The sequence below is a fragment of the Arachis hypogaea genome, chromosome 14, assembly GCF_003086295.3.
Source record: "Arachis hypogaea cultivar Tifrunner chromosome 14, arahy.Tifrunner.gnm2.J5K5, whole genome shotgun sequence".
NCBI lineage: Eukaryota > Viridiplantae > Streptophyta > Magnoliopsida > Fabales > Fabaceae > Arachis > Arachis hypogaea.
In genome coordinates, this window is record NC_092049.1 from 62130973 (window position 1) to 62203061 (window position 72089).

Below are 72089 nucleotides of genomic sequence, written 5' to 3' on the forward strand. Positions count from 1 at the left end.
ATAAAACAGAGAAGCATATATGTCCTTATTTAGCAGGTAATAAAATTTGGTTCATGGGGTTTTATGCAGACAAAATGCAGCTGTCAGATATGAAATGTCTCTTTGAGGGGTCACTAGAGTTGCTGCTATAATTCCTTGTTCTTTTATTGATCCCTGTTAGATTTTTCCTTCTTTCTTTTGCTTCAGAAGCTTATTTCTTAATGGCAGCTCAGTGTCAAGTGTTGCAGCAGCCTTTTGGCTCAATTTTTCTCAACAGCTTTTCACTACAGACACTTGGCTCACAATTCTTCTTAGAAACATTGATGCCCAGCACCTCTTTGGGTTACTAAATGCTTTGTAGCTAGGTTGCTCTTGATAATGGACTTTCAGTTGGTAATCTCGGATTAGTTAATCCAAGTTACCAAGTTTTAAAATACTCCACAGAACCTAATTGTCCAAGCAGATCCTAGTATAAAAAGCACCACAGGCATATGTTCTAAGGTCCAAGCTACTGGTGTCTAGACTTATTATTTGTTTCTTTTATTTTTGCTGCCAATTCTTGGCTTTTTCTTTTCTTTATCCTTCTTACTTTTCCTCTTTTTCCAGGGATACTTATTAATTGAAGGCTTTACAACATCAACTAAGTTCACACTGCAAGAGATATTCTATCCTTCAGCTTTTATTATTGAGCTTATCATCTAATCAAGCAGTCACCACCATTGGACTTTTATTTTTACTCCTACCACATTGGACACTTACTTTCTGTTTCAATCATTTTCTCTTATTCATGCAGAGGAAACAATACAGAATTTAGTGCAGATGAGTGATAACAAGCATATTGCAAACCCTAATAAGAAATCTACTAAGACATGAAAGTGCAAAACATGAAATATTTGGAGGCATATCATGTTTCAGATATGCATCATCCTTATTTAATTCAAACTATGAAAGGGACTCCACCACCTCTATTGTTCGTGCTCTTTTCCTTTACTCAATTCTCCTTTCTTCTTTGGTTCATGCTTCTTCTTCTTTCTTTGTTCCACTTGTTCTTCAAACATGTTTAGGGAGAACCGAGATTGGTCCACTTATTCCCCATAGTCCAGCATCTTGTAATGCTTTCTCCATTCTCTCTAAATTTCTTCTAGCCCTTTCTCCTTATGCTGCTCTTAGTTCAGGCTACTCTTGATATGGCTTGATCTCTTGGTTGACCACTGCCATACCATAGACTAAGTAGTTTAGCTTTGATTGAGTATCTATGTCATATTCCATTCGGTCTACTTGCCTAGCCTCTCCAGCTGTATGATATATGTTCTTCCATTCATGAAGATCTTGGAGGTACTTTTCCTGCTTAGCTTGTTGCTAGAACAGTTTGTTGAATGATTCTTGACATTGAGCCGCTTGTTCCCTTTCTCGATCTAAAGACCTTGCTTGAAATTCTCTCTGTTGATCCGTTATTATGAGCTGGAAGTTTTTTTGTTTCTCCATCATTTGCCGCTGCCAATTCTCCTGCTGCTCCTGGGCTCTCAAGTACTGCTCCTGTTGTTGCTCCTGTGCTTTCATATATTGTTGAGACATTTCTTCAATGGCTCTTTGCATTTGGCTTAAGTCCATTGCATCGGAATCTTGTCCTTCCTCCATTTGTGGTCTCCTTCTTCTTCCTTGAGTTCTTCTCTCTTCCTGGGTTTCAGTGACACCTTCCATTTTTTGCTTGGTGATTCCTCTGCTTCCCTTTACCCGATCTATATCTGCATCCTCAAAGAATACCCCTGCTCTATTGCACAGCCTCAAAATAGTACTTGGGTGGCCAAGTCTACTTGATTTTCCACTATCCTCTGCCATCTCTTGAATGTTATCTGCTATGAGCTGTAGGATATTGATTTCTCCTCCTTTGAGTATGCAGTATGTCAGAATTTCTCTCTTTATTATGACTTCAGATGTATTTCCAGTGGGGAGTATAGATCTTCTCACTATCTCATACCATCCTTTGGCTTTAGGTGTGAGATCCATTCTCTTCAAGTGGCTCGGATCCCCAGCTGAGTCCCTTTCCTAGTCTTTGCCTTCCAAGCATAAACCATTTAGTATCTTATCAGGATCATTCTCACCCGTCATTCTTTCATCAAAGCTAGGTTCTCCATAGGGTATCACTCTTATCTGTAAGACCCTCATGATGGATGATGGACTGAAATCTACCTCAACCCCCTAACATAGCTCTTGTAGGGAGGGCTGGTCTTGGTTTACCTCACAGCATTTGCATAGAACTCCCTTATCATGGTTGCACTTATGTCTCTGAGAGGTTCACATAGGAGTTCCCATCTTCTTTGTACGACTATTCTTCTCATGAAAGGGTATTCTCTTTCTTTCAATTTGAAACCAATCTCAGAAATGACTCCTTTTGATTCCATTAACCTGTAATATCGTGATTCATGAAATTGAGACTTAAATCTCTTGGCATCATAGGTTGGTGGTTCAGCTTCAATTGGTTCCTTTCCTTTCCTTCTTTTGGAACTTGATGAAGCCATGAATTAGGGAAGGAGGAGAAATGATAATGATGCCTTGGTTGAAGCACGGTTTAGGATGAAAGGAATGGGAGGTAGGGTGCTGTATGATGTCTTTGGGTAAGAGAAAAATGATGTAAATTATTTGGGAAAGATGTATGAATAAAACAAAGGCAAATAGATTAGGAGGTGCTGCTGGCTGATTTATAGCACGGGAAGGCATTATTGGAGAAAAACAATGAATCGGTGGTTTGATTATGTTGCAATGAAGGGTGAAGATTGGACAAGTCTTTGTTAAGATCATGGAAATGAATGGTTTGCATGTAAATTTAGGTAATGGCAAGGATCGCCCCTTCATTGGGCATATGGTTCGGTCTCTTAGGTGCTGATTCTTGCAGAGTTGTGCTTCCCAACCATGCACATGTGACTTTCTTTTTTCCTTGGGACAACCGTACAGGGCATGGTGTTGTCCTTTCTTCAGTCTTCTCTTTTCCATGCTTATCCACCTAAATTAATATAACAAAAATTGAGTTCAAAGAGGTGGCGGTTTGAATTAGAAATTACAACTTAATAACTAGCCATAGGAAATTGGAAATTTAAGCCATATGTTCCTTATACATGACTAGCTAACCGTGTCACAAGGATTTGAACAAAATATTGGTGAACACCAAACTTGTTTTATACCAAGTGATTCATATGAAACCTAATGAATATCTATCATAATTAGTATATTCATTACAAGGAACATTTTATTTTCTACCATACTACCATAAATTCATAAAATGATACAAAAGTGGTTTTCTTGAAATTCATAGCATATGTAGACACCAAACTTAATGTTTGGCTATATATTTCGATGGAATGAATGAGTATACATCCTAAAATGGTTATATGATCAGTATGCTTGAAAATCTATTTTAGAGTGCCTTTAGGCACACCAAACTTAGGAATCAGACATATGCTTTAAAATGATGTGTGCAGTCATCAAATCTACTCATGAGAGCTCAAATTTATGCTAGAAGAACCATTAATAATTGAAATTAAAACCAAAGCAAGAACAGTAAATCATGGACTGCCTCCCATGGGGCTCTCTTTTATTGTCACTAGCTTGACATTGGTTCCTTGTTAGGGTGGCTGATGATTATGGTGCCTCAACTTGTCCCCTCTCACTATGAGCCTTCTTCATGTGCCTTGATGATCAATCTGTATATGCTCCAATGAGAGTATGTTATTGACAGTGTAATAATCATCAGTTTGTGGGCCTGTCTCCAACTGTTGGTATATCAGTTGCACTTTGTCTCCTTTTGAGAACTCTTCAGTTGGGATTTTTTTGTTTCTCCACCCTTTTGGAATCCTTTTCTTGTTCTTTTTTCCTTTCTTTGGTGGCTCTTCTATCTTTAAAGCATGCTTTATATCTGGGTCTGTCTTCCTAGTAATCAACTTCTCAATCTCTTCCTACCTTCTCTTCTCGTTTCTTACATCTTCTTTCCCCTTTTGTTCTTCTCCACTATCTGTCTTTTGTTTTGGGGGTGAGCTGATGAGTGCTTCGTTGGGTTTTTCTTTCCAATGCAAGTCTTCTTCTTCAACCCTCATGCAGCTTTTCTCTTCAATAGTATGCTGTATTTCGTGAAAGACATTTAGAGTGATCTTCTCATCATGTACCCTCAAAGTCATTTCTCCTTGTTCCACATTAATGATGGCCCTTGCTGTGGCTAAGAAAGGTCTTCCCAATATAATAGAATCATTCCCCTCTTCACCCAAGTCCAGGACTACAAAATCTGCTGGAAATATGAATTTTCCTACTCTGACCAAGAGATTTTCAATCACACCCTTGGGAATTACCAGTGATCTATCCACTAGCTCCAATGACATCTGTGTAGGCTTCACTTCTTCTATAAATAGCCTTCTTATCATAGATAAAGGCATCAGGTTGATACTGGATCCTAAATCACACAATGCCTTATCAATGGATATGTTACCAATGGTGCAAGGCAAAAAGAAACTCCCAAGGTCTTTGAGTTTTGGTGGGAGGCCTTTTTGGATCACTGCACTACATTCTTGTGTCAAGATCACTGTCTCCTTTTCATTCCAGCTTCTCTTCTTGTTGATGAGCTCTTTTAAGAATTTTGCATACAAGGGCATTTGCTCCAATGCTTCAGCAAGAGAAATATTAATTTCCAGCTTCTTAAAAACTTCTAGGAACTTAGGAAATTGTTGGTCCTTGAGCTCCTTCTGTAATCTTTGAGGGTAAGGCAAAGGAGGGGTGTAAGGCTTCACAATCTTCCTCTGTTCTTGTGATTGCTCTTCCATGACTTACTTTCCTTTCTTTGAAGCTTGTGGATCTCCCTCTTTCTCCTTGAGAGTCTCTTGGTCTTTCTCTTCAGTTGCCATTTCTTTCTCGTTGCTGACCTTGTTATCCTCCAATGTTCTTCCACTCCTGAGTTGAATTGCTTTACATTCCTCTTTGGGGTTTGGAATGGTGTCACTTGGAAGTGCACTAGTTGGTCTTTCATCTACTGTTTCCTTGGACAGTTGTCCAATTTGCCTTTCCAGATTCCTTAGTGAAGCTTCATGGTTCTTATTGGCCGGTTCTTGATGCTTGATCATTTTTTCCATCATCATCTCCAAATTAGCATATTCAAGAACAATTTGAGCAGATGGCTAAAGAGATTGATAGTTTACAAGTTGCAGCAGTGAATACAAGCCAACCATCAACTACATGGGGACAAAATGAAGAAAACCAAGAAAATCAGCAGCAGGAACAACCTCAATATGTGCACAACCAAGGCTCATGCCAAAATGAGGTTTATGGTGACACCTACAATCCATCCTGGAAGAACCATCCAAATCTCAGATGGGGAGATAACCACACCCACAGCCAGCAACCGTGGCAGAAAAACTCAAACCAAAACATCTCAAGAAACACAACTTACTCAAACCACGACCAGCAAAACGCTAATAATAATCAATACAAGAAACCACAAAATACATATCAACCACCCCACCACAATCCACAAACTCATCAAAATAGCATTTCCGCACCAACATCTAACCCCCAAAACTACCACACTACCCCTACAAATAACTTCCAGCAACCACATTCCACCCCCATCATACCACCAATAGACCATCATGAAAGTAGAATTTCAAGTCTTGAGGCAGCCATATAAAAAATTTCTCAGTCCACTCAAAGCTTGGTCAAAATGCAAGAGAGAAATGAAGCTACCATGAAGAGCCTTGAACGACAAGTGGGACAATTGGCCAAACAAGCTGAACGGCCAACCAATGTTCTCCCAAGTGATACAATCTCCAATCCAAAGGACAAAGGAAAAGCTACAAAGTGGGAGGAGTGCAAAGCAATCATAGTGGGATGTGAAAAGACTAGGGAGAAGGAAGCCATCAATCAAGAAGAACACAACAGAGAAGTTCCACAAGAAGAGACAGAAGAGAGAAGTGAAGAGGAGAGAAAGACCAAGAATGCAAAAAGCTCAAAGAAAGATGTGGACATCCTTGAAACACAGCTACAAGAGAAGAAGGAAGGGGTGAAGCCAGATGTCCCCAAACTTCTGTACCCTCAGAGGTTCAAAAAAGAAAACGAGGATAAGCAATACTCAAAATTCCTGGATATATTCAAGACTCTCAGCATCAACATTCCTTTCTTAGAAGCACTTGAACAGATGCCATTATATGCCAAATTTATGAAAGAAGTACTCACAAAGAAAAGATCCCTGAAGGAAGGACAGATTGTTGAGATGACAAAGGAATGTAGTGCTATCCTCCAAAGAGAGTTACCAGAGAAGAAAGATGATCCTGGGAGTTTTTATATACCTTGCACCATAGGAGACATAACAATTGAAAAGTCATTCTGTGACCTTAGTGCAAGCATAAACTTGATGCCTTTGTCTCTAATGAGGAAACTTCAAATTTGTGAGCTGAAATCCACACGAATACTCCTTCAAATGGCTGACAAATCCATCCAGCAAGCAGTTGGAGTTGTAGAGAATGTACTGGTAAAAGTGGGGAAGTTCCTTCTCCCAGCTGATTTTGTCATTATGGATATGGAGGAGGACCCTAACACTCCCATCATTCTGGGGAGGCCTTTCCTGGCTACGGGCAGAGCATTGATAGATGTTGAGAAAGGGGAATTATTGCTAAGAGTGAATGATGAGCACCTAGCATTCCATGTTTTTAAAACCTTGCATGAGCCAATTCAAGAAAAAGATTCTATGAAGGATAAGGCCACAGATCAAAGTTTGAAGGAGGTAGTCAATGAGTTAACTCCAAGACTTCTACATCCATGCTTGAAAGAAGTAGAGATGGTGCAACAGACCAAAGAAATCAAGGAGGAACTAGATCCAAAACCCCCAGATGAGAACCTCAACATTCCAGATAAAGAACCACCAAGGCATGAATCATCTCTTAAGAAAGAAGAGAAGAAGAAGAGGCCAAAAGGGTGGAAAAACAAGAAAATCCCCACTGAAGGCTTTTCACCAGGGATAAAGTAATGTTAAACACCCAACCAATGAAGGTGTCCCTACAATCATCTGAATGCTATACTGTGAACCGGATTCTTCACTTGAACACCTAGAGATCATCAAATAGGAGACCGGAAGAAAGTTCACAGTAAGAGGAGAAAAGCTGAGGCACTATGATTTTCAACCTCCTTGATCAAAAGAACAAGATGTCAAGCTAGTGACAATAAAAGAGCGCTTGTTGGGAGGCAACCCAACCTGAGGTAGTTTTCTTTTCATAGCTTTTTCAATAAAAATGTTGAATAATTGATATGTATTGCAAGGAGCTAAGTTTGGTGTTGCACACCAAAAACAACTTAAGGGAGAATGGAGGATTCTAAGTTTGGTGTTCCACCAAAACCTCATTCAAAAGCACATTCTAACTTCCTGCACATTGCTAGTTCCAAGCAATCAAACAGATTATTCAACCACTTAACTGCTTTTAGTCTTAACTTCATAACCTTTAGCAAGGACACAAGATTTTGCCTAGAGTTAACCTGCTGTACCCAGAGAAGTGGCAAGAAATTAAGTTTGGTGTCCCCACACCAAATTAAATCCACAAGCCACACTCAATTCATGCATACTAACTGGTCATCTAAGGGCTTGAGAAGCAAGCAACTTTTGAGAATTGTGCAGGGAATTCACCACCATTTGAAGACACTATGCATCATAACTCAAAAGGGCACAACAGAAGGAAGGACAAAGGAACTGCAAACCAATAGGTTGTATTTACACTTAACTCTTGCTGTTGAAAAATGTTTTGACTTGTGTTTTGTTAAAGTGTTCATCTAATACAAGTAGAATCACTCTTAAAATAAGTAAGCTAGTCTATGTGTGTGCTTGTGTGTTTACTTTCACTTAGCAAAAAGTATGTTTTGTCCCCTGCATCTTTAATCCAATAAAAGAAATGTTTGAATGAGAAGTAAGATAGTCTCTGTTAGATAGAAGTAGAATAAAAGTAAGTGGTGGTATGTATGTGATTGTACAATAGCTTACTTTTAGTGAATAAAGAGCTAGGATATCTCCTTCTAAGTATAGAGTGGCCTACTGTCTATGAATCTCAATTAAAAAAAATCCTTGGTTAAAAAGAAAAACAAAAAGAAAGAAAGAAAAGAAATAGCCAAAAAGTGGCAGAACAAAAGGAAACAAAAAGAAACAAAGCTGGACACCAATAGCTTGAACCTTAAAATATATGCCTGTGGTGTCTTTGTACTAGGATCTGCTTGGATTAGTAAGCTCTTCGGAGTGCATCAACACTTGGTGACTTGGATTAACTAATCCGGGATCATCAGCTAAAAACCCACTATCAAGAGCAACCTAACTACAAGGCATTTAGTAACCCAAAGAGGTGCTGGGCATCAATGTTTAAAAGGGAATGTGAGCTAAGTGTCCATGGTGAATAATGTGTCAAGTATACAGAAAAGAAAATGAACTTGCTACACATGACACTCAAATAAAGCTTTTGAACAAAGTAATAGCCAAGGATAAAGGAATAATGAGAGGTCATAGCAGTATGTTACTCGAAGCTTGAAGGAGACTTTCTAGGCCTAAGAGTCAATAAGAAGTGAGTATTTACATATCCACACAAAATCCCATGAACTACCAAGAATACTCTGCTAGCATGAACATCCTCTTCCTTTTCATTCTTTCTTCTCAATAAATCTTTTCTTGCTTGGGGACAAGCAAGCTTTAAGTTTGGTGTTGTGATGACAAGTCATCTTAGCCTATTTTAACTAGTCTTTTTCTTTTGTTTTCATTAGAATTATGCACTTTCTTGAGCTACAAGCAAGCCAATTAGGTAGATTTTCATGTTTCCTTTGATTTAATCAACCATGTATGAATTCATGCTATTTCATGAGGTTTTATACTATAATTGTCACATATTATGAAAGAATGAATATCTCATGATTTCAAGCATAGCTTTGATGTGTTTGGTTGATTAATGATAGGTGAAGAAAGCTTGGAGAAAGGTTGAAGCAAGAAGGAATAGCTAGGAGTAAAGAGAAGACAATGGAATAAGTGAAATTGAACCAAGAAGCAAAAAGCTGGACCTAAAGTTAGCATCAAACTTTTGCACAAACTTTTGGTTGAAAAGTTAGCCCCAACGTTAGCCCCTAACTTTTGGGCTAACGTTGGAACTTGAAAATCACTCCCTGGGTACCAAAAGTTTGCGCCAACGTTAGCCCTTAACTTTGAGGCTAACGTTGGCACATGAAAATCACCCCTGGGCACCAAAAGTTTGCGCCAACGTTAGACCCCTAACTTTGAGGCTAACGTTGGCATGAAGAAAACCTCCTTGGGCACCAAAAGTTTGCGCCAACGTTAGCCCCCTAACTTGGTGGCTAACGTTGGCGCCACAAGTGCACAAGGTAAGGCCAACGTTAGGGCCAAAGTTAGACCCCTAACTTTGGCACCAACGTTGGTATCAGATGGATATAGTTGCTGATATGAAAAGTTTGGGCAAAAGTTAGCCCCCTAACTTTTGCTCAAACTTTTGGTCCAACTTTTGCAAAACTCCAACCCGGTTCAATTGGTTCACTTTGGTTCTTCTCCAAACTTCAAGAGCAATCAACCAAGGCTTCTTTCAACCCAATTCCACCAAGAGCAAAGGCCCAACTCAAGGCTTGAAGATCATTTGAAGAAAGTGTATAAATAGGATAGAATTCAAGTTCTTCGGGGAGCTTTCTTTTGAAATTTTCATAATAGTTTTCGGAGAGCTTTGGATATTGAGTGATCTTTTATTTCTTTGTCTTGGGGAAGGAGAATTCACTTCTCTTCCTCTCAGTTTTATTGCTTTCAATTTCAATTACAATTGTCTTGGATTTTGGGTTGGAGATTTGAAGAAATTCTGTTTCAATCTCAACCTTGGATCTCACTGCTTGATTGAATTTCAATTTCTGTTAATTGCTCTTCATCCACTTTCTTTGAATTTCAATTTCAATTTCTTGTTGGATCTAGGAAGGCATTGAGATCTAGACTTGGTTTCCTAGTCTCTGGGTCCTGAGATCTAATTTCCCAATTTTACATTTTCTGTTTACTGTTTTCATGTTCATTTACTTTTTTCTGCTTCAAGATCCAATCTAACCCAAGCCTTCTTCTACTTCTCTGCTTGATGCAATTTACTTTTCCTTGTTTAAATTCTGCAAATCCAATCCCCAATTCCCTTTACAATTCCAGCCGTTTACATTTCTTGCACTTTAAGATTCTGCAATTTACATTTCTTGCATTTTAAGTTTCTGCTATTTAATTTCTTGTTCTTTAAGATTAAGCACTTTAATTTCGTGTTCTCTTTACTTCCATGCAATTTAATTTCTGCAAAGCACAAAACACTCAACCAAATCTTGATTCGCTTGACTAAATTAACCACTAAGCTAAAATTGCTCAATCCTTCAATCCCTGTGGGATCGACCTCACTCCCGTGAGTTATTATTACTTGATGCGACCCGGTGCACTTGCCGGTTAGATTTGTGTTGTTTTGGGAGAAATTTATTTTTCACCAAAATACACATCAAGTTTTTGGCGCTGTTGCCGGGGATTGATTAGATTGACAATGATTAAGTGAGGTGGTAGTTTAGATCAAGCAATTTTTCTTTTCGGTTTCTTTAATTTTTGACTAACCCACTAACTGTTTGAATTTTTGCTTAAGCTAACTCAAACTTCATTCTAGCAATAGATTGAAGTGTCACTGGTTTTTGTGTGTTTCTTGTGTTTTGCTTGTATATCAGATACAAGAAGAGAAGCAAGAGAAAAAAATGTTGCTGGAGAGGAAGAATCAGATGAAGAATATCATGAATTGGAGGAACACTCAACAAATCCAACAAATCCACCAGTGAGAATGGCCAACAACAATGGTCAACCCCAGAGGAGAGTCTTGGCTTCATATACACTTGCTAATCCAAGGCATTGTAGGAGTAGCATCCTTACCCCAAATGTCGATACAAATAACTTTGAATTGAAGCCCCAACTCATCACCTTGGTGCAGAACAACTGTTCCTATGGAGGAGGCCCCTTGGAAGATCCAAACCAGCACCTATCCACCTTCCTGAGGATATGTAACACAGTGAAGACCAATGGTGTGCATCCTGACAGTTACAAATTGCTGCTATTTCCATTTTCCCTCAAAGACAAAGCCACTCAATGGTTGGAGTCATTTCCAAGAGATAGCATCAACAACTGGGATGATCTAGTAACCAAGTTTCTTGCCAAGTTTTACCCACCTCAAAGAGTTATTAGATTGAAGACTGAAGTTCAAACATTTACTCAGATGGATGGAGAGTCATTGTATGAAGCATGGGAGAGATACAAAGCTTTACTCAGGAAGTGTCCACCAGAGATGTTTAATGAATGGGATAAACTCCAAAATTTCTATGAAGGACTGACAATGAAAGCTCAAGAGGCACTTGACTATTCAGCAGGAGGCTCAATGCAACTCATGAAGACAGCTGAAGAAGCTCAGAACCTCATTGAAATGGTGGCTAACAACCAATATTTCTTTGGCCATCAGAGACAACACCAACCATCACTAAGGAAAGGAGTGTTAGAAATGGAAGGGGTTGACACCCTCCTAGCTCAAAACAAGATAATGCAGCAGCAGATTCAAGAACAATTTGAGCATATGGCTAAAAAGATTGATAGTTTACAAGTTGCAGCAGTGAATACAAGCCAACCATCAACTACATGGGGACAAAATGAAGAAAACCAAGAAAATCAGCAGCAGGAACAACCTCAATATGTGCACAACCAAGGCTCATGCCAAAATGAGGTTTATGGTGACACCTACAATCCATCCTGGAAGAACCATCCAAATCTCAGATGGGGAGATAACCACACCCACAGCCAGCAACCGTGGCAGAAAAACTCAAACCAAAACATCTCAAGAAACACAACTAAATCAAACCACGACCAGTAAAACGCTAATAATAATCAATACAAGAAACCACAAAATACATATCAACCACCCCACCACAATCCACAAACTCATCAAAATAGCATTTCCGCACCAACATCTAACCCCCAAAACTACCACACTACCCCTACAAATAACTTCCAGCAACCACATTCCACCCCCATCATACCACCAATAGACCATCATGAAAGTAGAATTTCAAGTCTTGAGGCAGCCATACAAAAAATTTCTCAGTCCACTCAAAGCTTGGTCAAAATGCAAGAGAGAAATGAAGCTACCATGAAGAGCCTTGAACGACAAGTGGGACAATTGGCCAAACAAGCTGAACGGCCAACCAATGTTCTCCCAAGTGATACAATCTCCAATCCAAAGGACAAAGGAAAAGCTACAAAGTGGGAGGAGTGCAAAGCAATCATAGTGGGATGTGAAAAGACTAGGGAGAAGGAAGCCATCAATCAAGAAGAACACAACAGAGAAGTTCCACAAGAAGAGACAGAAGAGAGAAGTGAAGAAGAGAGAAAGACCAAGAATGCAAAAAGCTCAAAGAAAGATGTGGACATCCTTGAAACACAACTACAAGAGAAGAAGGAAGGGGTGAAGCCAGATGTCCCCAAACTTCTGTACCCTCAGAGGTTCAAAAAAGAAAACGAGGATAAGCAATACTCAAAATTCCTGGATATATTCAAGACTCTCAGCATCAACATTCCTTTCTTAGAAGCACTTGAACAGATGCCATTATATGCCAAATTTATGAAAGAAGTACTCACAAAGAAAAGATCCCTGAAGGAAGGACAGATTGTTGAGATGACAAAGGAATGTAGTGCTATCCTCCAAAGAGAGTTACCAGAGAAGAAAGATGATCCTGGGAGTTTTTATATACCTTGCACCATAGGAGACATAACAATTGAAAAGTCATTCTGTGACCTTAGTACAAGCATAAACTTGTTGCCTTTGTCTCTAATGAGGAAACTTCGAATTTGTGAGCTGAAATCCACACGAATACTCCTTCAAATGGCTGACAAATCCATCCAGCAAGCAGTTGGAGTTGTAGAGAATGTACTGGTAAAAGTGGGGAAGTTCCTTCTCCCAGCTGATTTTGTCATTATGGATATGGAGGAGGACCCTAACACTCCCATCATTCTGGGGAGGCCTTTCCTGGCTACGGGCAGAGCATTGATAGATGTTGAGAAAGGGGAATTATTGCTAAGAGTGCATGATGAGCACCTAGCATTCCATGTTTTTAAAACCTTGCATGAGCCAATTCAAGAAAAAGATTCTATGAAGGATAAGGCCACAGATCAAAGTTTGAAGGAGGTAGTCAATGAGTTAACTCCAAGACTTCTACATCCATGCTTGAAAGAAGTAGAGATGGTGCAACAGACCAAAGAAATCAAGGAGGAACTAGATCCAAAACCCCCAGATGAGAACCTCAACATTCCAGATAAAGAACCACCAAGGCATGAATCATCTCTTAAGAAAGAAGAGAAGAAGAAGAAGCCAAAAGGGTGGAAAAACAAGAAAATCCCCACTGAAGGCTTTTCACCAGGGGATAAAGTAATGTTAAACACCCAACCAATGAAGGTGTCCCCACAATCATCTGAATGCTATACTGTGAACCGGATCCTTTCACTTGAACACCTAGAGATCATCAAAGAGGAGACCGGAAGAAAGTTCACAGTAAGAGGAGAAAAGATGAGGCACTATGATTTTCAACCTCCTTGATCAAAAGAACAAGATGTCAAGCTAGTGACAATAAAAGAGCGCTTGTTGGGAGGCAACCCAACCTGAGGTAGTTTTCTTTTCATAGCTTTTTCAATAAAAATGTTGAATAATTGATATGTATTGCAAGGAGCTAAGTTTGGTGTTGCACACCAAAAACAACTTAAGGGAGAATGGAGGATTCTAAGTTTGGTGTTCCACCAAAACCTCATTCGAAAGCACATTCTAACTTCCTGCACATTGCTAGTTCCAAGCAATCAAACAGATTATTCAACCACTTAACTGCTTTTAGTCTTAACTTCATAACCTTTAGCAAGGACACAAGATTTTGCCTAGAGTTAACCTGCTGTACCCAGAGAAGTGGCAAGAAATTAAGTTTGGTGTCCCCACACCAAATTAAATCCACAAGCCACACTCAATTCATGCATACTAACTGGTCATCTAAGGGCTTGAGAAGCAAGCAACTTTTGAGAATTGTGCAGGGAATTCACCACCATTTGAAGACACTATGCATCATAACTCAAAAGGGCACAACAGAAGGAAGGACAAAGGAACTGCAAACCAATAGGTTGTATTTACACTTAACTCTTGCTGTTGAAAAATGTTTTGACTTGTGTTTTGTTAAAGTGTTCATCTAATACAAGTAGAATCACTCTTAAAATAAGTAAGCTAGTCTATGTGTGTGCTTGTGTGTTTACTTTCACTTAGCAAAAAGTATGTTTTGTCCCCTGCATCTTTAATCCAATAAAAGAAATGTTTGAATAAGAAGTAAGATAGTCTCTGTTAGATAGAAGTAGAATAAAAGTAAGTGGTGGTATGTATGTGATTGTACAATAGCTTACTTTTAGTGAATAAAGAGCTAGGATATCTCCTTCTAAGTATAGAGTGGCCTACTGTCTATGAATCTCAATTAAAAAAAATCCTTGGTTAAAAAGAAAAACAAAAAGAAAGAAAGAAAAGAAATAGCCAAAAAATGGCAGAACAAAAGGAAACAAAAAGAAACAAAGCTGGACACCAATAGCTTGAACCTTAAAATATATGCCTGTGGTGTCTTTGTACTAGGATCTGCTTGGATTAGTAAGCTCTTCGGAGTGCATCAACACTTGGTGACTTGGATTAACTAATCCGGGATCATCAGCTGAAAACCCCCTATCAAGAGCAACCTAACTACAAGGCATTTAGTAACCCAAAGAGGTGCTGGGCATCAATGTTTAAAAGGGAATGTGAGCCAAGTGTCCATGGTGAATAATGTGTCAAGTATACAGAAAAGAAAATGAACTTGCTACACATGACACTCAAATAAAGCTTTTGAACAAAGTAATAGCCAAGGATAAAGGAATAATGAGAGGTCATAGCAGTATGTTACTTGAAGCTTGAAGGAGACTTTCTAGGCCTAAGAGTCAATAAGAAGTGAGTATTTACATATCCACACAAAATCCCATGAACTACCAAGAATACTCTGCTAGCATGAACATCCTCTTCCTTTTCATTCTTTCTTCTCAATAAATCTTTTCTTGCTTGGGGACAAGCAAGCTTTAAGTTTGGTGTTGTGATGACAAGTCATCTTAGCCTATTTTAACTAGTCTTTTTCTTTTGTTTTCATTAGAATTATGCACTTTCTTGAGCTACAAGCAAGCCAATTAGGTAGATTTTCATGTTTCCTTTGATTTAATCAACCATGTATGAATTCATGCTATTTCATGAGGTTTTATACTATAATTGTCACATATTATGAAAGAATGAATATCTCATGATTTCAAGCATAGCTTTGATGTGTTTGGTTGATTAATGATAGGTGAAGAAAGCTTGGAGAAAGGTTGAAGCAAGAAGGAATAGCTAGGAGTAAAGAGAAGACAATGGAATAAGTGAAATTGAACCAGGAAGCAAAAAGCTGGACCTAAAGTTAGCATCAAACTTTTGCACAAACTTTTGGTTGAAAAGTTAGCCCCAACGTTAGCCCCTAACTTTTGGGCTAACGTTGGAACTTGAAAATCACTCCCTGGGTACCAAAAGTTTGCGCCAACGTTAGCCCCTAACTTTGAGGCTAACGTTGGCACATGAAAATCACCCCTGGGCACCAAAAGTTTGCGCCAACGTTAGACCCCTAACTTTGAGGCTAAAGTTGGCATGAAGAAAACCTCCCTGGGCACCAAAAGTTTGCGCCAACGTTAGCCCCCTAACTTGGTGGCTAACGTTGGCGCCACAAGTGCACAAGGTAAGGCCAACGTTAGGGCCAAAGTTAGACCCCTAACTTTGGCACCAACGTTGGTATCAGATGGATATAGTTGCTGATATGAAAAGTTTGGGCAAAAGTTAGCCCCCTAACTTTTGCTCAAACTTTTGGTCCAACTTTTGCAAAACTCCAACCCGGTTCAATTGGTTCACTTTGGTTCTTCTCCAAACTTCAAGAGGAATCAACCAAGGCCTCTTTCAACCCAGTTCCACCAAGAGCAAAGGCCCAACTCAAGGCTTGAAGATCATTTGAAGAAAGTGTATAAATAGGATAGAATTCAAGTTCTTCGGGGAGCTTTCTTTTGAAATTTTCATAATAGTTTTCGGAGAGCTTTGGATATTGAGTGATCTTTAATTTCTTTGTCTTGGGGAAGGAGAATTCACTTCTCTTCCTCTCAGTTTTATTGCTTTCAATTTCAATTACAATTGTCTTGGATTTTGGGTTGGAGAATTGAAGAAATTCTGTTTCAATCTCAACCTTGGATCTCACTGCTTGATTGAATTTCAATTTCTGTTAATTGCTCTTCATCCACTTTCTTTGAATTTCAATTTCAATTTCTTGTTGGATCTAGGAAGGCATTGAGATCTAGACTTGGTTTCCTAGTCTCTGGGTCCTGAGATCTAATTTCCCAATTTTACATTTTCTGTTTACTGTTTTCATGTTCATTTACTTTTTTCTGCTTCAAGATCCAATCTAACCTAAGCCTTCTTCTACTTCTCTGCTTGATGCAATTTACTTTTCCTTGTTTAAATTCTGCAAATCCAATCCCCAATTCCCTTTACAATTCCAGCCGTTTACATTTCTTGCACTTTAAGATTCTGCAATTTACATTTCTTGCATTTTAAGTTTCTGCTATTTAATTTCTTGTTCTTTAAGATTAAGCACTTTAATTTCCTGTTCTCTTTACTTTCATGCAATTTAATTTCTGCAAAGCACAAAACACTAAACCAAATCTTGATTCGCTTGACTAAATTAACCACTAAGCTAAAATTGCTCAATCCTTCAATCCCTGTGGGATCGACCTCACTCCCGTGAGTTATTATTACTTGATGCGACCCGGTGCACTTGCCGGTTAGATTTCTGTTGTTTTGGGAGAAATTTATTTTTCACCAAAATACACATAAAGTTTTTGGCGCCGTTGCCGGGGATTGATTAGATTGACAATGATTAAGTGAGGTGGTAGTTTAGATCAAGCAATTTTTCTTTTCGGTTTCTTTAATTTTTGACTAACCCACTAACTGTTTGAATTTTTGCTTAAGCTAACTCAAACTTCATTCTAGCAATAGATTGAAGTGTCACTGGTTTTTATGTGTTTCTTGTGTTTTGCTTGTATGTCAGATACAAGAAGAGAAGCAAGAGAAAAAAATGTTGCTGGAGAGGAAGAATCAGATGAAGAATATCATGAATTGGAGGAACACTCAACAAATCCAACAAATCCACCAGTGAGAATGGCCAACAACAATGGTCAACCCCAGAGGAGAGTCTTGGCTTCATATACACTTGCTAATCCAAGGCATTGTGGGAGTAGCATCCTTACCCCAAATGTCGATACAAATAACTTTGAATTGAAGCCCCAACTCATCACCTTGTTGCAGAACAACTGTTCCTATGGAGGAGGCCCCTTGGAAGATCCAAACCAGCACCTATCCACCTTCCTGAGGATATGTAACACAGTGAAGACCAATGGTGTGCATCCTGACAGTTACAAATTGCTGCTATTTCCATTTTCCCTCAAAGACAAAGCCACTCAATGGTTGGAGTCATTTCCAAGAGATAGCATCAACAACTGGGATGATCTAGTAACCAAGTTTCTTGCCAAGTTTTACCCACCTCAAAGAGTTATTAGATTGAAGACTGAAGTTCAAACATTTACTCAGATGGATGGAGAGTCATTGTATGAAGCATGGGAGAGATACAAAGCTTTACTCAGGAAGTGGCCACCAGAGATGTTTAATGAATGGGATAAACTCCAAAATTTCTATGAAGGACTGACAATGAAAGCTCAAGAGGCACTTGACTATTCAGCAGGAGGCTCAATGCAACTCATGAAGACAGCTGAAGAAGCTCAGAACCTCGTTGACATGGTGGCTAACAACCAATATTTCTTTGGCCATCAGAGACAACACCAACCATCACTAAAGAAAGGAGTGTTAGAAATGGAAGGGGTTGACACCCTCCTAGCTCAAAACAAGATAATGCAGCAGCAGATTCAAGAACAATTTGAGCATATGGCTAAAAAGATTGATAGTTTACAAGTTGCAGCAGTGAATACAAGCCAACCATCAACTACATGGGGACAAAATGAAGAAAACCAAGAAAATCAGCAGCAGGAACAACCTCAATATGTGCACAACCAAGGCTCATGCCAAAATGAGGTTTATGGTGACACCTACAATCCATCCTGGAAGAACCATCCAAATCTCAGATGGGGAGATAACCACACCCACAGCCAGCAACCGTGGCAGAAAAACTCAAACCAAAACATCTCAAGAAACACAACTTACTCAAACCACGACCAGCAAAACCCTAATAATAATCAATACAAGAAACCACAAAATACATATCAACCACCCCACCACAATCCACAAACTCATCAAAATAGCATTTCCGCACCAACATCTAACCCCCAAAACTACCACACTACCCCTACAAATAACTTCCAGCAACCACATTCCACCCCCATCATACCACCAATAGACCATCATGAAAGTAGAATTTCAAGTCTTGAGGCAGCCATACAAAAAAATTCTCAGTCCACTCAAAGCTTGGTCAAAATGCAAGAGAGAAATGAAGCTACCATGAAGAGCCTTGAACGACAAGTGGGACAATTGGCCAAACAAGCTGAACGGCCAACCAATGTTCTCCCAAGTGATACAATCTCCAATCCAAAGGACAAAGGAAAAGCTACAAAGTGGGAGGAGTGCAAAGCAATCATAGTGGGATGTGAAAAGACTAGGGAGAAGGAAGCCATCAATCAAGAAGAACACAACAGAGAAGTTCCACAAGAAGAGACAGAAGAGAGAAGTGAAGAAAAGAGAAAGACCAAGAATGCAAAAAGCTCAAAGAAAGATGTGGACATCCTTGAAACACAGCTACAAGAGAAGAAGGAAGGGGTGAAGCTAGATGTCCCCAAACTTCTGTACCCTCGGAGGTTCAAAAAAGAAAACGAGGATAAGCAATACTCAAAATTCCTGGATATATTCAAGACTCTCAGCATCAACATTCCTTTCTTAGAAGCACTTGAACAGATGCCATTATATGCCAAATTTATGAAAGAAGTACTCACAAAGAAAAGATCCCTGAAGGAAGGACAGATTGTTGAGATGACAAAGGAATGTAGTGCTATCCTCCAAAGAGAGTTACCAGAGAAGAAAGATGATCCTGGGAGTTTTTATATACCTTGCACCATAGGAGACATAACAATTGAAAAGTCATTCTGTGACCTTAGTGCAAGCATAAACTTGATGCCTTTGTCTCTAATGAGGAAACTTCGAATTTGTGAGCTGAAATCCACACGAATACTCCTTCAAATGGCTGACAAATCCATCCAGCAAGCAGTTGAAGTTGTAGAGAATGTACTGGTAAAAGTGGGGAAGTTCCTTCTCCCAGCTGATTTTGTCATTATGGATATGGAGAAGGACCCTAAACTCCCATCATTCTGGGGAGGCCTTTCCTGGCTACGGGCAGAGCATTGATAGATGTTGAGAAAGGGGAATTATTGCTAAGAGTGCATGATGAGCACCTAGCATTCCATGTTTTTAAAACCTTGCATGAGCCAATTCAAGAAAAAGATTCTATGAAGGATAAGGCCACAGATCAAAGTTTGAAGGAGGTAGTCAATGAGTTAACTCCAAGACTTCTACATCCATGCTTGAAAGAAGTAGAGATGGTGCAACAGACCAAAGAAATCAAGGAGGAACTAGATCCAAAACCCCCAGATGAGAACCTCAACATTCCAGATAAAGAACCACCAAGGCATGAATCATCTCTTAAGAAAGAAGAGAAGAAGAAGAGGCCAAAAGGGTGGAAAAACAAGAAAATCCCCACTGAAGGCTTTTCACCAGGGGATAAAGTAATGTTAAACACCCAACCAATGAAGGTGTCCCCACAATCATCTGAATGCTATACTGTGAACCGGATCCTTTCACTTGAACACCTAGAGATCATCAAAGAGGAGACCGGAAGAAAGTTCACAGTAAGAGGAGAAAAGCTGAGGCACTATGATTTTCAACCTCCTTGATCAAAAGAACAAGATGTCAAGCTAGTGACAATAAAAGAGCGCTTGTTGGGAGGCAATCCAACCTGAGGTAGTTTTCTTTTCACAGCTTTTTCAATAAAAATGTTGAATAATTGATATGTATTACAAGGAGCTAAGTTTGGTGTTGCACACCAAAAACAACTTAAGGGAGAATGGAGGATTCTAAGTTTGGTGTTCCACCAAAACCTCATTCAAAAGCGCATTCTAACTTCCTGCACATTGCTAGTTCCAAGCAATCAAACAGATTATTCAACCACTTAACTGCTTTTAGTCTTAACTTCATAACCTTTAGCAAGGACACAAGATTTTACCTAGAGTTAACCTGCTGTACCCAGAGAAGTGGCAAGAAATTAAGTTTGGTGTCCCCACACCAAATTAAATCCACAAGCCACACTCAATTCATGCATACTAACTGGTCATCTAAGGGCTTGAGAAGCAAGCAACTTTTGAGAATTGTGCAGGGAATTCACCACCATTTGAAGACACTATGCATCATAACTCAAAAGGGCACAACAGAAGGAAGGACAAAGGAACTGCAAACCAATAGGTTATATTTACACTTAACTCTTGCTGTTGAAAAATGTTTTGACTTGTGTTTTGTTAAAGTGTTCATCTAATACAAGTAGAATCACTCTTAAAATAAGTAAGCTAGTCTATGTGTGTGCTTGTGTGTTTACTTTCACTTAGCAAAAAGTATGTTTTGTACAATAGCTTACTTTTAGTGAATAAAGAGCTAGGATATCTCCTTCTAAGTATAGAGTGGCCTACTGTCTATGAATCTCAATTAAAAAAAATCCTTGGTTAAAAAGAAAAACAAAAAGAAAGAAAGAAAAGAAATAGCTAAAAAGTGGCAGAACAAAAGGAAACAAAAAGAAACAAAGCTGGACACCAATAGCTTGAACCTTAAAATATATGCCTGTGGTGTCTTTGTACTAGGATCTGCTTGGATTAGTAAGCTCTTCGGAGTGCATCAACACTTGGTGACTTGGATTAACTAATCCGGGATCATCAGCTGAAAACCCACTATCAAGAGCAACCTAACTACAAGGCATTTAGTAACCAAAAGAGGTGCTGGGCATCAATGTTTAAAAGGGAATGTGAGCCAAGTGTCCATGGTGAATAATGTGTCAAGTATACAGAAAAGAAAATGAACTTGCTACACATGACACTCAAATAAAGCTTTTGAACAAAGTAATAGCCAAGGATAAAGGAATAATGAGAGGTCATAGCAGTATGTTACTTGAAGCTTGAAGGAGACTTTCTAGGCCTAAGAGTCAATAAGAAGTGAGTATTTACATATCCACACAAAATCCCATGAACTACCAAGAATACTCTGCTAGCATGAACATCCTCTTCCTTTTCATTCTTTCTTCTCAATAAATCTTTTCTTGCTTGGGGACAAGCAAGCTTTAAGTTTGGTGTTGTGATGACAAGTCATCTTAGCCTATTTTAACTAGTCTTTTTCTTTTGTTTTCATTAGAATTATGCACTTTCTTGAGCTACAAGCAAGCCAATTAGGTAGATTTTCATGTTTCCTTTGATTTAATCAACCATGTATGAATTCATGCTATTTCATGAGGTTTTATACTATAATTGTCACATATTATGAAAGAATGAATATCTCATGATTTCAAGCATAGCTTTGATGTGTTTGGTTGATTAATGATAGGTGAAGAAAGCTTGGAGAAAGGTTGAAGCAAGAAGGAATAGCTAGGAGTAAAGAGAAGACAATGGAATAAGTGAAATTGAACCAGAAAGCAAAAAGCTGGACCTAAAGTTAGCATCAAACTTTTGCACAAACTTTTGGTTGAAAAGTTAGCCCCAACGTTAGCCCCTAACTTTTGGGCTAACGTTGGAACTTGAAAATCACTCCCTGGGTACCAAAAGTTTGCGCCAACGTTAGCCCCTAACTTTGAGGCTAACGTTGGCACATGAAAATCACTCCTGGGCACCAAAAGTTTGCGCCAACGTTAGACCCCTAACTTTTAGGCTAACGTTGGCATGAAGAAAACCTCCCTGGGCACCAAAAGTTTGCGCCAACGTTAGCCCCCTAACTTGGTGGCTAACGTTAGCGCCACAAGTGCACAAGGTAAGGCCAACGTTAGGGCCAAAGTTAGACCCCTAACTTTGGCACCAACGTTGGTATCAGATGGATATAGTTGCTGATATGAAAAGTTTGGGCAAAAGTTAGCCCCCTAACTTTTGCTCAAACTTTTGGTCCAACTTTTGCAAAACTCCAACCCGGTTCAATTGGTTCACTTTGGTTCTTCTCCAAACTTCAAGAGCAATCAACCAAGGCCTCTTTCAACCCAATTCCACCAAGAGCAAAGGCCCAACCCAAGGCTTGAAGATCATTTGAAGAAAGCGTATAAATAGGATAGAATTCAAGTTCTTCGGGGAGCTTTCTTTTGAAATTTTCATAATAGTTTTCGGAGAGCTTTGGATATTGAGTGATCTTTAATTTCTTTGTCTTGGGGAAGGAGAATTCACTTCTCTTCCTCTCAGTTTTATTGCTTTCAATTTCAATTACAATTGTCTTGGATTTTGGGTTGGAGAATTGAAGAAATTATGTTTCAATCTCAACCTTGGATCTCACTGCTTTATTTACTGCTTGATTGAATTTCAATTTCTGTTAATTGCTCTTCATCCACTTTCTTTGAATTTCAATTTCAATTTCTTGTTGGATCTAGGAAGGCATTGAGATCTAGACTTGGTTTCCTAGTCTCTGGGTCCTAAGATCTAATTTCCCAATTTTACATTTTCTGTTTACTGTTTTCATGTTCATTTACTTTTCTGCTTCAAGATCCAATCTAACCCAAGCCTTCTTCTACTTCTCTGCTTGATGCAATTTACTTTTCCTTGTTTAAATTCTGCAAATCCAATCCCAAATTCCCTTTACAATTCCAGCCGTTTACATTTCTTGCACTTTAAGATTCCGCAATTTACATTTCTTGCATTTTAAGTTTCTGCTATTTAATTTCTTGTTCTTTAAGATTAAGCACTTTAATTTCCTGTTCTCTTTACTTCCATGCAATTTAATTTCTGCAAAGCACAAAACACTCAACCAAATCTTGATTCGCTTGACTAAATTAACCACTAAGCTAAAATTGCTCAATCCTTCAATCCCTGTGGGATCGACCTCACTCCCGTGAGTTATTATTACTTGATGGGACCCGGTGCACTTGCCGGTTAGATTTGTGTTGTTTTGGGAGAAATTTATTTTTCACCAAAATACACATCACCTAAGCAAAAATCTGATTCAGAGGCTGAAAAAGAACAGCAGATGCTGTTGGATTCTAACCCTCCTGCACTCGAAGTGGATTTTCTGGAGCTATAGAAATCCAATTTGCGCTCTCTTAATTGCGTTTGAAAGTAGATATCTTGGGCTTTCCAGCAATATATAATAGTCTATACTTTGCTCGAGATTTGATGGCCCAAATGGGCGTCCAAAGCCAGCCTAAAATTTCCTGGCGTAAAACGCCAGAACAGGCACCAAAATTGGAGTTAAACGCCCAAACTGGTACCCAAGCTGGCGTTTAACTCCAAGAACAGCCTATGCACATGAAAGCATCAATGCTTAGCCCAAGCACACACCAAGTGGGCCCCAGAAGTGGATTTCTGCACTATCTGCACTTAGTTACTCATTTACTGTAAACCTAGGTTACTAGTTTAGTATAAAAACTACTTTTAGAGATTTATTTTACATCTTTGGATCACTTTTGATCTAGTATGATCTTTGGGAACTTTGAACCTTTTTGGGGAGGCTGGCCATTCGGCCATGCCTATACTATTTTCACTTATGTATTTTCTACGGTGGAGTTTCTACACCCCATAGATTAAGGTGTGGAGCTCTGCTGTTCTTCATGAATTAATGCAATTACTACTATTTTCTATTCAATCATGCTTGATTCCATTCTACGATACTCACTCGTACTTCAATCTGGAGAATGATATGATCCGTGACACTCATGATTATTCTCAATTCTATAAACGCGTGCCTGACAACCACTTCCATTATATCTGAGCTCAACGTAGTCATTGGTGACAGCTTGAGTGCGTATCTCTTGGGTATCTAATGCACGGACCGAGTTCGTGAGATTAGTATCTTCGTGGTATAGGCTAGAACCAATTGGCAACATTCCTGGGATCCAGAAAGTCTAAACCTTGTCTGTGGTATTTCGAGTAGGATCTGGGAAGGGATGACTGTGACGAGCTTCAAACCTGCAAATGTTGGGCGCAATGACAGTGTGCAAAAGGACAAGGGTCCTATTCCGATGCTAGTGGGAACCGACAGATGATTAGCCGTGTGGTAGATGTACATGGTATTTTTCATTCGAGACAAGCATTTGAATCACATAAGTATCTCCAAACGCTTATCTAAAATTCCCACCAATGAATCACATAAGTATCTCTATTTTATTTTATGTATTATTTATCTTTTAATTATCAATACTCATAACCATTTGAATCCGCCTGACTGAGATTTACAAGATGACCATAGCTTGCTTCAAGCCAATAGTCTCCATGGGATCGACCCTTACTCACGTAAGGTATTACTTGGACGACCCAGTGCACTTGCTGGTTAGTTGTGCGGAGTTGTGAAAAGAAGAGAAGATATACATTAAATTTCAAATATCAATGAAGCTCAGTTCTAATTAGATGAGCGGGACTAGTAGCTTTTTGTTTCTGAACAGTTTTGGCATCTCACTTTATCCTTTGAAGTTTAGAATGATTGGCATCCTTAGGAACTCAGAATTCAGATAGTGTTATTGATTTTCTTAGTTCAGTATGTTGATTCTTGAACACAGCTACTTTATGAGTCTTGGCCGTGACCCTAAGCATTTTGTTTTCCAGTATTACCACCGGATACATAAATGCCACAGAAACATAACTGGGTGAACCTTTTCAGATTGTGACTCAGCTTTGCTAGAGTCCCTAGTTAGAGGTGCCCAGAGCTCTTAAGCACACTCTTTTTGCTTTAGACCACGACTTTAACTGCTCAGTCTCAAGCTTTTCACTTGACACCTTCACGCCATAAGCACATGGTTAGGGACAGCTTGGTTTAGCCGCTTAGGCCAGGATTTTATTCCTTTGGGCCCTCCTATCCATTAATGCTCAAAGCCTTGGATCCTTTTTACCCTTGCCTTTTGGTTTAAAGGGCTATTGGCTTTTTCTGCTTGCTTTTTCTTTTTCTTTCTTTTTTTCTTTATTTTTCACCTCTTCTTTCGCAAGCTTTGTGTTCTTCACTGCTTTTTCTTGCTTCAAGAATCAATTTTATGATTTTTCAGATTATCAATAACATTTCTCCTTTTTCATTATTCTTTCAAGAGCCAACAATTTTAACATTCATAAACAACAATATAAAAAATATGCACTGTTCAAGTATTCATTTAGAAAATAAAAAGTATTGCCACCACATCAAAATAATTAGATTATTTTCAAGATATAATTCGAAATTCATGTACTTCTTATTCTTTTTCAGAAAAATTTTTTTTATTTAAGAAAGGTGAAGGATTCATAGGACATTCATAGCTTTAAGACATAGACACTAGACACTAATGATCATGAAATAAAGACACAAACATAGATAAAACATAAAGCATAAAAATCGAAAAATAGAAAAATAAGAACAAGGAAATTAAAGAATGGGTCCACCTTAGTGATGGCGGCTAGTTCTTCCTCTTGAAGATCTTATGGCGTGCTTTAGCTCCTCAATATCTCTTCCTTGCCTTTGTTGCTCCTCTCTCATGGCCTTTTGGTCCTCCCTTATTTCATGGAGGATGATGGAGTGCTCTTGGTGCTCCATTCTTAGTTGCTCCATGTTAGAACTCAAATCTCCTAAAGAGGTGTTGAGTTGCTCCCAATAGTTATGTGGATGAAAATGCATCCCTTAAGGCATCTCAGGGATTTCATGATGAGGAATTTCCTCATGCTCTTGTTGAGGTCCATGAGTGGGCTCTTTTGTTTTCTCCATCCTTTTCTTGGTAATGGGCTTGTCCTCTTCAATAAGGATGTCTTCCTCTATGACAACTCCAGCTGAATTACACAGGTGATAGATGAGATGAGGGATGGCTAACCTTGCTAAAGTGGAAGGCTTGTCAGCCACCTTGTATAGTTCTAGAGATATGATCTCATGAACTTCTACTTTCTCTCCAATCATGATACTATGGATCATGATAGCTTGGTCCACAGTAACTTCAGACCGGTTGCTAGTAGGAATGATAGAGCGTTGGATGAACTCCAACCATCCCCTAGCCACAGATTTGAGGTAAGGCGTTCTCAATTGAACCAGCTTGCCTCTTGAGTCTCTCTTCCATTGAGCTCCATCCACACAGATGTCCATAAGGACTTGGTCCAACCTTTGATCAAAGTTGACTCTTCTACTGAAAAGATGAGGATCTCCTCTCATTATTGGCAAGTTGAATGTCAACCTTACAGTTTCCGGACTGAAGTCCAAGTATTTCCCCCGAACCATTGTGAGCCAATTCTTTGGGTTCGGATTCACACTTTGGTCATGGTTTCTAGTGATCCATGCATTAGCATAGAACTCTTGAACCATTAAGATTCTGACTTGTTGGATGGGGTTGGTGAGAGTTTCCCAACCTCTTCTTCGAATCCCACGTCAGATCTCCAAATATTCACTCTTTTTAAGCATGAAGGGGACCTCGGGGATCACCTTTTTCTTGGCCACAACTTCAAAGAAGTGGTCTTGATGCACTTTTGAGATGAATCTCTCCATCTCTCATGACTCGGAGGTGGAAGCAATTGCCTTCCCTTTTCTCTTTCTAGAGGTTTCTTCAGCCTTAGATGCCATTAATGGTTATGGAAAAACAAAAAATAGAGCTTTTTCCACACCAAACTTAGAAGGTTTTCTCGTCCTCGAGCAAAAGAAGGAAGAACTGAGGAGAAGAAGAAGAAATGAAGGAGATAGAGGGGAAGAGTGAATTCGGCCAAGGGGTTTAAGTGTGTAGATATGTGAAATTGAAGGTGGTAAGGAGGGGTATTTATAGGGTAAGAGAAAGAGGGAAGTCGTGTATGAGGGTTGGGTTTGGGAGGGAAATGGTTTGAATTTGAATGGTGAGGTAGGTGGGGTTTTATGATGGATGGATGTGAGTGGTGAAGAGATTATGGGGAAGAGGATAGGATTTGATAGGTGAAGGGTATTTAGGGAAGAGGTATTGATGGGATTGGTCAAGGGTATTTGGGAAAGAGTATTATAGAAAGGTGTGAAGAAGAGAGAAGAAGAGGTGGGGTAGTGGGGATCCTGTGGGGTCCACAGATCCTGAGGTATCAAGGAATTTTGCTCCCTACACCATTCTGGCGTGTAAACACCCTCTGTGTGTCAATTCTGGTGTTTAACGCCAGCTCTGCTACCTTTCCTGGCGTTAAACGCCAGTTTGCTGCCCCTTCTGGCGTTTAACGCCAGCCAGACACCCTTTTCTGGCGTTAAACGCCAGTCTATCTGCCATTTCTGGCAGTTAACGCCGGCCAGACACCAGACACCCTTTTCTGGCGTTAAACGCCAGTCTGTCTGCCATTTCTGGCATTTAACACCCAGAATGCTGCCAGACTGGGTGTTAAACGCCCATTCTGCTATCCTTATTGGCGTTTAAATGCCAGTAAGCTTGTCCTCCAGGGTGTGCTATTTTTGATGCTGTTTTTGATTCCGTTTTAATTCTATAGTTGTTTTTGTGACTTCACATGATCATCACCCTAAAGAAAACATAAAATAACAATGGAAAACAAATAAATATAATTAAATAACATTGAGTTGCCTCCCAATAAGCGCTTCTTTAATGTTAATAGCTTGACAGTGAGCTCTTAGAGAGCTTCACAGATATTCAGAGTTTGATGGTGGCCTCCTAACACCAAATTTAGAAATTGAGTGTGGGGGCTCTGTTTGACTCTGTATTGAGAGAAGCTTTTCATGCTTCCTCTCCATGGTTACAGAAGAAGATCCTTGAGCCTTAAACACAAGGTAGTCCTTATTCAATTGAAGGACTAACTCTCCTCTGTCCACATCAATCACAACTCTTGCTGTGGCTAGGAAGGGTCTTCCAAGGATAATAGATTCATCCTCTTCCTTCCCAGTGTCTAGGATTATGAAATCAGAAGGGATGTACAGGCCTTCAACCTTTACTAAGACATCCTCTACAAGTCCATAAGCCTATTTCCTTGATTTGTCTGCTAGATCTAGTGAGAATTTAGCAGCTTGTATCTCAAAGATCCCTAGTTTCTCCATTACAGAGAGTGGCATGAGGTTTATACCTGACCCCAGGTCACAAAGAGCCTTCTTAAAGGTCATGGTGCCTATGGTACATGGTATTAAGAACTTTTCGGGATCTGGTTTCTTCTGAGGTAATTTCTGTTGCACCAAAGCATTCAGTTCATTGATGAGCAATGGAAGTTCATCCTCCCAAGTATCATTACCAAATAATTTGGCATTCAACTTCATGATTACTCCTAGATACTGAGCAACTTGCTCTTCAATAATATCTTCATCCTCTTCAGAAGAAGAATACTCATCAAAGCTCATGAATGGTTGATAGCACGGAAACTTGTCTCTCAACAATTTTCCTTCGACAAGTATATCGAATTGTCGTCAAGTAAAAACTCACAATAGAGTGAGGTCGAATCCCACAGGGATTGATTGGTCAAGCAACTTTAATTAGAGGAATGTTCTAGTTGAGCGAAGCAGAATTTGGTTTGAGAGTTGCAGGAAATTAAATGGCGGGAAAGTAAATAGCAGAAAATGTGAATACTGGAAGTAAAGAGCTGAAAGTAAATGATGGAAAGTAAATTGCAGAATTGTAAATGGGAATGGGGAAAACGCTCATGAAAGTTAATTGCAGAAATTAAAGAGAATGGGTAAGATCAGAAATGGGGATTCATTGGGCTTAGGAGATGTTACATTCTCCGAATCAAGTTCATTTTCATCTCTTCTTCAATCAATGCATTCATTGATCTCCTTGGCAATCTTAAGTGATCGAATTCCAATTCCTTGGTAATTTAATCTCTCAAATCTTGATCAATAGCCAATTCCTTGTTCAATTGCTCATGAGAAGAGATGAAGTATGGTCACTGATTATACCACATGCATTCCCAAATCAAGTATTGGTAGGATTATAGTCACTATACCCAACCAAACCCAATTTGGTCCAACATGAGAAAGTATTTCTAGCATGATCTCTTCATTCCTCTTCCAAGGTTCAGAAGAGATCCAAGTATGAATAGCTTCTTTTCCAAGATAACTACCCATTTGGATGAAGTTTGAAAGCTTTCTAGTAAAATCAAGAGAAAAGATAGAAGAAGAGTAATGAAAATTAGTATTGATCCATCAAATTACAACAGAGCTCCCTAACCCAATGAAAGGGGTTTAGTTATTCATAGCTCCTGAAATGGAAAACAAAGATGGAGAATACATCATGAAAACTAGAACTAGAAGTGCAAAGTAAATTATACAGAGAGTAGTTCTCAATTCCAATCCCCAAAAGTTGTTTCCTAATTCAAGACTACCCCTATATATACTAATCTTCTGATCTTCTAGATGATTCTTCATGTCTTGGATATGGGCCTTTGGATCTTGAGTTTGAAGCAGTTATCTTCTGCAGTGGGCTTAGCTTTACTTGCAGAGAGAAAGTGTGAAGTAGGAAGGGTCTTTAGCTCAGGACGTTAGTGGCGTTAACGTTAAGTGAGAGTGTGGGTTCGAGAACGTTAGTGACAATCACCATTTTCACTAACGTTCCTCACCCAGGGATGATCCATGTTAACTTCAACGTTAGTGGCACCAACGTGACCACTAACGTTGCCTCTTGGTCCTTCACACACGTTATTGGGACTCACATTTTCCAATAACGTTGAGAGTCCTCCCTCCCTACGTTAGAGTTCACGTTAACTTAGTTAACGTGGCTCTTAACGTAGGCTTGCCAATTCTTCGAGAACGTTAGTGACACTTACCTTTGTCACTAACGTTCCAAGGTGCCCCTACTTCCCATGTTAGAGTCCACGTTAACTAAGTTAACGTGGCTTCTAACGTGGTAATGATAGCCATCTCCAACGTTAGTGACAAAGGTGAGTGTCACTAACGTTGGCTTGTCATCTCCTTTATCCACGTTAGCTCCCACGTTAACTGTACATCCCAACATTAGTGACAAAGGTAAGTGTCACTAATGTTGGCGATTGACGTTAGGATTTTTGCTATTAAAGAATGTCATAAAAACAGTCGCGTTGTAGATATAATCTCTAAACCAACAAAAATCCCTTCGTACAAATGTTTTGGTTGTCACAAGTAACAAACCCCTTTGAAATTGATAACCGAGTATTCAAACCTCGGGTCGTCTTCTCAAGGAATTGCGAGGAAGTATGTTCTTATTATTGGCTATAAAGGTTGTAATCGGGGTTTAGAAGATGAGAAGCAAGTAATTTAATTGACAAGTAAAGTAAATGGCAATTAAAATAAATAAATACTGTAAAGCAGACTTTTGGCAAGGTAAGAGAAGTTGGAGGTCCAACGTAGTTATCTCCCTCAACTATAATGAAAGTTGAATCTAAACTCCACTTGGTCAACCTTTACTAGGGCAAAGGAAAGTCAAGGGACTAATTAAATTGACCTTTGAATCCTATTTATTTCCTAAGAAAAGGTTGGGATTACTTAAGTTCAGCTCAATTAGCAAGATAACGATTATCAATTATGTTGAGTTTAATAACTGTTGAGTTACTGAATTTTTAACCAGGACCAAAAGGGGAAAAAGTAAAATTGCTGGAATAATAAAAATGTCCTTAGATGGGAAGCAATGGTAACTTAAATCAAAGAGAACAATCATAAACTGAAAATACCTCAATTATCATTAATTAAAATAACAGTCTGTAACATGGAAGAATTCATAGATTCAATTATCAAGGTAAATAGCCAACTCAGATACTGAAATAAATAAATAAAGTGAAAGGGATGTTTAGAACAAAGAAATATAAAACCTGGATTGAGAGTCACTCTTAAAGCGAGAAGAAATCCTAAATCCTAAGAGAGAGATGAGAAGATCTCCCTCTCAACTAAATCTAAATCATTGAAAAATAAAATATGCGAGCTCTCTTTTGAATGGGTGCATTCCCACATTTTATAACCTCTGGTCTATGCTGTTTGTACTTGGATCTGGGCCAAAAAGGGCTTCAGAAATCACTGGGGGCGTATTCTGTAAATTCTGATACGTGGCCTCTGTCACGCGTCCGCGTGGGTCACGCAGTCGCGTCATTCGGAGCTTTTCATTCGCGTTCTACTTATGTCGTGCAGTCGCGTCAGTCATGCGGCCGCGTCGCTGCATCTTCGCTTCTGGCACGCGATCGCATCGTCCATGCGATCGCGTGAATACCAGTTTCCTTCAAAGCTTCGTTTTGCTTTCTCCTTCCATTTTTGTATGTTTCCTTTTCCATCCTTTAAGTCACTCTGCCTTAGAAAATCTGAAACTACTCAACACACTAATCACGGCATCGAATGGAAATGAAGATAATTAAGATAATTAATTTTTAAAGCTTAGAAAAACATGTTTTTCACAATATGACATAATAAGGAAGGGAAAGTAAAACCATGCAGTTAATATGAACAAGTAGGTAGAGGATTGAATAAATCACTCAAAGTAAGCACAAAAGAACTCATGAAATATGGGTTTATCAACCTCCCCACACTTAAACACTAGCATGTCCTCATGCTAAACCCAAGGTAAATAATTAAGGTTAAAGTGATGGAATGTCATGCAATGCAACCTAATTTAAATGCAACTACCTAAATGAATGATGCATCATGCAACTCTAAATTATTCACTCATATATAAAGCTTACATGTAGTCAAGTTAGTTCATATTCTCAAGGAGTCATGTATATGTATATCCAACCCTTAAATAATGAAGCATTTCAGCAAATGAGATGGGAAAGAAAACATTGTACAAACTTGCAAAACAATTAGTAAATTAAGTACAGATATATGTTGATGAGTTATTGAACCCTCACTGGATTTTGTGTTTACCCTCTAGTCACTCAGTGTTTACTGGGTTTATTCACTCTACTTTTCTTTTTATTCTTACTTTCTATAGCTTTGTTTTTCATCTAACCAATCAACAATTATAAAATATAGTCATACCAAAAAGTCATGAGGTCTTTAATTAAGGTTGTAATGGGGCCAAGGTAAAGACAAGGATATATGTATAAGGTTAAGTGAGCTAATAAGTGAATCCTTAATTAGACTAAGATCTCACCTAACATACATATCTAGTTAAACAAAACTTCTTTACCTAATTTCCCATATTTCCCCACTTGTTGTTACATGCTGATGTTTCAAATTTTATTTTTATCCCATGTATATTGTTGCATTTGGGGGGGGGGTTCTTTTGTATCCCCTTTTATTAAATGCTGAAAAATAACTCTTTTTTTTTTTCGAACACGGTAATTGAATCATTTTGATTTCTCATGAGCATGCTTTCCAAATTTATTTTATTTCTTTTAACTCTTCTACCCTTTTGTTTCTATCATCCATGTTCCCAATAGGTTTCCCACATTTTACTCTATTTATAATTTTCTATCTTAAGCTAACCAAGGATTCACTTGGGGTTTTCTTTTGTTTTTCTGCTTAAGGCTAATAATTTGGCTAAATAGAATAAAGGGGTTTTAAAAGGTTCAAGGGGGCTAACAAAGGTGATGTAAAAGGTAGGCTAATTTGGGGTAAGTAAGCTAAAATTAAATAATGGCCTCAATCATTCTTTTGGTATGTATCTATTCTATATTCTATAATTGGACATATAGATTAAAGCAAAGTAAAGAATATCAGAATAAAAAGAAGCGAAACACACAGGAATGAAGTTATGGTTGAATGCAACCATACAATTAAGCTTAAGACTCACAGGCTGTGTGTTCTCTAACTCAAGCATCATATATCATTCATATATATTATGCAGGTTTAGTTAAAAATTCCCATTATTCTCATAAAAAAAATTATTTAAGGTAGCTTTTAAAGTTTTAATGTTCCTCGTTGATGAATTGTTGTCAGCTTAACTACATCATGTAATGCTATATACAAGGTTTATGGATTTAAATCTGATATGTTCAATTTCCTAGCTTACTTCCTTTTTATATTTTTCAATTTAAACTATACTATCTTATGCTAAAAAGGGTAAACTATACTAATTAATCCACTAATAAATCAGAATTACAAACTAAACTAAATAACTAAAAATATGAACTAAAGATGCAATATGCAAAAATAGAGTAAAAATACATAAAAGCAATGTATAAGTACTCAGAAAATAACAGTAAAAAGAAAAATACAAAAAAAATTCAAAATAAAAGAAAACGTATGTAGTGGTTCACCAAAATAAATGCCAGAGATGGTGACCTCCCCACACTTAAAATGAAGCATCGTCCCTGATGCTCAATCAAGCCGGGTGTGAAAGGGTGTCATCACTGGTAGAGACGGCAGCTGGAGGCTCTGTGGTGGTGGTGGGCTGAGGGTCTGGCTGTTGTAGAGGTAGGGCTGACTGGATCGGGATCTCCGGATCCGCAGCCTCTATTTGGGGCATAACCTCCTGATGCGGGGCAGCCTGCTCTATGGCAGACTGCTGATGGGTCTCTTCCTAGAAATGAGTCTCCTCCTCGTGCCCATCCTCCTCCTCCTCTGATGGCTCAGATGGTGTGTCAGGCTCAGAGGGAATGTCGCCGGATCGTATCATCAGCTTCAGGTGCTCATAGCGTCGCTTGTTGCGATGCTCCAATCTCTCATACCGGCGCCGGTTACGGTGCTCCATCTGATCAAGCTGTCGGAATAGGCGGTGCACGAGGCGGTATACGGGCTCAGAGGCAGGTGAAGGTGCAGTGGTAGCAGCAGGAGCAGCAGTGGCAGCTGTGGATGAAGAGGGTCCAGCAGACGGTGGGGCTGGCTCATCAGTAGCAGGGAAGGGTGGTGGTCTATAGCCCAAAGCTAAGAAGTTCCTGCTGTGAGGAATGATCTTCCTGCAATTCGCCGCTGGTGGTCTCTCATCGGCATCCTCCCATGGCACGTTAGCTCGACGGCCTAGCTGTGTAACCAGATACGAAAAAGGGAGGGTGCCTCGGACGTGGACCATGGCCATAAAATGTCGGATAAAGCGTGGCAGATAAAGGTCCTTCCCCTCCATCACACACCAAAGGAGGGTGATCATAGCAGCCGGTATCTCCGTCTCGTGAGTACTCGGCATCACATAATTACTCAAGATCTGGTGCCATAATCGAGCCTCATCATTTAAGTACGCTCTCTTGATCCCTCTAGGCATGGTGGTGTCCTGACCCATCTCCCAAGGAACTGTCGGGTCGAGAGCTATCCGTGCCTTCACGGCATCCCAATCAAACTGCATCTGACGCATGTCCTCCTCAGCCTTTGAATAACCATCAGGCTGATCGGACTTGGCTGGGAGCCAGAGAATGTCCTCTAAGGGCTCCTCAGTGACCAGAATTTGTTTTCCTCTCAGGTTCACTGCATCTTGGGTGGTGAGGTAGTAGTTACAGTAGAATTCCCGGACCCAAGATGCATTGACCTCTGTCAGTGTTCTCTCCAGAAAGAACCTGCCCCTTTGCTTGATTTGCTCAGTGGTGTACTACTGGAGTGCTTCTGGAATCTTCAGAGTTCGCTCTAGGTATATATTTCTGGAGTTTGCAAAAGCCGGGTACTTCAGCTCACAGTACCGGTTTGCAAATTTTATAGGATCATTTGCAGGGAGCAGCTGGTCAGCTTTTTCCTGCTGTGTGAAGTTCTTCTCCCGCCATGAGGAATCGTGCATGACGGCAATGATGGACTGGGAGGAATCTCCTTGCTTGCGCTTGCCAGTAGCCTTGCCTTTTCCTTTCCTTTGTGAGGCAGACATCCTGAAAAACAAAAAACCAGGATATGAATAAAAATAGTAAAGCAAGTAGGCAATTAAACAAAGGAAACTCAAAGCGGCAAAGGAGAAATAAAATAAGGAAAATGAGTATATGAAATGTGATTGAATTTATGTTAAATGGAAAAATAATCAATATGCCATGGTTAGAAGGTTAGAGGAAAGTGAAAATAAACAGAAAAGAGATCAAAAGGGTTAGTATAGTTAGAATTTGAAGAAGAAATTAGTAAATTAAAATTAGTGAGTTAGTAAAGCGTGGGTTAAAGTAAGTGGCATAGAGAAAAATTCCATATAACAAGGATTCACAAGTAAGAATAGAAGTACTCATAATCGAACAAGGAAAATAGGGTGATGCTGATTCGAATAGAAATAAAGAAAGCAAAAATTGGAATCAGTGAATCACAAATGCAGTTTATGAACCAGGAAACCAAAGAGGGTAAAAAAGTCTGCCATAGCATTCATGAAATAGTTTGGGTAAAGCAGAGTAAAACAGAGTTCAGAAATGCCAAACCAAAACATGAATGAAAACAATTTACAAAAAATTTGGGCAGTATTCCGGCTAAAATTGGATTGTCCCAGAAAATAAACAGCAATCATAGCAGTGCATATGAATTAAAAACTTGCTGTAGTTACCTATAATTAATAGAAACAGGAAAATTCAGAGTAACAAGCAGCAAATGCAAGAAATCACAGCATATGAACGAGGTCACAGGAACAGCAGAATTGCAGTTATGATAAAACAGAAACAGGAACAGTGCAAGTAAACAGACCTAGATCCACTAACCACAGCCTAAGCTACCTAACAACCTAAAAATCCACTACAGCATGCATATCTATCTATCCGAAGTATGAACAAAAACGGAAAAAAAATACAGGAAAACGACGAACGGATAAAAGGGAGTGTGTGTTGCGGAACCTGGAAAGCGAAAGAAGCAGAACGGTTGGGTGATGGTGGCGGTGGTGTCCGGCGCGGTGGCAGGGTACGGCGGCGCGGTGGCGGCTGAGGGGGAATGGGGATAGGGTCTTAGGGTTAGTGATAGAGGAAGGGAGGGGGTTGCGGGTGGGTGGCGGAGGGGGGGCGCGGCTGAATGGCCGGCGGTGGTGGGTGGTGGTTCTGGGTGGTGGCGGAGAGGGGAGGAGAGAGGAAGAAAGAATAAGAAAAAGGGGGAGGGGGTGGTACGGCGGCGGTGTCTGGACGGCGGCGACGTCTGGGCGGTGGCGCGGTGGCGGCTGGGTGGTGCTGGGTGGGGGCTGGAGGAAGAAGAAGCAGAGAGGGAGAAGAGGGTTGGGGGTGGGGGGGCTGCGCAATTGATAGGGTTCGCGTGGCTGGGGGGGTTATATTTTCGAATCCACGCGGTCGCGTGGTTGCGGTGAAAACGGGAGTGATGCGATCGCGTGGGGCGCGCGATCGCATGAGAGGGGGAAAAGAGGGGTGATGCGATCGCGTGGGTCGCGCGATCGCGTCGCTGGAATTCGTGCTAAACGCACGATTCCAGTGCCGTTTTAGCGCAACTCTCTGTCTCCTTTTGGGGTGTTGTGCAATCCACGCGACGCGATCGCGTCGCTCACGCGGTCGCGTGGGATTGGTATTGTGCAAGTGACGCGATCGCATGGGGCATGCGATCGCGTGGGCCAATTTGTGCGAAACGCACAAGGGCCGCACGATTCCATCCTAACTTTCTGTTTGTTGGATCCTTACGCCGATATATATATATCACGCGGCTGCGTGGATCATGCGGTCGCGTGGGTGGTGTTTCTCGCAATATGACGCGATCGCATGGGGCATGCGGTCGCGTCGTGCACCCCTTTTTTTTTATATATATATATATATATGCATGAAAAATGTAGAATGCAATGATTAATATGAATGCTATGCATGATTCCATGTTTAATAAATTAAAATGAAAAATGAAAAATGAAAGCAATTAACAAGAAATAAATTGAAAAAGAAGCGACCATACCATGGTGGATTGTCTCCCACCTAGCACTTTTAGTTAAAGTCCTTAAGTTGGACATTGGAGGAGTATCCTGTTATGGCGGCTTATGTTTAAATTCGTCTAAAAATCTCCACCAGTGCTTGAAATGCCAATAGCCTCCGGGGTCCCAAACCAAGCATGCAAAGCTTCTGAGCAGCTCCAAACAGATTTTCAGGCTCCCGGGACGACGAATGTCAGGATAGAGTCCAGGATTCCAAGCCTTGCTTTTAAATCCGCCTCCGTCTTGATCTACATGTTTCCATTCGGGCAGTTTAAAAAGTAGAATCTCACCTTGGCGACCAAACGTTTTCCGTGATCCATGCAATTGAGCATGATACCAATCCGTGTACTTCGAGGTGAAGCGTGGAACCTTATTGAACCTTGTGCACCAGCTCTGAGTACGAGCCATTTCCCTCTTACTCTTAAAGTCGCAGAGAGCTCTAAGCTGGCCATCTGTTTCAAGCAAACCATATTCAAGTGAATAAGTAAAGTTATAAGTTAAGGATTGTACCCACTTGAAGCTTGTATTAGGTGGTAATGGCCTTGGGATAGGTGTTTTTGGTGGTTCTACAAGTTCCATTTCTTTGTGCTCTTCTGTGAATTCCTCCACTTCTTTGCAAAGATCTTCAATTGTATCTGTGTCCTGGTCAAAGTCTTCTGTGTCTTCCTCATCACTTGAGTCATAGATTGGAGGTTGAGAGAAATCTACCTATGCATCATCTTCATATTCACTTGGGGAAGATTCTTCGATCTCAGAGAATTCACTTGCGGATGCAAGTTCATCACTAAGAGAGCTAGACTTGTGATTATCACTATCGAGGGAATTTGTTTCTTGGGTTATTCCATCTGATTCTTCATAAACGACTTGCCTTGGAGAAATATCCTCCTTATCATCAACTGTAGTCTCCTTGACGGCGTGTTCCTCAATTCTGAATTCCCATGGAGGTTCAGCATCTCCTAGATCTTCAACCAACTCTTCTTCTTGAGCGATGATAGCTTCTTCTACTTGTTCTAGTACGAATTCATTCTCTGTCTTGTCCACTGGAGTTTCTGGTATCTCCTTCATGCTACGCTCTTCGTTAGACTGTTCACATGGGGCTGAGGCTGATCCTTGTGTATTTGAGCGCCTAGAAACCCATTGAATTATCGCTTGCTCCAGTTGTTGAATGGTTGTTTGAAATTTATTTACTGTTTCCATTAGGCGAACCTCTGCTTCTCGGGTTGCTGGACTTGGACATGACACAAAGGAAAGTGGTGGTGATTGAGAGCGATTGGATTGGCACTGGGGTAAGGAAGGATCATATGGTGGCGAATGGTGAAGAGAAGCTTGTGAGTGTGGTGGTTCAAGGTTATATTGAAAGGATGGTTTACATGCACGGGGTGGGGCTTGTTGGTAGTTACAAGGTTGTCCACCATATCTTTCAGCTGGGTATGCATTGTAGAATGGTCTTTGTCCAGGATATCTCGGAGGGTGTTGCTGCCAAACGGGTTGATTAGATCCTCTTGGTTCCATCCATCCTTGATTGGTCTGACCTTGATGCGCGTTCCTGCTGTAACTTCTATTTCCTTTAACAATATTATAACCTAACTCAAAGCGAGAGGGGTGAGAGTTCATGGTAGCAAATAAAGATAAACAGGAAAAAAACAAAAATAAATAAACAAGCAAAAGAAAAATATTTACAATAACCAATAATAAGGCACACGTTAGCAGTTCCCCGGCAACGGCGTCATTTTGACGTTAGGATTTTTGCTAGTAAAGAATGTCATAAAAATAGTCGCGTTGTAGATATAGTCTCTAAACCAACAAAAATCCCTTCGTACAAACGTTTTGGTTGTCACAAGTACCAAACCCCTTTGAAATTGATAACCGAGTATTCAAACCTTGGGTCGTCTTCTCAAGGAACTGCGAGGAAGTTTGTTCTTATTATTGGCTATAAAGGTTGTAATCGGGGTTTAGAAGATGAGAAGCAAGTAATTTAAATGACAAGTAAAGTAAATGGCAATTAAAATAAATAAATACTGTAAAGCAAACTTTTGGCAAGGTAAGAGAAGTTGGAGGTCCAACGTAGTTATCTCTCTCAACTATAATGAAAGTTGAATCTAAACTCCACTTGGTCAACCTTTACTAGGGCAAAGGAAAGTCAAGGGACTAGTTAAATTGACCTTTGAATCCTATTTATTTCCTAAGAAAAGGTTTGGATTACTTAAGTTCAGCTCAATTAGCAAGATAACGATTATCAATTATGTTGAGTTTAATAACTGTTGAGTTACTGAATTCTTAACCAGGACCAAAAAGGGAAAAAGTAAAATTGCTGGAATAATAAAAATGTCCTTAGATGGGAAGCAATGGTAACTTAAATCAAAGAGAACAATCATAAACTGAAAATACCTCAATTATCATTAATTCAAATAACAGTCTGTAACATGGAAGAATTCATAGATTCAATTATAAAGGTAAATAGCCAACTCACATACTGAAATAAATAAATAAAGTGAAAAGGAAGTTTAGAACAAAGAAATATAAAACCTGGATTGAGAGTCACTCTTAAAGCGAGAAGAAATCCTAAATCCTAAGAGAGAGATGAGAAGATCTCCCTCTCAACTAAATCTAAATCATTGAAAAATAAAATATGCGAGCTCTCTTTTGAATGGGTGCATTTCCACACTTTATAACCTCTGGTCTATGCTGTCTGTACTTGGATCTGGGCCAAAAAGGGCTTCAGAAATCGCTGGGGGCGTATTCTGTAAATTCTGATACGTGGCCTCTGTCACGCGTCTGCATGGGTCACGCGGTCGCGTCATTCGGAGCTTTTCCTTGCCACGCGGTCGCGTCAGTCACGCGTCCACGTCGTATGCGTTCTGCTTATGTCGCGCGATCGCGTCACTCATGCGGCCGTGTAGCTGCATCTTCGCTTCTGGCACGTGATCGCGTCGTCCATGCGGTCGCGTGAATACCAGTTTCCTTCAAAGCTCCGTTTTGCTTTCTCCTTTCATTTTTGTATGTTTCCTTTTCCATCCTTTAAGTCATTCTGCCTTAGAAAATCTGAAACTACTCAACACACTAATCACGACATCGAATGGAAATGAAGGTAATTAAGATAATTAATTTTTAAGGCTTAGAAAAACATGTTTTTCACAATATGACATAATAAGGAAGGGAAAGTAAAACCATGCAGTTAATATGAATAACTAGGTGGAGGATTGAATAAATCACTCAAATTAAGCACAAAAAAACTCATGAAATATGGGTTTATCAGCGATCACTTGCTTTCTCCACGTTAGCTTCCACGTTAACTAAGTTAACGTGACAACTAACGTGGCTCATTGTAGCTTGGCCAACGTTAGTGACAAAGGTGAGTGTCACTAACTTTGGCTTCTCTTTTGCTTCCCAACGTTAGAGTCCACGTTAGCTGAGTTAACGTGGCTCTTAACGTGGCCACTTATGAGCTTGGTCCAACGTTAGTGACAAAGGTGAGTGTCACTAACGTTGGCCTTATTTCTTTCTTCCACGTTAGAGTTCACGTTAACTTAGTTAACGTGACTCTTAACGTGGGCTATGATGGCTTTCGAGGACATTATTGGTGATTACTTTTCTCATTAACGTTGCAAGCTAGCTCCCATTCCACGTTGGTGGTCACGTTAGTTAGACTAACGTGGCTGTTAACGTGGCTCTTTCTTGCTTCCTTTGTCCTGAAATCAAGCAATAAAGTGCATCAAAGTTCTAATCCACATCATGAGACATGCATCATCCAATTTGTCATCTAATTCATGCAAAATTCTCATGAAATCATGTAAAGTGCTCAATGTATGCTTAAATCAAGATGTAAGTGAAATTCTACCCAAAACTTGCTTATTTTCTAAGAAAATGCATGAAACTACCCTAAAACAGTAAAGAAAAGGTCAGTGAAACTAGCCAAAATGCCCTGGCATCACAACACCAAACTTAAGGCTTGCTTGTCCCTAAGCAAGTACTGGAACAAGAGAATGATGAATGAAATGCCAAGAGAAATGAGTCATTATTGTGGAAGTCATGTCCTTGGTTTTATGGTGGTTTCATGCATAGCAACTTAGGTTCATTCCGTCACTGGCTTTCAGACCTTTACCATGTCTTAAAGTACTCACTTAATTGCACCCTATGAGACTCTTATTCATTGATCCTTTTATTGTTTTCTAGGCTTATTTGTGATCTTAGGCTAAGTGCTCTATGAGAGAGCGACTCTTTAAGATAAGCTTTCAGCCAGCACTCCCGAACCAGTTGGTTCAAGGTGCTAGGTGTTAAGACACCCCTAAGGACTTATTCCCTCAAGTCTCTTTCCCCCATACATACACACCACAGGCACATGGTTTGTTTATTTTCTTTCTTGAGACCTTGCTGTCCAGCACCTCTTTGGGTTACTAAATGTTCTGTAGCAAGGTTGCTCTTGATAGTGGACTTTCAGCTGATAATCCCGGGTTAGTTAACCCAAGTTACCAAGTGATGAAGCACTCCTACGAACTTATTCATCCAAGCAGATCCTTGGTACAGGAGCACCACAGACACATCTCTCAAGTTTCAAACCCTTGGTGCCTAGCCTTATTCTTTATTAACTTTTCTTTCTTTTTCAACTCTTATTGTTCTTTTCCCCTTTTTCTTATTAGGATCTTCTTATTTAGCTAGTTTCATGGGGTGTGTTTCAAGCATATGATTCAGGACTGATAGTTGTCTTCCCACCCTTGTTGGTGAACCAACTTAGCTAACTTATGACCACATCATACACTAAGGAACTTACTCCACAATATGAACTCCAATCTGGTCTTTGATAACAAACATTCTCTTTTTATTTGATTCAAAAGGAGACAAGCAATACAATAAGCAGGATGGAATTGAAAACAGGCAACTTGACTAGTAATCATAGACCTAGGCAATGAAAGACTTAAAGACAGAATTGAAAATTTCTAAACTACCATGGAACATGTTCTATTTCATACATGATTTTTCTTATTTAAAGCTTGAAAAAGATGGAACAGATAGGGAACTCCACCACCTTTTACTCATGAGATTGCCCATGCTCTCCCTCTTGCTTGTCCTCTTTGTGTCTACTTGTGCTTCCTTGCATCCGTGCTAGTCTAGCTCTTTTCCAGTCTTCAAGTGCCTTCTTTAACGATTCATGACTCTTCTCCACCCTTACTCTTTCTTCTCGTGCTAACTCATCCTTCACTTCGTCATATTTTGTGATTCCCGGATGTACATTAGGTAGCTGTCCAACTACGTATCCAAGCCTTGCTAGCATGTTTACATGATTTCCACTTTCACTCATGTAAACCCCTTCAGAGAATGCCCTGTGCTCGTCAAAGAGTTCTGCTTGTTCTATTTGTTTTCGATGCATCTCATGTATGTGTGCACCTTGATGTGCTTGGATGTTGATTAGCTTCTGGATAGATTCTTGTTGTTCAATTTGCCTTTGTTCTATCCTGTGGAAAGATTCACCCCATTGTTTTCCTTGTTCCAATTGCTGCTCCATCATTTGCTTCTCCCACTCCCCTTGTTGATTCGTCCATCTAGAAAATGATTCTTCTTGACGGTTCATCATTCGTAGCTGGAGCTCCTTCTGTGCCTCTTGATTTTCCCAATATTGCCTAGATAAGCCATCAATGGCTTCTTGTAATTGGTGCATGTTCAAGGTGGCTGGGGCTTGCTCATCTAGGTCTTGTCCTTCTACTACTTGATGGGCTGGCCTCTTTCTTGGCTTCCGTTGAGGTAGGGGGGATGCAACATCATTCATCCTTCGGACTGTAATGGGAATGCCCTCTTTGATCCACTCGGAGTCTTCATCTTCAAACACCACCCCAGCCTTGTCGCAGAGTCGGAAAATAGTGCTGGGGTAGCCTAACTTTCCTCTAGAATCGCTATTTTCAGCCCTCTTCCTAATGCCTTGGGCTATGAGTTCATGAACCTTGATCTCTCCTCCTTTGAGTATACAGTGTACCATTGTGGCTCTTTTGAGATTCACCTCTGAGTTGTTCCCTGCGGGGAGGATGGATCTCCTTACAATTTCGAACCACCCCTTTGCTTCAGGAGTGAGGTCCCCTCTCTTAATGAACTTGGGTTTCCTTTCAGAATCTCGCACCCAGTCAGCACCTGGTACACATATATCTTGCACAATCTGGTCATAATTTGGGCTGTTATCAATTCTTAAATGATAGCTCTCTTCCTCAAACGGTATAGACTACAACTTTAATGCTATCATGACACTCATGGGACTGAAATCCACGGTCTTTCCTCTTACGAAACTTGTATAAGACTCATCTGCCTTATCATAACGAACGGCATTTGCATAAAATTCTCTTACAAGATTTGCATTTACCCTAGTGATCGGATCAGTGAGGAGCTCCCATCTTCTCTTTTCCACTTTCTTTGTGATTTCGGGACACTCAGTTTTTCTGACTTGAAAGCCCAGCTCATAGACGATCTCCTTATCAACCATCCATCCGTACTGTAATGCATGATAAGAAGTTCTGAACTTCTTTTCATCAAAAGGGCGTTGCTCCATAGGCTCCTTTCCCTTTCTTCTTTTAGAGCTTGATGATGTCATGAGTGAATTTTGAAAAGAAAGGGTGTGGAGAATGGGCTTCGGTTGATTAGGATTTGGTGCAATGAAGGGAGTTGGTGAGAGTGTTTTTAGTGGGGTAGGAAGTGCATGGTTCCGAAAAGGGAGAGGTGTGAAGAGTGGGAGTGAAATGTGAAGGTGGGGTACGGAATACGGATTACTTATATAGGGAAGTGGTGTGTGGATGAAAGGTGTGGATCGATGGGGTTGGTGTATGATGAACGGATGGGGTTCTGCAGGGGATGAGCACAAGGATCATCATCTTTATGAGGGAGATTGGTTCGGTCTTCAAGGGTCTCATTCTTTCAATGTTGTATGGCACATTTCCTAATGCATTTCCCCTTGAGACACGTGTGTATTCTCCCTTCATGAAGTAGCCAAACCCTCCTCATTTAATTGTCCACTCAATCCACTTCAATACCCATTTCTTCTCTCCTACAAAATAAAAGAATTGTGATTAAAAAAAATGTGTGGAAAGTGGCGGCAAAATTAAAAGAATAACTACTTTTTAAAGTTTTTGTTTTAACTAACTAAGTGCCATTCATTAGAGCAAACCAACTGGCTAACTCAACACCCATGTGTGCAACATTGGTAACATCAAACTTAGTTTGGTGCCGTGTGGTGTAAAAGATTTGTTCAAGGCCCCCTAAGAGTGACATGATATGGGTTACATTGATGTTCTCTTAGTGTGCCTTGAACACCAAACTTGTTCTTCACTATATGTTGCACACAAGGATTCATTCAAGTCCATGTCAAGTTGATTTGAAATCCCTGAACCTTGCATTATTAACTACTTTTAAAATCATGTAAAACATGGGTTGCCTCCCATGAAGCGCTTCTTTAGCGTCACTAGCTTGACGTTTTGCCTTTGTCATGGTGGTTGGTAATGCTTCAGATCTTCCCCTCTTGCAGTAGACCTATATCCATTGGCTTCATCAAGGATCTCTACATGTTCTAAGGAAAGAACTCTGTTGATGGTGAAGACCTTAGGTAACTGAGATGGGATAGTGGGGAGATGAGGTGGAATATCTGGGAAGTAGGCTGAGATCACTTTATCCCCCTAAGAAAAGTCCTCTGTAGGGATCTTCTTGTTCCTCCACCTCCTTGGTGACTTCTTCTTTGTCTCTTTTGATGTTGCCTTGCTCTATGTGACCTCCTCTTCTAAGGGAATTTTGTTGCTGGTCTCATATGACTCTGGTGGTTTAGGTTCCTCCTTATTTTCCTTGAGCTGTGATAGCTGCTGATTGCCTTGTTCTTCAACCAAGTGGTTTCCGAGAGGTGTTGGTTGTGCTTCAGTGCTTGCCTCCTCCCTCAGTATCTCATTATGATCTGTTTCTTGTGAGAGTTTGAAGACATTAAAGCTGAGTTGTTCATCATGGATCCTCAAAATTAGCTCCCCTCGCTCCACATCTATGAGTGCTCTGGCTGTAGCTAAGAACGGTCTTCCCAATATGATTGGGTGAGTGTGACTTTCTTCCATGTCCAAGATGACAAAGTCTGTGGGAAGGAAGTATTTTCCCACCTTCACCAGCACATTTTCAACCACTCCTACTGCTTGTTTTTGAGTTTTGTCAGCCAGCCTGATAACTACATCTGTAGGTATTATCTCATTGATCTTGCTTTCTCCACGTTAGCTTCCACGTTAACTAAGTTAACGTGGCAACTAACGTGGCTCATTGTAGCTTGGCCAACGTTAGTGACAAAGGTGAGTGTCACTAACGTTGGCTTCTCTTTTGCTTCCCAACGTTAGAGTCCACGTTAACTGAGTTAACGTGGCTCTTAACGTGGCCACTTATGAGCTTGGTCCAACGTTAGTGACAAAGGTGAGTGTCACTAACGTTGGCCTTATTTCTTTCTTCCACGTTAGAGTTCACGTTAACTTAGTTAACGTGACTCTTAACGTGGGCTATGATGGCTTTCGAGGACGTTATTGGCAATTACTTTTCTCATTAACGTTGCAAGCTAGCTCCCATTCCACGTTGGTGGTCACGTTAGTTAGACTAACGTGGCTACTAACGTGGCTCTTTCTTGCTTCCTTTGTCCTGAAATCAAGCAACAAAGTGCATCAAAGTTCTAATCCACATAATGAGACATGCATCATCCAATTTGTCATCTAATTCATGCAAAATTCTCATGAAAATCATGTAAAGTGCTCAATTTATGCTTAAATCAAGATGTAAGTGAAATTCTACCCAAAACTTGCTTATTTCCTAAGAAAATGCATGAAACTACCCTAAAACAGTAAAGAAAAGGTCAGTGAAACTGGCCAAAATGCCCTGGCATCAATGGTAACAGTAAGTTCAGTGGAATCTCTATGGTCTCTGTATGAGCCTCAGATTCCTTTGGTTCTTCATTAGGGAACTCCTTAGTGGTCAGTAGACGTCCATTGAGGTCTTCCTCACTGGAAATCACTGCCTCTTCCTCCTCTACAGGTTCGGCCATCTTGGGTATATTGATGGCCTTGCACTCTCTTTTTGGATTCTCTTCTGTATTGCTTGGGAGAGTACTATGAGGAATTTTAGTAACTCTTTTACTCAGCTGACCCACTTGTGCCTCCAAATTTCTGATGGAGGACCTTGTTTCAGTCATGAAACTGATAGTGGTCTTAGATGGATCAGAGACTATGGTTGTTAAGTCAGAGAGGCTCTGCTTAGAATTATCTGTCTGTTGCTAAGAAGATGATGGAAAAGGCTTGCTATTGCCAAACCTATTTCTTCCACCATCATTATTATTGAAGCCTTGTTGAGGCTTCTGTTGATCCTTCCATGAGAAATTAGGATGATTCCTCCTTGAAGGATTGTAAGTGTTTCCATAGGATTCTCCCATGTAATTCACTTCTTCCATTCCAAGATTCTCAGGGTCATAAGCTTCTCCTTCAGGGGAGGCTTCTTTAGTACTGCTTGATGCAGCTTGCATTTCAGTCAGACTCTGACAAATCATATTGACTTGCTGAGTCAATATTTTATTCTGAGCAAATATGACATTTAGAGTATCAATCTCAAGAACTCCTTTCTTCTGAGTTGTCCTATTATTCACAGGATTTCTTTCAGAGGTGTACATGAACTGGTTATTTGCAACCATTTCAATGAGTTCCTGGGCTTCTGCAAGCGTCTTCTTCAGATGAAGAGATCCACTAGCAGAGTGATCCAAGGACATCTTGGATAATTCAGATAGACCATCATAGAATATACATAAGATGCTCCATTCTGAAAGCATGTCAGAAGGACACCTTCTGATCAATTGCTTGTATCTTTTGCAAGCTTCATAGAGGGATTCACCTTCCTTCTGTCTGAAAGTTTGGACTTCCACTCTAAGCTTGCTCAACTTTTAAGGTGGAAAGAATTTGACCAAGAAAGCATTGACTAACTTTTCCCAAGAGTTCAGGCTTTCTTTAGGTTGTGAGTCCAACCATATCCTAGCTTTGTCTCTTACAGCAAAGGGGAAAAGCATAAGTCTATAGACCTCAGGATTAACCCCATTGGTCTTAACAATGTCACATATTTACAAGAATTCAGCTAAGAACTGATGAGGATCTTCCAATGGAAGTCCATGAAACTTGAAATTCTGCTGCATTAGAGAAACTAATTGAGGCTTAAGCTCAAAGTTGTTTGCTCCAATTGTAGGAATTGAGATGCTTCTTCCATAGAAGTCAGAAGTTGGTGTAGTAAAGTCACCAAGCATCTTCATGGCATCTCCACCATTGTTATTGGGTTTGGCCATGTCTTCTTCTTTTTCGAAAATTTCTGTAAGGTCCTCTCCAGAGTGTTGCGCTTTAGCTTCTCTTAGCTTCTTCTTCAGAGTCCTTTCAGGTTCAGGATCAGTTTCAACAAGAATGTCTTTATCCCTGTTTCTGCTCATATGAAAAAGAAGAGAATAAAAAAGAAGAGGAATCCTCTATGTCACAGTATAGAGATTCCTTTATATGAGTAGAAGAATAGAAGAATGAGGTAGAGATTGAATGAGAAGAATTCGATCACAGAGAGAGAGGGAGAGGGTTCGAATTATAAGAAAAAGAGAAGTGTTAGTAATTAAATAAAATAAATAGAAAGAGATGAGAGAGAGAATTATTCGAATTTTATTTAAAAGAAAAGAAAAATATTTTTGTTTTTATTTTAATTAGAAGTTAGAATTCGAAATTTAAGAAGAGAAATAAAAGCAAATTGAAAACTAATTAAATTAATTAATTAAGAAGATTTTTGAAATTAAATTTTGAAAAAGATATAATTGAAATTCATTTTGAAAAAGATTTTAAAAGAAAATTAAAAAGATTTTATTTTTGAAATTAAATTTGATTACTTGACTAACAAGAAACTAAAAGATATGATTTTAGAGTTTAAAGATTGAACCTTTCTTAATAGGCAAGTAACAACTTGAAATATTTGATTCAAAACATTAATTGTTAGCAATAATTTCGAAAATATGAAATGAAATTAAGGAAAAGATTTTGAAAATTAATTTTGGAGAATTTTCGAAAAATATGAAAGAAAAATGAAAAAGATTTGATTTTTGAAAAAGATTTGAAAAGAGAGAATTTTTAAATTGAAATTTTGACTTGGCTAATAAAAAACAACTAAATTTTAAAAATTTTTTACTAAGTCAACCCAAAATTTCGAAATTTATGGGTAAAATAAGGGAAAGATATTATTTTTTATTTTTGAATTTAATGAAGAAGGAGAAAAACAACAAAATGACACAAAACATGAGGACTTAAGATCAAAACAAATAATGCATGCAAGAAAACTTTGAATGTCAAGATGAACACCAAGAACACTTTGAAGATCATGATAAACATCAAGAACATATTTTTGAAAATTTTTAAGAAAAGAAAGATATGCAAGACATCAAACTTAAAAATTTTTAAATTTAGACACTAATAATTTGAAAATGCATATGAAAAACAAGAAAAGACACAAAACAAGAAAATTTAAAGATCAAACAAGGAAAATCATCAAGAACAACTTGAAGATCAATGAATAACACAATGCATATATTTTCGAAAATTAAAGAAAAATTAGAACATGCAATTGACACCAAACTTAAAATTTGACACTAGACTCAAACAAGAAACACAAAAATTTTGGTTTTTATGGTTTTATTAATTTTTTTTGTATTTTTTCCGAAATTATTTTGGAAAAAGAAATTAAAGAAATTCAAAATTTTTAATACAAATTCTAGGATTCCTGTAATGTTAGTCTAAAGCTTCGGTCCAAAAGAATTAGACATGGCCAATGGCCAGCCAAGCTTCAGCACAGAATTTTAATTGAGAATCCAAAGGCTCATGCAATGTTATTTTAAAGCTCTGGTCCAAAAGAATTAGACATGGCCAAATGGCCAGCCAAGCTTTAACATAACACATACAAGCATGTCCTTTTTGCAATGGAAAGTGGAAACCTCAGTCCAAAAGATTAGACATGGCTTAACATCCAGCCAGGTTTCAACATATCTCATAAAGCTCTAGAATTCATTCTTAAAAATTCTGAAGAACACAATTTTTTTGTTTTTTTATATTATTATTTTTTTCGAAAACTAAATAAAATATATATTTTTTTTGAATTTTTCAAGAACACAAATTAAAAAGCTTAAACATAAAATAAAATTACCTAATCTAAGCAACAAGATGAACCGTCAGTTGTCCAAACTCGAACAATCCCCGGCAATGGCGCCAAAAACTTGGTGGACGAAATTTTGATTCACACTTTTCACAACTCCGCACAACTAACCAGCAAGTGCACTGCGTCATCCAAGTAATACCTTACATGAGTAAGGGTCGATGCCACGGAGACTGTCGGCTTGAAGCAAGCTATGGTCATCTTGTAATTCTCAGTCAGGCGGATTCAAATGGTTATGAGGTTTTGATAATTAAAATATAAATAAAACATAAAATAAAATAAAGTTACTTATGTAATTCATTGGTGGAAATTTCAGATAAGCGTCTGGAGATGCTCTGTTGCTTCTGAACCTCTGCTTTCCTATTGCCTTCTTCCAATCATGCGTGCTCCCTTCCATGGCAAGCTGTATGATCCTCTCGATGAAAAATACCACGTACGATCTCCGCACGGCTAATCAACTGTCGGATTTCTCGTCTCGGATGAAAAATACCATGTACAGCTACCGCACGGCTAATCATCTGTTAGTTCCCACTAGCGTCGGAATAGGACCCTTATCCTTTTGCACACTATCACTGCGCCCAACATTTGCAGGTTTGAAGTACGTCACAGTCATCCCTTCCCAGATCCTACTCGGAATACCACAGACAAGGTTTAGACTTTTCGGATCCCAGGAATGCTGCCAATTGGTTCTATCCTATACCACGAAGATACTAATCTTACGGACTCTGTTTGTGTATTAGATACCCAAGAGATACGCACTCAAGCTGTCGCCTAATGACTACGTTGAGCACAGATAGAACGGAAGTGATTGTCAGGCACACATTCGTAGAATTGAGAATAATGATGAGTGTCACAGATCATATCATTCTCCAGATTAAAGTACGAGTGAGTATCTTAGAATGGAATCAAACGTGATTGAATAGAAAACAGTAGTAATTGCATTAATTCATGAAGAACAGTAGAGCTCCACACCTTAATCTATGGGGTGTAGAAACTCCATCGTAGAAAATACATAAGTGAAAATAGTCTAGGCATGGCCGAATGGCCAGCCTCCCCAAAGAGTTTCAAAGTGCCAAAAGATGATCCTAGATCAAAAGTGATCCAAAGATGTAAAATAAATCTCTAAAAGTAGTTTTTATACTAAACTAGTAACCTAGGTTTACAGAAAATGAGTAACTAAGTGCAGATAGTACAGAAATCCACTTTTGGGGCCCACTTGGTGTGTGCTTGGGCCGAGCATTGAAGCTTTCACGTGCATAGGCTGTTCTTGGAGTTAAACGCCAGCTTGGGTGCCAGTTTGGGCATTTAACTCCAATTCTGGTGCCAGTTTTGGCATTTTACGCCAAGAAGTTTTAGGCTGGCTTTGGGCGCCAGTTTGGGCCATCAAATCTCGGGCAAAGTATGGACTATTATATATTTTTAGAAAGCCCAAGATATCTAATTTCCAACGCAATTGAGAGCGCACCAATTGGGTTTTTGTAGCTCCAGAAAATCCACTTCGAGTGCAGGAGGGTCAGAATCCAACAGCATCTGTAGTCCTTTTTCAGCCTCTGAATCAGATTTTTGCTCAGGTCCCTCAATTTCAGCCAGAAAATACCTGAAATCATAGAAAAACACATAAACTCATAGTAAAGTCCAGAAATGTGATTTTTTAATAAAAACTAATAAAAATATAATAAAAAGTGACTAAAAATACTAAAAATTATGTAAAAACAATGCCAAAAAGGGTATAAATTATCCGCTCATCAGTCCCCACCCAGCTGGGGTTTGATTTGTAGTGTTCACTGCAGCTACTTGAAGACCATGAATCCTCTTGGCCATCGTCTCCATCTGTTGTTGAATCTGTTGATGCATCACCTCTTTTTGTGCTAAGGTGGTGTCCACACCTTCAAGTTCTAACACGCCTCTCTTTGGAGCTGGTTGACATTGCCTTTGATGAGCATAGAAGTATTGGTTGTTGGCTACCATATCTATTAGATTCTGAGCTTCCTCAGCTGTCTTCATTAGTTGTACTGAACCTCCAGCAGAAGAATCTAAAGCTTCTTGAGCTTTTAAAGTCAATCCCTCACAGAAATTTTGAAGTCTGTCCCATTTATTAAACATCTCCGGTGGACACTTACTAATCAGGGCTTTGTATCTTTCCCAGGCCTTATAAAGTGATTCTCCATCCATTTGGGTGAAGGTTTGCACCTCTGTCTTCAATCTTATGATCCTCTGAGGTAGGTAGAATTTAGCCAAAAATTTGCTCACTAAATCCTCCCAATTTTGATGCTTTCTTTGGGAAATGCTTCTAACCATTGAGTTGCCTTATCCCTCAGGGAAAATGGAAATAGCAGCAACTTATAGATGTCTGGGTGTACACTATTTTTGTATATATATATATATAAAATACCAAACTATATATAAAAAAAACAACTTATATATATATATATATATATATATATATATATTACTTATTTTACTCTCTCTTGTTCTTTTATCAATTTATTCTTTTTTTTGTACTAATTTTTGTTTTACTCTTCCGTGCACTTTTTATGTCCCTCCCTGTTTTCTATTCTTCTTTGCTTGATATAACGACCCAATTTTTAGTACGCCTAGGACATACCAGACACTGAGTGCTACCAATTTGTCATCCTAATTATTATCTATTATTTATTATATGAGCGTGGTTCGTTGTTAGAAGCGTAGTTAGTTAGAGAGGTACTTTTTTTTTAAATATTTGGATTAATAAACAGAATCATTTATAATCAATTCACAAATAATAACAGATAAAACAGTTATAAACAACCACACATAAATGCATCACAAGTAGTTGACAACATTCGGTGATTCAGCCTTTATTAGAATATAGACTGTTAGTTAGAACACCCCTAGATATAGCTAAATAATATCTATATACATATATATACATACAACATCCCAGGTCCTGACCTGTTCAAGAGGTCCCTAAGCTGGCACCTAGGCTAGCCTAGACTCTATACTCACCTAGTCCCTCTAAACTACTAAAGTGAGGGAAAGTACATTCTAAGTCTTCAAAACTCAAGTCTGGTGGAACGTCATCAAAAGGTAGAACGTCATCTGCTACTCCTCTGCACGATCAGACATTGCTATAGGACGTCTCTCTGGTACCTCATCAAGTAGCCACACAATAGGAGTCTCGTACACAGGATTTAGATTAAAGTTCACGTACAAACGGGGTGTAGACATCGGCTGGTCTCACAGTATATACATATAAACAGAGAACGATATTCTCCCTAGACTCAGAAGACTACCTAGAGCGGAATCCTTTTTACAAACGGTCGTCAGCGAACTACAGAAAGGAACTCTTGCTTCTATCTGAAGGGGGAAGGGAGAGAGAAGGGATAAGAACTGGGGAGTTCTTAGTAGGGTCGGGGTTATTAGTTAAGTTCATTAATTATATGTTGTTTTGCAAACGAATGGCAAAATACAGAAAGCAGTAAATAGAAGATGAAGATAAATAGAGGAAATAGAGAAATAGAAAACAGAACACAAATAGAAGGATACAAGAAAATACAAAACAGACACAGAGAATAGAATACAAACAAGGAAAGCATACATTCATACCACAATCATAACAAAGGAAATGCACAACCAAGTATGATGCATGTCTAGCCCTAGCGCAGGTAATGAGCTCATTTGTCGGTTACATACCCGCTCCCGATGTTACCCAGCAACCTCTGTCTGGATAAGGCTTTCCTGTTGGCAATGCCCCTTGCAAGAGTCCTTTGACTTGCAGGGCGGCACTAGCAACCCACTGCAAGAGTCCTTTGACTTGCATGGCGGAGCTAGTTAACTTATATCTGCCCAACACACTCTCTGTAAGAGTCCTTTGACTTACAGGAGCATACACACACTCTCACTGTAAGAGTCCTTTGACTTACAGGAGCATACACACACTCTCATTGTAAGAGTCCTTTGACTTACAGGAGTATATGCTAGTCGTGTGTTCTCGATACCTCTGTAAGAGTCCTCTGACTTACAGAATAGCATTATAGCTAAGTATCCCAGGAAAGCACTCTTAGTGGTCGTGCCACCATCTATCTGACTGCCTTCACGCAGCACATCATCACATAATCATTCTCATTATCATCATTCATTATCATTCTCATTATTCATCATCACTTTCACATTCTTATGCAGTACCTCTTTCTTTCTATGTTCAATCATGCTATACAAACTTTATAGCTTTTACTTTTACAACATCGTAACTCAAACTATTTCTCTTTATCACATTACTCTTTTCTCTTTGTATCTCTTTACTTTTCTCTGGTTACTCTGTTCTCTGTGTTTCTTTACTCTACTTTGATTACTCTGTTTAACATATGTATTTAAAGCTTATGTAAATTTCGATATGAATAGTTAGCATGTCCCAAGTATAGGTTCATTAAGTCTATACTGAAATAATTTAACTTTTCATATAATACCTAACCCTAGTCGCAACTCAAGGACTAACTATGTTGCCCTAGTTCGTTCACTAATTTCTGTCTGTTTTTCTGTCATTAAAACTTTACAGACTTTTCTTTGGTGTTTATCTTTTCTTTAACTTTTTATCTTTCATTTATCTTTGCCTTACTAACATGTTATTACCACTCCCTAAGTGTTTTATGAAGGTAATTATGAGATTCTGCACTTAAAGTTGTCTTTCTAAAGCTTTTACGGAAAATTGCCTTTTCCGCATTATTTTATTATTTTTATTAAAATATTATTTTTAATTAAATATTATTATTTAATATTTTATTATTATTTATTATTTTATCATTAAATTTTCGAAAATTATCCCCTTTTAACTTTTAACCTTTAAAATTCACTTTTTACCACCCGTAACTTTTAATATTTCTACTTTAACCACCCTAACTTTCAGAAATTACCAAATAAACCCTCAAACACCAAAATAATTACAACCTTGCCCTTTATAAGATCTAAAAGGTGTTCTTCAATGTTCTTCACCACACTCAAAATGTTCTTCATGTTCTTCATAAATTCTTCAGATTCTTTCTCTGTTTTTACCCATTTTTCAATCTTTTCAGCAACCGATTTTTACCAAAATTCAAAATAAATTCCCAGCCACTAAAACCCCATCTCTTCTACATGATTTTAACACAAATTGAATCCCAATTTAAGGCCTAGGGTTCGTTTTTTCCAGCAGCCCTCAAGAACAACATTCATAGCTTCAATATCATCAAATTTCATCAAAATTTCAACAAACTTTCACCAAGAATAACTCATATAAGCAATCAATTTCAAGCATAACCAAACCATATCATAATAATTCAAATCAAACACAATCAATCAAGATTAAATTCGTTAAACCCTACCTGGTTTTGCTGCTCCTAATTCAGTTAGACTTTCAGGTGGTCCTTTAGCACTTTTTCCTCCTAAATCACATCAAGAACAACTTTAAATCCAAAAACCCTCAACTAACCAAATCTCCCTAAGCACTTTAGGAGGTGATTTATAACCTTATACTTGCTGGAAATTCACGTTTCTTGGCCCTCAAGTCAAGTTAAGCATGATTCCTAAGGAAGAACATCAAGAAAACACATGTTTAAGCATGTTTCCTTGAAAACCGAATTGAAAGGGGAAAGGAACAGCCATCTCACCTTATTTACAGCCTTGATAAGTTACATGGTTATGTAGAGGAAGAAGAGAGGATCATTTTGGTGAAATCGGAGTTTTGATTTGAGTTTTAGTTCAGAAGAAATCAAGCTTTGAAGATTAAGTGTTCATGAAAGTTTCTCTCTTTTCTCTCTTGTTATTTTCGGCCAAAATGATGAAATGAGACAGCCTTGGAGGTTTTGGGTTGTAAGGTGAGTTGTGATTGGTTGGCTTGGAGGTGGGTTAAAATAATATTAAAATATCTCAGGTGTATAACTACTAAAACTAGATGTATCAGAACACTCGTAAAAACATCTCTAAAAATTATTTTCTGAGCTACTAGCATAAATGAAACTAGTAACATATTTATTATGAGAATAGAACATGTATGATGAGACCTTAGCATTTCTAAAGTCATCAGAGAGTGCTAGTGCTAAGCTGCACCAGTAAACTGTAAACCCAGTTAAACCGATTTCCTGTTTTTAACTAAAACAGACCAGGTAACCTTATAATATCATTCAAGCATTTTCTAACACTAATATAATGATAATATTATACTATTATCTCTCTCCTCTCATAAATCGAGTTCGGTTCATGAAACAAATACTATTTACGAAAATCAGAATCAAAACTGCCAACTGATACGGTTCAAAAACTAGGTTCTTCGCGATTGCATTATCGAGCTTGCCTCAGAAGAGGTTCTAGCTTAAGGATGACATAATGACAATGAGGATTGAGTTACTTTTTGATATAGAAGAGGTGTTCCCTTTACTGATCTTCTGGCAAAATCTGTGCATTCGGAAAAGATCTCGCATACTCAAAAATCAGGGTTGTTACACTTGAGGACAAGCAAACTCTTAAGTTTGGTGTTGTCGCTTTGCTTGTGGATTTTTTGTTTATTTTAATGACACCGCCAAAGGGAGGCGAATCATCTTCACGGAGGAGCACAGCCTGAGGAATGAAACGACCACTAGGATAACTGAGGTGGTTGAGTTCCTTTCATTCTATATTACTTCCCATTCTTACTATATTAGGTTCCAGTTTTTTGCTGTTTTGTTTTAGTTATTACATGATCAGATATTATTTCAATTCCTAGGTTCTAGTTTAATATACTGTCTATTTTGTTATTTGATTTTTATGCTGAAAAAGAGTGTCTCATGTATTGATCACTAAGCTTGAAATCAAAAGAAAAGAAAGAAGTGATGTAATGCATGAAAAGATTTTGAAATTGATTTTGAAAAAGATATGATTGAAATTCATTTTGAAAAAGATTTTAAAAGGAAATTAAAAGGATTTGTTTTTTGAAATTAAAATTGATTACTTGACTAACAAGAAACTAAAAGATATGATTTTAAAATTTAAAGATTGAACTTTTCTTAATAGGCAAGTAACAACTTGAAATTTTTTTGAATATAAATATTAATTGTTAAAATTAAATTTGAAATAAAAGTGAGAAAAAAATTTTGAAATCAAATTTTTAAAGTTTTCGAAAATAAGATAAAAAATGAAAAAGATTTGATTTTTGAAAAAGATTTGAAAAAGATAAATATTTTAAATTGAAAATTTGACTTAACTAGTAAGAAACAATTAAATTTTAAAACTTTATGACTAAATCAATTCAAATTTTTGAAATTTATGAGTGAAATAAAGGAAAGATATTTTTTTTTTATTTTTGAATTTTTAATGAGGAGAGAGAAAAACATAAAAATGATGCAAAACATAAAAATTTAAGATCGAAACTAATAATGCATGCAAGAACTCTTTGAATCTCAAGATGAACACCAAGAACATTTTGAAGATCATGATGAACATCAAGAACATATTTTTGAAAATTTTTAAGAAAAGAAAAACATGCAAGACACCAAACATAAATTTTTTTTTTAAACTTTAGACACTAATAATTCAAAAATGCATATGAGAAACAAGAAAAGACACTAAACAAGAAAATTTAAAGATCAAACCAAGAGAATCACCAGGAACAACTTGAAGATCATGAAGACACCATGCAAGAGTTTTCAAAAATTTTTAAGAAAAATTAAAAATATGCAATTGACACCAAACTTAAAATTTGACACTAAACTCAAACAAGAAACATAAAATTTTTGGTTTTTTTTTTTTTATGATTTTATAAAATTTTTTTGCTATTTTTCGAAAATTATTTGGAAAAAGAGAAAATAAATAAATTCAAAATTTTTTAATAGAAATTTTAGGAATCATGCAATGTTAGTATAAAGCTTCAGTCTAAAAAGATTAGACATGGCTAGCCAAGCTTCAGCAGGACATTACAGACAACAGCCAAATTGATGGGAATCAACTAGCTTTTGTGATGATAAAGGCATCATCTGAAACTCTAGAATTCATTCTTAAAAATTCTAAAGACATAGAATAATTTATTTTTTTCAAAATTTTTCAAAAATAAAAAGCTTTAAAAATAAAATAAAATTACCTAATTTGAGCAACAAGATGAACCGTCAGTTGTCCAAACTCGAACAATCCCCAACAACGGTGCCAAAAACTTGGCGCACGAAATTGTGGTCTCAATGGCGCCAACAACTTGGTACGCACAATCATAATCTCAATTCTTCTTCACAACTTTGCACAACTAACCAGCAAGTGCACTGGGTCGTCCAAGTAATAAACCTTACGTGAGTAAGGGTCGATCCCATGGAGATTGTCGGCTTGAAGCAAGCTATGGTCATCCTTGTAAATCTCAGTTAGGAAGATTTAAATGGTTATGAGGTTTTGGTAATTAAAATATAAATAAAATATAAAATAGGATAGAGTTACTTATGTAATTCATTGGTGGGAATTTCGGTTCTTGCTGGCGTCTGATGACAAGTCATCCTAGCCTATTTTGACTAGTCTTTTTCTTTTGTTTTCATTAGAATTATGCACTTTCTTGAGCTACAAGCAAGCTAATTGAGTAGATTTTCATGTTTCCCTTGATTGAACCAACCATATATGAATTTATGCCATTTCATGAGGTTTTATGCTATATTTGTTGCATATTATGAAAGAATGAATATCTCATGATTTTGAGCATAGCTTTGATGAGTTTGGTTGATTAATGATAGGTGAAGAAAGCTTGGAGAAAGGTTGAAGCAAAGAGGAATGGCTAGGAGTGAAGAGAGGACAATGGAATAAGTGAAATTGAACCAAGAAGCAAGAAGTTAGCCCCAACGTTAGCCCCCTAACTTGGAGGCTAACGTTGGAACTTGAAATTTCATCCCTGGCCATCCAACGTTTGCGCCAACGTTAGACCCCTAACTTGGAGGCTAACGTTGGCACATGAATATTCAAGGAAAAGGAGCAAAAGTTAGCCCCAACGTTAGCCCCCTAACTTGGAGGCTAACGTTGGAACTTGAGAAGATCTCCCCTGGGCACCAACGTTTGCGCCAACGTTAGCCCCCTAACTTGGAGGCTAACGTTGGCACATGAATTACAAAGAGAGAAGGGCCAACGTTTGCGCCAACGTTAGCCCCCTAACTTGGAGGCTAACGTTGGCACATGAATTACAAAGGGAGAAGGGCCAACATTTGCGCCAACGTTAGCCCCCTAACTTGGAGGCTAACGTTGGCGCCACTAGCACACAAGGCATTGCCAACGTTAGGGTCAAAGTTAGACCCCTAACGTTGGCACCAACGTTCATACCAGTAAAATGTGTTTGCTGCTATGAAAAGTTTGGCTCAAACTTTTGGTCCAACTTTTGCTAACCTCAAAACCGGTTCAATTGGTTCACTTCGGTTCTTCTCCAAACTTCAAGAGCAATCAACCAAGGCCTCTTTCAACCCAATTCCACCAAGAGCAAAGGCCCAACTCAAGGCTTGAAGATCATTTTTGAAAGTGTATAAATAGGATAGAATTCAAGTTCTTCGGGGAGCTTTCCTTTTAGAATTTTCATAATAGTTTTCGGAGAGCTTTTGAACTTTAATTTCTTTGCTTTCATTGCTTTCAATTTCAATTACACTTGTCTTGGATCTTGGATTGGAGAATTGAAGAAATTCTGTTTCAATCTCAATCTTGGATCTCTCTATTTCTTTACTGTTAATTGAATTTCATTTCCGGTTAACTGTTCTTCATCTAATTTCTTGGCAATTTACAATTTCCTTGCAATTGTTCTTGTTGGATCTAGGAAGGCATTGAGATCTAGACTTGGTTTTCTAGTCTCTGGGCCCTGAGATCTCAATTTTACATTCTCTGTTTCTTGCTTTTAATGTTCATTTACTTTACTGCTTCAAGATCCGGTTCAATCCCAATTCCCTTTCCCTCTTCTGTTTGATGCAATTTAATTTTTCCTTGTTTAATTTCTGCAAATCCACATCCCAATCCCCTTTACATTTCAAGCAATTTACATTCCTTGCACTTTAAGATTCCGCAATTTACATTTCTTGCACTCTAAGTTTCTGCCATTTAATTTCTTGTTCTTTAAGTTTCAGCCATTTATTTCTTGTTCTCTTTACTTCAATGCAATTTAATTTTGCAAGTCACACAACCATCAACCAAATCTTGATTCGCTTGACTAAATCAACCACTAAACTAAAATTGCTCAATCCTTCAATCCCTGTGGGATCGACCTCACTCCCGTGAGTTTTTATTACTTGATGCGACCCGGTGCACTTGCCGGTTAGTTTTGGGTATTTTGGGAGAAATTCACTTTTCCTCCAAAATATCTCATCAGCGTCGGAATAGGACCATTGTCATTTTGTGCACTGTCACTTGCGCCCCACATTCGCAGGTTTGAAGCTCGTCACAGTCATCCCTTCCCAGATCCTACTCGAAATACCACAGACAAGGTTTATACTTTCCGGTTCCCGGATCCTACTCAGAATACCACAGACAAGGTTTAGATTTTTCGGATCCCAGGAATGCAGCTAATAGTTCTAGCCTATACCACGAAGGTTAATCTCAGATTCAGCTGCTCTGTTGTCAGGAGAGAAGAGGTGAATCCTTGATTAGAAACCCAAGAGAATATACTCCAGCTGTCGTCCAATAACTACGTTGAACATCATGTAGACCGCTTTGTGGTTGTCAGGCACGCTATCTTGGCTAAGCGAGTAACGAAGAAGAAGTAGGTGTAAATCGAATAGAAAAACAGTAGTAATTGCATTAATTCATGAAGAACAGCAGAGCTCCACACCTTAATCTATTGGGTGTAGAAACTCCACCGTAGAAAATACATCAGTGAAAGGTCTAGGCATGGCCGTAAGGCCAGCCTCCAAACGTGTACAAGATCATAAGATGGTCGAAAGACGTAGGTCTAAGGACTAAACGTCCAAAGATGTAAAATAAATCTCTAAAAGTAGTTTTTATACTAAACTAGTAACTAGGGTTTACAGAAAATGAGTAACTAAGTGCAGATAGTGCAGAAATCTACTTCCAAGGCCCACTTGGTGTGTGCTTGGGCTGAGCATTGAAGCTTTTTTGTGCTTAGGCTATTCCTGGAGTTAAACGCCAGCTTTGGTGCCAGTTTGGGCATTTAACTCCAATTCTGGTGCCAGTTTGGGCGATTTACGCCAAGATGTTTTAGGCTGACATTGAACGCCAGTTTGGGCCATCAAATCTCAGGCAAAGTATTGACTATTATATATTGCTTGAAAGCCCAGGATGTCTACTTTCCAACGCAATTAAGAGCGCACTAATTGGGCTTCTGTAGCTCCAGAAAATCTACTTCCAGTGCAGGGAGGTCAGAATCCAACAACATTTACAATCCTTTTTCAGCCTCCGAATCAGATTTTTGCTCAGGTCCCTCAATTTCAGCCAGAAAATACATGAAATCATAGAAAAACACACAAACTCATAGTAAAGTCCAGAATTGTGATTTTTGAATAAAAACTATGCTAAAAACTATGTAAAAACAATGCCAAAAAGGGTATAAATTATCCGCTCATCATGATGCGTGAGCATCTTCTCTATCTTTTCCTAGTAAATTTGCATTCAAATTATTGATTTTGATCAAAATTTAAATATATTTTAGCCACTATGGATGCTACTTTGCTTGTGTACAATTCTATTTATTTCAGGTAGCATTCAGATGGATTTGACGGAGTTTTGTAGCAGAAAAAGAAGAAAGTGAATGATACTGTCAATCCTGACCTCCTGGAACTCCAACAGGAATAACTTGAGCTATAGAGGTCTAATTGATGTGATTCTAGTGACATTGGAAAGCTAACTTTCAGGACTTTCCAACGATATATAATAGTGCACATTTCTTCTCCAGCAACCTCTACGTCCTCCACGTTGAACTTGGCTCCTACCAAGTTCAGCATGGATTCAAAGGAAAAGCGTAGAATTGTCACTATCTCCTCCATGCTGAACTTGGAAATTTCCAAGTTCGGTGTGGACCCAATTGAACGCAATAAGGACGCCTCTGCTTATCCCACGCTGAACTTGAGGTTTTTTAAGTTTAGCGTGGATCCTAACAACATAGTGGTCCCCAGGCATTCAAGAAAAGCTGCGAATGAAGCCAGATTTATTTTGATTGAATTTTGTATTTTATTTTAAAATAGGAAAATATATTATTTTAATTTTAGAAAAATATATTTTACATTAATTAGGATTAGATATAAAAGGGAAAAGAATCAGCTCTTCTCCGGTACCTCATTCCAAATTTACAGTTACCAGAATCCTAGTTTTCACTCTGAACCATGAGCAACTAAACCTCCACTGTTAAGGTTAGGAGCTCTGTCTGTTGTATGGATTAATACTATTACTTTTCTATTTTAATTCATGTACTGATTTATAATTCAAGAATTATTTTTGTTCTTTAATTTATGAATTTGGGTGGAACGGAAGTATGACCCTCTTTCTAATTGAGTTCTTGTATAACTTGGGAAAGCTCTTTACTTGAACAACAGCTTGAAAACAACTTTTGCTAATTTTTTAATTATCTAGACTTAACGGGATACGTGACATATAATCCTCTTATATTTCGGTAATTAGGATTTTTGTGGCATATAAACTAGAATTAAGCTTCACCCTCTAATTAGAATTAAGTGACCAAGGAATTGGCAGTTGATGAATTTTAGAGGAGACTAAAAAGGTCTAAGGAATTAGGGTTTAGTCACATATAGTTTGCCATGAATTAAATCTTGCATGATAAAATAGTTAGTAGGAAAAGTCAATCCGGAAAATAGATAACTCCGAAGCCTTAACTGTTTTCTCCATATATTTCACAAACCGTTTACTACTTGCTTTCTAATATTCTAAATTTATTGTTAATGCTTTTGAATCTTCAAAAAATCATTTTCTGTTAGTCTAAATAAGTAAATCACTCAATCATTGTTGCTTGATCCATCAATCCTCATGGGATCAACCCTCACTCACCTGAGGTATTACTTGGTATGACCTGGTGCACTTACCAGTTAGTTTGTGGGTTTTAAATTCCGCACCAGGTGCCTGCTCAATATCAACCTTTGTCATCAGAATTTGTCCTCCTCTCATGTGAACCGAGTCAAGGGCCGGTCTAAAGAAATTAGAGTAAAACTCACGAACCCATGACTCGTTCACCCGAGCTAGGTCCCTATCCAGAAAAGACCGGCCCATCCCCTCAATCCGAAGCTCAAAAGATCGCCTCAAATCAGCGGGAATAGCCAGCTTCTTCTTCAAGTTGAGATGCCACTGCTGAAAGAGCGGGAAGCGAAGCTCACAGTACAAATTAGGGAACCTCTCTGCTTCGGTAGGAGGCAATAGCTGATCTGCCTTATCCTTGTCAGATAGATATATCTTGGCATAACTGGAGGTTGCAGAAGTAGTGGAAGACTGAGATTTCTTCCTTTTCCTCTATCAGACATCTTGAAGAAAACAAAAATCACAGGATACAAACAATTAAGCAAAGCAGAGAAGTGTAAAGCAAGGAATCAAGCAACAGACAGAAAACAGGAAACAAGAGGATTGGGACATATTCATGAGATGAGTTGAAGAAAAAAATTCTTGGAATGCAAGAAAAATAGGATTTGACATCAATCAGAACACAAACCAAGAAGTCATGCAGTGATAGTAAAATGCTTGTCTGTTAAGCAACAATAATCACCATGCCCAAAAGAATATGAAAGAGTTAAAGTGAAAACTAAAAAGTGGAGTCAGAATGTTAATCAAGTTAGAAATCAGAAAACTGGATTAAAGGTTAGTGGTATGACAATTACTGACTTAACCAAGAGGAATTCAGAAAGTATAGGAAACAAGCACACTCACATTCATGAGGATGATGCAAGTCATTGATGATGAAATATAAATGCATAAGAACATAGAATAGAAAAGCAAGTCATCATCAATGTTTATGGTCACTAAGTTTGTAAAAGTTGGTGTTGAAAGATTAAAAGTGTACTCATGTAACCTAAGGTGAATTTGGACAATGAAAATGGTTACATAAGCAAGATTGCACCAACAATTATAACTTAAAAGAACCTCGATTGAAATGCACAAGAATAGGTCACTTGAAGGTTTATGAAAAGAGCTTCAATAGTCAATGAACAATAAACTTGAAAACGACCATGAAGGAAAGCAATTGGACCTATCTTGAGCAGTTCATGACATAAGGAAGGTTTAAAATTCATTGGTTAATCAAGGTTCTAATTGACACAAAAATTTGTCAACTAGCTTCTTGATTCCGTCAATCAACAATGCAAATAAAAGGGAACCAGAATAAAAATGGGAATGCTGACCAAATCAACTTATGAATTGAACTTGGTATAAGTCAAATGAATCTCAAATCAAAGATTGTCAAGTTCAATTCTTAAGTTGCAAATTTAACAACAAGGCAATTTCAAAAAATTTTGGCAGCATTCCGCTAGTAAATTGGACGTTCCCGGATAAACAAATAGCAACAAAGCAGCTCATATGAATCCAATATAGGTCAATCAGCATGAAGAACAAGAAAAATTCTAATGACCCAGGCATCATTAAGCAAAGTTAGCATAATAGCAGTCAAACAGCATACCAACAATTAGCATAAAATAGCAGCATGTGAAAGCAGAACAGCAACATTATCAGCAAAGCAGTTTTACAATCAGCCATTTCAGACAGCAAGAACAGAGCAATTATTAGACCTAAATCTACTAACCACATCCTAGATACCTAACCACCTAGGATCAACTAAGCATGCATTTCTAATTTAACTAAACTAAACAGAAATTACACTAAGCTAACAAAATTATCTAAATAGAATGATAAAACAAGAAAAAAAATGCAGGGCAGACAGGGGAACCTGGGATAGGCAGAGACAGAACTGGAAGAGGAAAGGGGGATGATGAAAGTGCCGCCTAGAGATAGCAGCGACCTGGTGGAACTGAGGCGCTGACGCGGTGGAGGAACTGAGGCACTGAGAAGTGGTGTCGGACTCAGTAGAGTGCAGAGCAGACTCTGTTCTAGCGAGGATATGGGCAAGAAGGGAAACAGCTGAGAAGTAAGGCAATGGTTGATGGTTGTTGGTGGCTTCGCCGGTGGTAATGGAGGACCGCGACGGCTGGTGGTGGTGGCAGAGAATGGGAAAAGAAAAGGGAGCTTACAAATGGTGGCCATGGCGGTTCTGGAGGGAGAAGAAGAGGAAAATAGAACGTTGAAGGAGAATGGAAGGCAACGCGAATGGCTAGGGCTTCACGCGTCGATGGTGTTTGTGATTTTGAATCCATGCGTACGCGTCATTGACGCGTACGCGTGGGTGGACAAAAAGATGATTGACGTGTAGGCGTCCTGCACGCATAGGCGTGGGTGGAACTAGGTAGGCATCAACGCGGAAGCGTCATCAACGGAAACGCGTGAAAGGGGAGAGTGCACGGAGACGCGTACGCGTGGAATGAAAATTGTGCTAGAAGCACAATTTTCGTGCCAAGCTCGCACAACTCTCAGGAAAAATGTATAGGGGTTGCGTTGACGCATCGACATGTACGCATGGTTCACGCATACACGTGACTGCCCATACTTTTTTTTTCAGAAACACCAAAAATAGCTTAAAATTCTCCTAACACTCTCTACGACTCAAAAACAACGACAATGCAAAATTAACAAAAATCTTTTTAGTTTTTGAAAAATTTTCAAATGCAAAACAAGCAAAACTTGCACCACAAGCAAAATGAAACTCAAGACAAGGGTTCAATTTAAATAATCTAATCACCCAAAGCATTAAAACAAGAGTATATGAAGAGGAAAACTACCTACAATGGCAACTCAAATCACTTATTGATTATATCTACAAGAGAATGGAAAGAGGTTACCATGGTAGGGTGTCTCCCACCTAGCACTTTTAGTTTAAGTCCTTAAGTTGGACATTTGGGAGGCTCCTCATCATGGTGGCTTATGCTTGTATTCATCCTTGAACCTCCAAGATGCTTGCTCCTCAAATGGTTGTCAGAATTTCCAACCATCTTCACCAAGCTTGGGTGAAATTCTACCCAAGATATGAGCTCCCAAAATTAGTTTTCATGTTGTGATCTGGGATCTCATATCTTATTTTCACACCCATCTTCAAGTTGATCATCATGATTCTTCCATCCGGGTGGTTGACACATAGAATTCTCCTTAGAACACAAAATCCTCCTCCTAGACCCACACAAATTAGAATTCATCCAACCATGGTGCCTACGCCTTGAGGGTTCGACCTTAATGAGCCTAACATCAAACTTCCAACCACTACACAACTCCTTCTTACTCCTAACTCCACAAAGAGCTCTAAGTTGCCCATCCGTTTCAAGAAAACCATATTCAAGTGAGAAAGTAAAGCTTAAAGGTAAGGTAAAAATTTTACCCACTTGAATGTTGTGTTGGATAGTGACTTAGGAAGGGATACCTCCAATGGTTCTTCAAGCATTATTCCCTTATGCTCTTCCTTGGTTACCTCCACCTTTTGACAACTTCTTTCAACTTTTCTTTGCTCGTCAATTTCTTCCAATTCCTCCTCATCATCAATCAAGTCAAACCTTGGAGGTTGTTTGAAGTCCACTTCAATATAAACTTCACACCCAATGGAAGAGTCTCCAACACGGTCACCAATGTCACTTGGTGTAGAGTTGTCTTCAATGACTTTAGTTTCATACCCGATGGGAGAGAATTCCATTATAGCTAGGAATTCATTGATGATTGAATCCATCTCTTGATCAACCTCTTCAAAGTCTTCAACCTTGATATGCCTTGGAGGTTGTTGAGACTCCCATGGTGGTTCCGCATCTCCTAAATCTTCAACCACTTCTTCCTCTTCTTGCTTTGCTCCAATACGAAATCTAACTCCTCATTCTCCACTAGATTTTCTAATCTCTCCTTCATTCTATGCTCTTCTTTTGATCCTTCACATGTGGCCATGGAAGTACTTTGAGTGCACGAGTATTGAGAGGCCAAAGTCTGTATTACCTTGGTCAAGATAGTCACAAATTCTAGTGCATTCCATTTCATATCCTCTTGTCCTTGAAGTAGCAAAGTGAGAGAATCATCCATTGGGGCTTGGGTTAGATAGGAAGGTTCATCATTTTGGAGAAAGGGTTCATAATAGGAAGGTGGTTCTTCTTGGTAAGGGTATGGAGATTGTGTGTATTGTGGTGGTTTTTGAGGGTAATTATGTTGGAATATAGGTGGTTCTAAAGGTTTTTGCTCATAATGGTCACAAGGATGAGGTAGGGGTGATTGGTTATATGATGGATGAGGGTCATAGGAAGGTATTTGGTAAAATGGGGCTTGAGAGAATGGTTGAGAGTTATGTTGAGGATGAGGTTCATAGGCATATGATGGTGGTTGTTGATTGTCAATAAGAAATTCACCATAGCCATTGAATTGATATGCATTAGGATGGGGATTATACCTATAAGTAGCCGGAGGTTGTTGCCAAGAGGAATGATTAATTTCTTGAGGCTCCTCCCATCTTTGATTGTTCCATCCTTGATGCACATTCTCATTGAAATTCCCATTTCCTACAATATAGTTATAACCACACTCATAGCCAAAATGATAAGAATTCATAGTGAAAAGAGAAAATAAAGACAAAAGCTAACAAGAAATAATGAAACAAAGTCCTAAAACTAGCAAAAACTAACAAGCAATCCAAAAATCAAGCTATTCACAATATTAACATATCTACAATAACCAATAATAAGGCACACATTTGCAATTCCCCGGCAACAGCGCCATTTTGATGAGCGGAAATTATTCGTATGGCATAGAATTTCACAAATGAGATCTCGTTGCAAGTATAGTTCTAAACCATCAAACAATCCTCAATCAAAAATTTTTTTGTCACAAGTACAAACCCCAATAAAAATAACCGAAGTATTTAAATCTTAGGTCGTCTCTCAAATAATTGCAGGGAAGTGTTCTTGTTATTGGCTATGAAAGTAAATTTTGGGGTTTTTGAAATAAGGAACAAGAAATAAACTAATAACTAAGAAAGATCTTGGCAAGGGATGAAAACTAGAAGTCCTATCCTTATTATCGTCATCAATTGTGACAAGAATTGTCCATTGATTCCACTTAGTTAACCTCTAACTATGAAGGAAAGTCAAGTGGATATAATCAACTTGAATCCACAAGTCCTAGTCAAATCCTAGGGAAATACTAGCTTTAGTGGCATTCAAGTCAACTAGCGACTTCCAATTATCAATCAACAAAAGAGTTTGATAACTCAAGTGTCTCCAATTACTCAAACCAAGCCAAGAGAAGAAAAACCTATGCTATGGCTAAAAAAAACATTTCATCAAACACATAGAAGGCAATAAAAGTAAACATCATTAATTGCAAGAATTAAAGGAACTTACAACTAATCAAAATAAGAAATCAACAATAGAAATCAAGGCAAACATTAAAAGACATGGAAATCATAAATTGTGTTAAAATGAAATGGAAATCAACAAAAGAGTACATTACTAAAATTAACAAAATAAAAGAAACAACAAGAGAAGTAAAATACTAGAACAAATAAAGGTAATGGAAAATTAAAGCAAAAAAAGAAGTAGATCTAGCTCTCAAAGGAGAACAAAACTAAGAACCCTAATCTAAAAAGAGGAGAAAGACTCTCTCTCTATAATTCTACATCTAAACTAAGGTGTATCCATTATGAGTCTCCCCATTCATCCCCCTTTAATTCTGCATGTAGTAACCTCAGAAAATCCATTGGATCTGGGCCTGGGAAGCTCAGAAATTGCCCCCCAGCGTTTTCACTTTAATGAGGTCACGTGCGAGCTGCGATGCGTACGCATGGGTCACGCGTACGCGTCGCTTGACATTTTGCTTTCCACGCATACGCGTCATGTCACGCGTACGCGTCGTCATGCGACTTCATCTTCCATGCGTGCGCGTCGATGTATGCACTCCAAATCTTTGATTTTCCATGTGTTCTCCACTTTGCATGCTTTTCTCTTCAATCCTTTGATCCATTCCTAGCGTTTTCAACCTGAATTCACTAACAAACACATCAAGGCATCTAGTGGAACCAAAGAAAATTTAAAACTAACAAATTAAAGGCCTAAAAGCATGTTTTTACACTTAAGCACAAATTAAGGGAGAATTACAAAATCATGCTATTTCATTGAATAAATATGGGAAAAGTTGATAAAATACTCTAAATTCAACACAAGATTAAACCCTAAAAATGGAGTTTATCAGCTGGTGGGTCAACCGGTGCTGTGTGTTCTTCTTCCCGCTTCCGTTCTTGCTTATGGTGACTTATCCTGAAACAGAAAACAGGATGGTAAGAAAAGTAAATGCAAAAGCAAGGAAGCGTGAATTGTTGGAATAAGTTAAATCACAAGAATTGAGTGAGTGAATTAGTGTGACGTTAATAAAACAAGTGTGTGAGTTCTAAGTTTGCGCGCGGTTTAGAATACACACACTAGCATAAGGTGCTATGTCACAATTACACAAAAGAAACATACACTTCACTCATTCTAGTGTGCTTGAGATACTTTAAAAGATCTGTAGGTTAAGATAACCAAACAAGTACTGAAGAAGCATAAAAGCATTCAAGAAAAAATCAAGTAATTGTGAAATTGGATAATGAATGGACATTGATTGATTTGTAAGTAAACTTAGTGAACAAAATGGGATATAAAGTTCACACATCAAACAATGACACATATTGAAGTTGTTGCAATACCTAAGTGACATAGAAGTGGAACACATGGATGCTATGGAACTTAGGACAAAGAAGATAGAAGTGAAAATCAATCACATAGCAAGCATGGTCCACAAAGCTTAACAAAGCTCAAAAACATGTCACTAGGTAAGCTTTCGACCCAATTTGACAATTCCACAAATCTCACTGCATGAAATAGGTGATGTGATTAAAGCTCAATTAACAACAAGCACCACCTAAAAAAAATGCATTGATAATGTCCGATTTCCTAACAATACAGGATGAATGCATGGTGGCCAAAATATGCAATTCATAAGATTTAAAAAACTTGAGGGTAATGTAACATGTACTTGGTATGCACAAGTGTTAAGCATGAAAAGTTCAAAACTAAGTAACCAAATATATCCTCAACAAAGAATCCAACAATGGAAATTAACAACAGTTATGCTAAAATAGCATTCAGTTAATAATAAGCAGCAGTAAACAGTAAACAAGATTAATAATCCAACACTTATCATGCAAACAAAAATTAAACTAACTAAATGACTAACTAGGAAAAATGGTGATATATGGTGTTTGGAAGTATTGGATGATGGGTGAGAGAAGGGAAAAAGAGAGAAGAAGGAAAGAAATGGAAAGGGGAGAAGAAAAGAGGGGTGGTGGAACAGGGCAATCCATGCATACGCGTGGTGTGACGCGTAAGTGTGGTATGGAAAAAGGGAATCGACGCGTACACATGGGTCACGTGTACGCGTGGTGGGTTATTCAGAGAGGCGACGTGTACGCGTGGGTTGATGCGCACGTTTGGGTGGGTTTGTGCTAAAGGCACAATATCAGCCTAAAACTCGCACAACTCTCTGGAATTTGTATGGGAGATGGAAAATTTTGGATCCACGCGTATGCGTGGTCGAGGCATGCGCGTGGATTGTCGAAATACTTGGGTTCAAAGCATACGCGTGGCGTGGTGCTCTGTTTTTCAAAATTTTTTCAAGTTCTTGCACCAAACCAATCATTCCAAACCTCCAAACATCTACCAAAACATCATAAAACCTTATTTAACCTACTAGACTCGCAAATAAACTCAACTAACCAAACAAAACATGAAATTAACCTAATTTACCAATATGTACACTAAGGAAAATGAAAAGATATTACCATGGTGGGGTGTCTCCTACCTAGCACTTTTGTTTATTGTCCTTAAGTTGGACTTATGGGGAGCTCTTCATCAAGGTGGCTTATGCTTGAATCCATCCTTGAATATCCACCAATGCTTGGACTTCCAATAAGCTCCATCATTCAAAGATAATAACTCCAAGCTTTGATGGAGTTCTTCACAAAACATGGGCTCCCAAAGTTGATTCTCTTTGTGTGATCTAGGATCCCACCCTTTGTTTTCACACCCATCTTTGAGTTGATCATGGTGATTCCCTCCGGGTGGCGAGCAAGATGAATTCTTATGAAGGCACCAAACTATCCTCTTAGACCCATCTAATTGAGCACTAGTCTAACCTTTTCTCCTTGAAGCTTTAACCATAATGAGCCTAGATTTACAACGCCAACCACTAAACATCCTCCTCTTACGCTTAATTCCACAATGAACCCTAAGTTGGCCATCCATTCCAAGTAAACCAAATTCAAGTGGGATAATAAAGCTATGAGTTAGAAGTTTTACCTACTCGAATGAAGGATTGGATGACAACCTAGGTGGAGGAGTTCCCAATGATCTTGACAAGGCACGTTCCTCTCGTCCATCCTCTTCTAGAGGCTTCCATCACTTGGCAAGGTTCTTTAAGCTCTATCTCTTGCCAAGCTTCCTCAAGCTCACATTATTCTTCATCAATGTCCTCTAGCTCTTCCCCATCACTCAAATCATAAATAGGAGGTTTGGTGAAATCTACCTTTTCATCAATTCCAAGTCCAATGGGGAAGGATTCCTCAAATTCAAAAGGATCATATGTTGATGCGTAATCATCATATATAGGAGGACTTGTTGCTTGGAATACTTCTTCTAATTCTTCACTCATAGTATGCCGTGGAGGTTGTGCACTATACTTCTCAACACCAACTTCAAACTCCATGGAAGAAGGCTCTTCAACTTGGGATTCCTCTTTGCACTCAACATCTCCTAAACCTTCAACCACTTCCTTTGGTTCCATTATCCCTACCTCCTCCTCTTGTTACACTTCTTGCTTCAACTCCTCTTCTTCACCTTGAAGCTTCAAGTTCACTCCCTCACTAAGCTCCTTGGTTGCTTCTCCATATTCAACAATGGGAGTGCCTTGATCGTATAGGCGTAGGCGAGATAAGACCATGTTGCTAACGGCTTCCACCACGGTAGCAATCTTGGCTTGTAGCTCCTTGAACTTCTCTTGCTCCTCCTCTTGTTGTCTTTCAATAAAAGACCTAAGATCTCTTTGTTCTAGCATGAGGGCATGGTTGGGAGGTGCTGTAGAAAGAGAGGGTTCATTGTTTGAGGGAAAGGTATTGTAGTTGGAAGGTGGTTCATATTGGTGAAAGTCTTGAGGTGGTGTGTACGGAATTTGTGGTTCATGGGAGTATTAGTGTTGGGAATGTGGTGGTTCTAGGTATGGTTCTTATGGTGGTTGGTATGATGTGTATGAGTTAGAATCATATGGGAGTGAATGGTGGTAGGGGGCTTGTGAGTGAGGTTGATAACAATGTTGAGGGTTTGGGTCATAATTGGGAACATTATGTGGCTCCTCCCTAATATGATGTCTATTCCCACAATGTGATTCCTCATTGAAGCTTTCATTCCCTACAACAGAATTGTAACCAAACTCATAGCCAAAGTGATGAGAATTCATGGTGATAAGAGAAGATAAAAATAAAAACTAATAAGAAACAAAGAAAGCAAATTTCTAAACTAACAACAACTAACAAAGAAGCAAAAGGCAAACATATTCACATATTTGTAATAGCCAATAACATAAATTTGACAAGAAGGATTTATGTCGGTAAAGAATTTCTCGAAGAATTCTCATTGCAAGTATAGTTCTAAACCAACAATGAATCCTCAAATCAAATTTAGTTTTGGTTGTCACAAGTACAAACCCCAATAAGAATTAACCGAAGTATTTAAACCTTGGGTCATCTCACAAGAAATTGCAATGAAGTGCTCAATTATTGGCTATGAAGGAATATGGGGGTTTGATTTGGAAAAGGGGACATGAAAATAAATGGCAAGAATAATAAAGGAAACAAGTAGTAAAGAGAGACATTCATGGCAAAGGTTGAGGGC